Consider the following 72,089-nt stretch of genomic DNA (forward strand, 5'->3'; position numbering starts at 1 on the left):
CATTATAGCTCATCATTTTTTTAAGAAGGAAGATTCAGATTGGTTTTAACTTTGTTGGAACTCATTCACTCCTCTGCTAGTTACGCGTCCTGGTCAGAGAGCGGTGAAGTGGAGAGTCTAGGAGGTGCCTGTTGCCAACATTCAGAGTACTGTCAACCTCTTTTTCATATCAGCTCTTCTGCATATGGAGGAACAATTCATACTCTTGCTAAAGCTAGAAAAGTGAAGCATCTAGAGATATTGCTTTCCAATAAAGTAATAATGCTCCATTAGCTGTTTTGCTGTTACACGTTTTACCGCAGACGACTCTTCTTTAAGCTGCCTTCCCGTATGTGGCCCTGTGATAAATTTTATCAGTGGTCAGCGGGACGGGACTGCAGGCTGGGCAGGAGCACAGTGGCTTTTTATCTAGCTTAGTTCCCTCTGCCATGCCCCCCCACCCAAAGCGGCATTTTCTGGGTATAATTTATGTTGTGGCATTTCTGTCAGTAGATGTGGTGTCAGCAATTTGTGTTCCTAATGGAAGTTTACATGGAAATGAGATACTTAGCCACAGAATAAAATTAAAGATGGGATAAAACTAATAAAAATTGTAATGCAAAGGTGTTTGTGCCTGCTCATATCTTTAAAAAAAAATTTTTAATGAGGATTGTCTTTAGCCAGGAAAGCTTGTTTTCCATGGCTAAAATTCTGATATAAGTAATATGAATAGAGTTAAAGCTAAAACTGTGTCAGCACTTATATTAAAAGCTTCTACATTGCACAGGCCTTATACCACTGGGATAATATTTTACATTAAAATGATATTTAAAGTTTTAGAACCCAGAATGTTTAATAAAATTCTGTGGTGTTTGTACCTTGGGAAAAAATATGTACATATGATGTATATTTTTGTAAAGTTAAAAAACTCAGCTCAGTGCAAATTTTATTGGAGAAATGATTTTCCTGAATAAATAGTCCCACTGCAGGATAATGAGAGTATTTAGAAACAGCTGCATATTGCATTAGAAATGAAATAGAAGCATTGTTTAGACTTCTTAGCAAAAGGCCCCCGAGATAGCCCAAGCTCTGGAGTTATTTAGACTCTCAACTTCTCCATCCTAAAAAGGGGTTTTACACAAATGGGATCCTTATTCATTCTGAGGGACAGCAGACAGTGGAGGCACAGTTAGTGTTCTTCCATGCATCTACAACCTCTCTGTTCCCATCTCATTCTTTTCCTCATAGAGAACACATTCCCAAGAAGCCAAGCAGCACATAGACATCGTAATCCTCTAGACGTAGTTTCACTACATTATCATAGGAAGCTTCCTGCCATTGAATTAGCAAAAGACTTTATCACTTACATTCCCATGTGTTTCTGAAGTATTTTTTAAAATATCTTAATGGCATTTTCTGCCTTAACTAGAATTTTCTAGTTGATCCATTCATCGAATGGACTGTATCTTTGAATATTTTCTAATATTCTGAGCTGAATGTGAATGATGATTAGATTATGCACAAAGATGTTCAGAAAGGAGATTTACTTTCGTGAATGATGCCTGTATCTCTGAAACAATTTTCCTCAAGTCAAACTGGTGAGAAAGACTTGAACTCCATCAGTTGAAAAATTTCACCCTTTTCAAATGATTTAAGGACCTGTCCTTAGCAATTTTGATTAAAGGTGAATGTTCTGACACTCGGTCCCTATATCAGAGGTGTATCTACCAGTGTCCTGCTAGGATTCTGAATAGACAGCAGAGCAGCAGACACAGCTTACACATACCAAAATGCCCATATATGTATTCAGCTTTGTAAATATGCCTTTAAAAACACCTCACCATATTTAGCCACTCCTAAATATGTATTTACACAAGTCTACACACTGTAAGTGTTTACCTGGGAGACAGGAACGGTCTCTCTGGTAAATAATATGAGTTTTATAGCCTTTCATGAAGGAATTTTTTGTTTGCTATGTAAAAAAAATCATCTCCTCTCAGTTATAATTTAATAAAATTTTCCTTTCCCTGTAAATTTACTGCAAAGTAATTGAGGTAAAGCCTTGAGATGTTAAAAAAAAAAAAAAGACAACACTGGTGTTAGCTTTGGGTACAGAGTGGCTTTGATTCATTTTGCTAAAGACTACAGAGAGTAGAAAACATGGATATGATTTCTGAAAAACAGACAAATAAAAATAACCTGTCAGATATATTTTAGAGCTAAGGCTATCGAGTAATTACCTATTTTTTTCAGGTTAAAGAAAAAAAAAAAAAACAGAACCTCTAGGAAGATCCAAATGATTTAAACTACTTTGCCCTGAATTTTCTAGATCACTGCTTAAATTTACACTTTATATTACATGAGTGGATGTAGGTTAAACATTTTTCAACTCATAAGCAAAACTGTGTTAAATCTAAGATATGATCAAATTCTTATAGAAAAGCAGCATTGCCCAGTACACCAGTTCAAGGACAGGAAATTTTCAGTGCATACTCTAACTTGCAAATACATGGCCTTAAGCAATTGAGTTGATCTGACTTATGATTCTGAATTTGTAAATTAGGTTGTGATCTACCCTAGACCTAATGAATGATGGATCTGTTCTCAGATATTAAGTACTGAATATTAATAGCAAAAATATATCTTTTTAAAAAGACACATTTTTCTTTTCTTTTTTTTTAATTGAAATACAAAGTGAAATAACACATGATGCTTGGAATTAAAGGGATGTCTCGTTACTTGGTAGGTTCTCACAATTTATTCACTATCCTTCTCCCCACATTTGCTCTCCCCTTATTAAGGCTTTTGAAATCAACTAACATTGAGCAACTGACGTTACCTCTTGTGAGCCATTTCAGGGTCCCAGAAATGGATATGGCTTAATTTGGAGTCCTTTACAGAATTTTTTTTTTTTTTTTGTGGTACGCGGGCCTCTCACCGCTGGGGCCTCTCCCATTGCGGAGCACAGGCTCCGGACGCGCAGGCCCAGCGGCCATGGCTCACGGGCCCAGCCGCTCCGCGGCATGTGGGATCTTCCCGGCCCGGGGCACAAACCCGCGTCCCCCGCACCAGCAGGCAGACTCCCAACCACTGCGCCACCAGGGAAGCCCCTTTACAGATTTTTAAAGGGAGGATCTCTCAAAAGAGATCACTCTCCTCATCAGCTCACTTCCTTCTAGAAAATAAATGTGCAGGATTTCCAGCAGTTTGTCTCTGGAACCACTGAAGATTTTCCTGGCATCAGTGGACTTAGAGACCTACAAGAGAAGAACAAAAGGAGAGAAGCCCCTTATATGAATTCTAAAGACATTTAATAAATTACAGCCTTGCATTTAAAGGAGACTCCTCTTTGTTCTACATGTTTCAAAATTTTTCTCTTTCGGGATCTTTCTGTGTATGGGTACCTGTGCACAGAATGTATGAGTTTGACTTATGTTGAGAAGGTGGGAAATGTGGGCATTTGGGGCAAGTCCAGATATGGAAACATTGCAGGCTTTTTTCAGGATAGAAACATACGAATTTTTTAATGGGCCCAATTATTTTACCCCCACATAAAATGCCTGTTGAAATTTGTCAGTGCAAAATAGGTGCTTACATGCCTTCCTATCTCATCTCTAAATGCAGCTTGGAAGAGATCAAGTTTATATATATAATATACATATTTTTAAAATAGGTGTGAAAACATTTACCTCTTAAATTCAGATGTTTTAAGGTACTTTTACTTTTAAGCCTTTTTCTTCCATTTATTCTCAAAATGTTGAAAGATGCATCCTGTTATTAAAGATTAAAACGATCTTTTAAAAATAAAATTATGATTTGTTTTACCTTTGAAATGTACTAGAAATTTAAATACAATGATATGCTTGATGAACATGGAACAGGGGTTTTGCAACTAGGTCACGAATTCAGATGTGATCCAGAGAGTACTGAATACCCTACAGCTGTCTATTATGAGTATCTAAAATGAATGCAACAAATAAATATCTGATTATATTTCCATACAAATTTTATACCTACTCTGCTAATTGAAGTGGAGCGTAACGTACTATTTGTGTATTCAGTTTACACTTCTGAAAATTATTCTATATCATCTTACATTTTCACAAAAGGAATAATAAATCCACTGTCATGTGAATAATGCCCACACATATGTTCCAAAGGACACAATATATTCCCCACCTTCTGAGTATGAACCAGGAAGATGTAATTCTTTCGGCTCCATTGTAGATTCTTACACACCTAGGGACATGGCAGGTGAAAAGGATCACTCCTGTGTACAGCAAATCCATCCTGGCCCTGGTGAACGATGTTCCAGGGTACTGCAAGAGCTAACAGATGAGCAAAATCACTGACCCTCTCATTAGAATCTGAGTCTGTTAGAAGAAGCACTGCCTTCTGTCTCTTAATATCTCACAGACATTTGGGAAATACGATTTCTATTCATTTACTTCTGACCAGTCACTCTACACCTTATCCCCGCTAAGACTCAGGCACAAGTGTGGAGTGCCAGAGGAAGGACAAACACCTGCTATGCTAAAAATTGCCCCATCTCCTTGCCTGTTTTCCTGGAAACAAAGATGTGCACTTTGACTCTCTTCCCTGAGGGTTCTTTCCTGAAACTGTGACAAGATTTCAGAATTCTCAAGTTTTGCTGGAAACTGAGACCAGCATTTGTTGAGGTGAAGGGAGAGTGTGAAGGGGGCTCAGCTAGAATTAAATCACAAGCCTTCATGTGGCTGCCAAATGTAATCTTAGACATACAGTCTTTAAAATTTCTAGGTGGCAGTCCCACTCTAGTCTGTACTGTTGAATCAGTCCTGGATGTATTGTGCTTAGATCTTAATGCTACCTTGTAAGACTGCACAGCATTCAGAGAAGAGAATATAGCTTCATAGGGGAAATACAACCATATCCTATAGAGCTCAGCTAAAAACACTAGGACTGCTTAGAAAAAAACAGAGGGAATTTGAAATCCCCTTCAAATATCTCTGCTATGCAGAAGGTGCATTAGGCTTATTCTGTATGGAAGCATCATAGGATAGAGTCTGGCTGAATATATAGAAGTCTCTATGAGTTGCCCTGTCCCAAAAAGGAAGACTCACTGCCTCAACAGAATTTAGGCAGCATCCAGGCACAGGCTAGATGGCCCCTTGGAAATTTGGGTGCTGACCTTTAAGCCTCTTTCCAGTACTGAAGTTGTATGAATCTACAAAACCAAACCACTTGTGGGAGGTCCAAAGGGGCTCATGGGGCAGTTTCAGGATAATGTGAGAGTCAGGCGATATGGTCAGGCCATTCAAGATGGCTGTCCTCTTGCTCTTTGTCATCCCCTAGTCGACCAGCACCTGCTTCACCTACAACCTGCCCCACCTAGTGCTTGTTCTAATGCTTAGGCCAGAACGCTTCCACCTGCTAGTTTATTAAAGGGCAACATCTGCCCTCGTGATGGTCATTAATCTGATGAGCTGTGCCCCACTGCTGGTTTCCTGGTAACTGATGAGCCAACCTGATGTCAATTCCCACTATAAATGCTAGTCTCCTTTCTTGAGTGGCGAAGGTTATTGTCATGTTCTGCCTGCTGTCTGCCATACACGGTGGGGTGTTGCTCCAGGACCCATTGTTTCAGATGTGTAAGATACCCTGTCCAGTAAACCACTGACGTCTCTGTCACTGTCTCCGGGCTCTTTCTTTGCTCTCAAGGCTGGGCAAGCACAGGGCTTGGAGGTCTGTGGGGTACAGCCCAACACATACCAACTAGGCATATCCTTGTTTTGGTCTTTTCTAAGCCCAGGATTTCTTTCAAGGAGGATGAATTCCCTGCAGTGAATGTGACTGTACAAAGAACATGGGTTCTACAATCAGAGATTCCCTGATTGAGAATCTTGACTCTTCCATTATACTAGTTGTGTACATTGGAGGAAGGCAATGAACCTAAGAATCTCAGTCATAAAACTGAGGATTATTATTCCCATCTCAAAGGGTAGTTGTGAGAATAGAAAATCATCTGTATACTGCCTGGTGTATGTAGTAGGTGTTCATTGCTGCAGGTGCATAATTATATGGGACATAAATATTGTGGCCTAAAAAGCCCACTTCTAGCCATCACGGGGGAGGATGCTCATATGGCAATAGGTTCTGAAGGCAGTGAGCTAGGGTGATGTGTCAATTACCTACTTCTTAAAAGGCTCCTTTTTCCATCAGGAATACATACATTTATGTTAATATGGAAAAGAAAAAAAAAGATCCTACTGTGGAGATTGTGCTATAAACACCTAAAATGTGGTAAATGAAATAATAATCACAGTGATGAACTTTATCAAAATTTACATGAAATGAATAATGCAAAGGCAGAGGAAATTATTCTCTACTAGCGGCAGAAATCCTCTACACAGCTCCCTCTTAATTTCAAGATTCTTCTAGTGAAGCAGAGTCTGTCTGATTATTAGTACTCTATCTTTTTAAAATCAAATCACCTAAGGACGGAAGCACTGGTCACAAGGACAGTGAGAATTGTCTGATTTCTTTGCTGAAGAAATAAATTCCCAAACTAAAAGTTTTGATTTTCCAACCAGGAGGGCAATTATTTTCACATATAAATAATTGGTGAGTTTGATCCAATTAAACTGCTGAGTTTATTAACTAGCTATTCTGTAAAATGTAACCCTCAGCTATAATTATTATGTATAATTATCTCTGTATTTAATCTACTTTCAGGTATTAAGCCTATATTTAACATGGCTAGCCCTTTGAAATTGGAATCAAAGACCTTTGATCTGGTCAGTCTTCACCACATGTATGGGGTATTTCTGTCATGAATTTGCACTTTTACCATCCCTTGAAGGACACTAACGTAGCACTGGGTTCTTTTCAGTTTTGACAGGAACATGCAATTCACACTGAATTAGTAGCATTAATTAAAATTCCTACTAAAATGATTCTGTATGCCCATGAAAGGATGAGTAGATTTGATGGAACATTCACTCCTAACTTAAATTGGTAACCTTTAATACACAGGTAAGTTAAGCAGTCTTTTCGCTGATTGGGTTCCTTCAGGCAATCTGGCTACACTACATGACTTAATGCCGCATCCAAAGATGCCTGACTTTGAACTTGTGAATATAAAATGGGCAGTCGGGAGCGTGTGTTCCAGGAACACAGTTCTCTTGCTCTAGCACAAGCATACTTGCACACAGGAGAGGGTGCAAGTTATCTGACGGTGAAGGCTCCAGGGACAGCCCCTGGCTTCCTGCCCTACCTTCATATGGCAGTAATTTCCCTACACAAGAGGCAGAGGGCCTCTCCTTGACACACGGTGTCTGCCTTGCCTCCCGCACACAAACCCACAAGAAAGTCTGAGCCAGCAAGTATTAAGAAAGAAGTCCTGAGCTGACCACTCCAACTCTGGAGCATGAGTAGTAGCCACTGCCATGCTCATGGCAAGAGTTTCACTGCATCCAGTTGGAAGTGGGCATAATAAAATTCCTTTATCAAGAGTCCCAGTGGAGTGTTGGCAATTGAGCGCATATTCTCCCCTTGGTAGGAACAACTATGGAGCAGCATGAAATCTATGCTTTGGCAGCAAGGGAGCTTGGTGCTAACATTTTTCTAAACGGAAACAAGACGGATGATTTGGCCTGATAGTTACAAATTATATGATACATTAAATCACCTCTAAAAATAAAAACAAAAGATTTGAAGAAAGGTGTGAATCTTATGAAAGGAGAAAGACTCTTAGACAAGCTTTTTGCCTGTTAAAAAAAAGTAATTTTAAAGCGTGTTGAGACACATGAGTAGAGGAGACTAAAATATAGAATTGTGAACACCTAAGGTGTTCTAGTGTGTTTAGAATTCAAGGACTGAGGGGTCTGGACAAACTCCCACAACAATCCAGAGAGGATTTATCTGTAATCAATCAAAAATTTCTCTTATCCAGTAACTTATTACAGAGTTCAGTAAATATCAGGCACAGACCATAGGCACTAAACAAACACAAATATAAAAAGAGACCGCCCCCACAAAAATCTATTCACAGATATAAGGTATAAACCCTCTGGATAGCAACAGATAAGCACTAAAAACTAGAGAAAATTAGAAAAACTATAGGCATTAAAAAGAAAAATAAATATTCTAGAGAAACATTCAAAAATCTTTTTCTAATTTCTCAGTGTGATGCTGGGTCTTCAGTTTCTTGCTGTTCTTCACCTTGTCAGATGGCTTCATTGGTCAGAGACACTGCCTCAGTTTCCTACAAGGTCAGGATCATTGTTACTTCTCTTCTTCCTAACTATTGACCCAAAGAAGACAGCCTAGAATAACACAATCACAATGCTTCCTCCCTAAGGAATGTTTTGGGATTTCTTTCCTCAGAATATTGTGCTTTCTCAAAGAACCCAAACGAGTACAGAGGACAGCTTTGCTTGTGGCCACCACGAACCTCAGTGAGCAGATCCAGAGAAAAGAAAGAAAAACAGGGCAAAGCTTCCTTTCTCTGAGTTCCCGAGACTTGGTGATAAAGCCACTTCATTACTTGTCGTCTAATTCAATTTCAAGCTGTATTTGATTTGAAAAACACAACGCTTATTAGATCAAAAACCTGGAGATGATTCATAAAATACAGGACAAAGATATAGAGTATGTATGAGCACAGTGCAGAGTGACAAAAATAGAGCATAAAACATGTATATCTTTTCCCTAATATGCTCAAGATTTTAAAAGTAAAATGAAGAACCTGTCCATGAGGCTGAAATTGAACCATTCAAACCAGGCTCAGTGTTTATAAATGAGGAAGAGCCAAACCAATAATAATATTGTGGCATTGATTCTTTATGGTCTCAGTCACACCCACCTCATCACTTAATATATTCCTTCTCCTAAAATGTGTTCAATCCTTTTTGACGGCTTGGCTCAGAGCGTAGATAGTGGAGCCAAACCATATCCCTTTGGTTGGTCTTAAGCTTGGCTGGACTTTCAATGACTTCCACACATTAAGAGCCCACTCTCACAAAAGGCTTAATATAATAATGAAGCCACCTACCTAACAAGTAATAAGAATCAGCATTTCCCGATTAGTCCTGTGAGCCAGGCACTGTGCATGGAGCCTTACCACAGTGTGTCGCTTAACCCTCACAAGATGCTGAGGTAGGTAGCATTAGCCCCATTTAACAGATAAGGGACTTGAGGCCGGGAGGTTAAGACTTTGCCAAGGTCACAGAGTTCGCAAATGGTGGGACCTTGATTCCATCCATTACATTCAAATTGCTGCAGGTTCGCAGGCTGTTGTTCCGCTATACTTTGAGGCAAATTTCCTGACAAATTAGTATTGCCACTTCTGGAAATTTGGAGAGCTTCACATTGCTGCATCATGTGAAGACTGGCCAGCATTTCCTGGGGAGTCTGGGAAATAAACCGCTCACCTGCAGTTAGTACAGAGGTCTAATGTTCACAAGCATGCAATCAATTACTAACACCCCGCCCTCTGCCACCAGCACCTCCATCAGCAGTAAGAAAAAGTTAGGACTGCTGCACACCCACACTGCGGATTATTTTTTGCGATTAGTGATTTTTTAATTTCTTTTTTAATGTAGTCAATGGAGTATGAGGTCTCCTGTAAGCAAATCCTGGGGGAGGGGTTACACACTGTGTGAGTTACCTCAGGCCAAACCCAAAATAGCCCTGGTTCTCCCATCCCTGAACTTCAAAGCCAGCCCCTTCTCCTTGCTGCCGCCACTGCCGCTGCCGCTGCAGTGACTCTGCAGTGGTCACAGGCCGCGCAGCCTGGGTGGTCCCCCCAACCCAAGCATTCCCCAAGCCGAACTGCGGAGAAACCACATGCGTCGTTCTGGGGTGGGGAAGGCAGGGGAGAAAAAGACAGAGCTGATAAATACACTCTGCCTTCCCCCCAACTCCCCCCTGGGGAAGGTCAACTATATACAAGGCGACTGTGCTCACACAAGGCAAAGCTTTTCCACAGTACAGCACTGGCCAGCACTCCCGGGATGTTGCTTCCTGACTACCGTGCGGCGACTCGGGAGGCCACGTGGCACTCATTGGTGGGAAGATCATAAAACTGGAAGCAAAGAGGCCCAAGTTCTGACTCCAGCTATCATTCACAAGCCCAGATTCCCAGCGTTCTGTGCCCACATCTGATATGCCTCCGGGTATTGGGCACAGGGGCTTATTAGTTTATTTCCTGACTGTGGGAAAAATACAAAATATTTCTCCCAAATTTCCTCAGCCCCTGACTCTATTAGAAAGCACTGATTTGCAGCAAGCAAGTTTCAGTCCTCAAGAGAATTCAGCTAGAAATCAGCTCTCGCATCTTTCAGAGAGCAGACAGGAGGTTTCAGGGAGGACCTAAGCTCACCTCAGGCATATCTCTTCTCTGGAGAGAGAACAGAAGGTTTTTACACTTGGGATGACTTTTCAGGGGAATCAGGAACTGAGCAGTGACATTATCCCTGCTGTGCATTGGAGAATCCTCTTTCTCCGGCCTGTTATGGGGCTTTAATCTGAGGGACATCATCTAGAAAAGCCTGGGAGAAACTGAGAACCACGAGCCTATGCAGCTCTGGGGGGAGTTTCTTTTCTTTATGAAACTCACAAAGGAATCAGTCCTAGGATCTGAAAGAATACTAAGGTTTTTTAAACAACAACAACAAAAAATGGCCTCTGGATGTCCCAAGACCACAGGCTACAGAGTGGGGAGGAAGAACTGGCTTTTCTTTGAAACCAGAAAATTCATTTGGCACCTTTGTCCAACAGACACAAGGAAAGGATCCCGTGATCATAAGTTGTTTTATCTAATTTTTTCCCTCCTGGTTTCCTTTGTCGTGAGTTCCAAGCTGCTTTACACCTTTCCATCCTTTACAACTATTGAATCTCTTCTACAGATCTGTAAAAATAAACAGGCCATTTCCAGATTACCAGCCAGCGACACCACATCCTGTGGTGGAGCTGATGATAAATAAGAGTGAGGCAGGTAGTCCCCCAGACACATCTGGGAAGCATCCTCTTCTCTGAACAGAAGCACACAGCATTCAATTCTAGCCAAAGCTTGTTTGGCCTGTGGTTTGCTGAGTTGAAATGGTTATGCTATTTTTTTTTTTTCTCTGAATCTAAAGATTATGTTTTTCCTCTGACAGTTTTCCTTTTCTAAAATTTTGATATATAAAAAAATAATCCCCTGGGGGAAACTCTATTGGCTTTAGCCATGAATCCCAGGTGCTTTCTAATTAGCTTTAAAACTTATTTTAGAAAAACTTCAAGTCGAAGACAGCTAAAGCAACCAGCAGCCACAGTTTGGGCTAATTAACTCTTCTGGTAACATCCAGTGACTAGAAACTGTGGTCTCAAATATTCTGTGATGATGTAGCCACTCAGGATCTTATGTGCTCTTTTAACTTCTTTTCAATTAATCAGCTTTATAATGATTAACAACCCAAAATTATTTTTAGCTCTAGTTCTTATTTATTCTTCCATTTATGTATTCTTCACTTTCTCCCATTTAAATCCTCCAATCTCTGCTTAAAACACAGGAATTTCATGAAACCAGCATCGCTCCCTCTGCTCCACAAACATGTGCAAACATACACAGAGGGGGTACATGTAGGGAATAATCTTTCTTTCACATCCTGAATTTAGCATCCTCAGAAGCAAGGGCAGACAGAAGATAGGCAAAGAAAGGGAAGAGAATTGTCAGAACTCGCACTTTGCTCCCTAGAATCTTAAGCCTTCCATCTCTAAAGGTTCTGTGATGTGTGCTCCCATCTGCCCTTTTGAAGGCCAGCTGTTAGCTTCTGTGCAGATATAAGGTGGAGGAATCAGCCTCAAGGAAACCCAGATTTACATTTCATAGGACCAGTATGGGGAATTTTTAAAGAGACATGTTTACCACTCTTTTCTAAAATCCTGCAGGCCAATGCTGCTTATAAGACCTACATGAAACAAAATATCATTTTTCTGATACATTGATCACCAGTCAGCAGGTTAAATTGAGATTTCCTGGTAACGCAAGAAAACAGCTCTAAAAGTTGAACTAAAATGAATAAATATGACTACAACAATAGAAACACCAAATGAACATTTTAGTCCTTATTTTCTGCCAGACACTGAGCTAGGGATTTCTGCATGTGTTATCTCAGCTGAGCATTATAAACACGCTCTGTCCTCTCATTCTGTTCTCCAATTATCCCCCCAGGCCGGCCTGCCATATGCCCACCTCCTGCACGGAGATGTGGAATAAGGCAAGACCTTTATACACAAGCACACCAGACCAGTCCAAATCCACCCTGAGAACTTCCACAGCCCTAATCTCAATGCATGACTTCCTAGTGGGAGGAAAAGAGCTCCATATTTGTCAAAAAGAAAAGTCTCGGTGTTTGTCTGCCTTTTCCAGGTGCACTTCCTTCAAGTTTCTGGGAGTATTTTATCTACACAAGGAGGAACACTCTAGTGTCTGGATCAATATCTGTAAAAGCTTTTAAGCTATAAAAACCATGATCTTCAGCACTCAATATATTCTGACAAGACCACCCTCTATGTCAAGTGAAGTGGGTAAATTCTGAGGTAGGGATTTTTAGACTCACTCCTTGCCTACTAGCTCTTTCAGTGGAAAAGTCTGTAATCATTAAGCTAAATACAAGGGGAGAGGCATTCCCAATTATATAGTTTTAATTCCCTATAAGTCCAACCAGCACAAACTTCATCACTACTTTGTAGTGTTGCTAACTAATGAGCTGAATTTTGGCAGCCCATTAATCTTAATTTTGTAAACATTAATTTTTTTTCCCTGGGTTTTGAATGGAGCTAAAATTAGCATTTTTGTTGTTGTTTTGGGTTTTTTTTTAGTATAACCTCCATTTCAACTTCCTGCTACTGGATATTTTATTACAACAAACAGCTCTATCCTTGACCAGGGTCTAGAAAGAACTCAGAAGAGTTCTGGGAATAATGGTCCCACCTCTCATCTTGTTTCACACACTTCCCCTGTCCCTTCTGGGACACGGAGCCGCCATTGACTTCTAAGGAAATTCACTTGAGGCTCAATTAAAACTACGGAGCACAGAGAAGAAGAGGCATGTCCTCACCTTTTCCTCCCCAGTAAGATCTGTTTCCAGGACCAATCCTATATAGGAGGACTTTTGAGGGCTTATGGTATGAGACAAAACTTGGAAGTTCAACCCAGCTCTCACTCATTTGACAACTGCTGGTTCATCTCAAGTTTCTCTCATAAGTGCAAATGCCTAAAAATTAAAACTGAAAGGCTCTCTCCCACAAAGAAAGTACTCATGGCTTCCAATTTTCCCCCAACTCTCTCTGGCTTCTTAGTCATTGCCATTTAGCAAACACAGTTTAGGGAATAGCAGTTTTATTAGTGTAAGAGACACGGGGTATAAACTACACTCTGTTTAGGTAAGCTACCTGAGGTCACTTCACATCACCCATTTTCTCATTGTGGGCTCTCTTTAGCATGTTCTCACTCCAAACAGGCTATACACTCTATCTTTCTTCCCTTTTTTCTCTCTGATAGCATATTCTAGAAGTCTTTGAGCCCCTTCCCCTTATTTTCCTCAGGTCTACCACACTGGAGCCTCCAAGACTCTCTCTTCCTTTCTGTACTGGACCCCTTCAGTCTGTTGCCATTACTTCATATTTCTGCTGATAAAATACCGATCCAATCACTGAGCATCATCTGCTCACTTATGACAAACAATCACATTTCTTCTTCTGAAGCATCCTGACATTTATCACTTTCCTTCAATTTCATGTTACTTACTTAAAGTCTAAAAGCAGTCACCAAATCAGTCTTGCAGGGGGTGGGGTGGGGGAGGCAGCAGAAAGCATTTCCATGCAGAAGGCTATACTTGTGGTGATGAGGAATAAAGGCCCCAAAGTCAGCAGCAGACAGCCAGGTAGAAATCTCAGTTCCGCTGTGTACCACCTGGGTGTCCTTGGGCACATTGTCTAAGCTCTCTGTGCCTCCTTTTTTCCCACCTGCAAACTGAAGGTAGGATTGTCTCTACTTCACAGGGTAGTTGTAGAGATGAAACGAGATCCTGTGCCGGGTGGAAAATAAATTCTTAATAAATGTTAACGACAAAACAAAAACATACAACATTGTTTCAACTGAAGGTTACATCAGTCCCCAACTGCAGTTTGAGAATAATTATCCTACTGTACCACCCTATTTGGAGGAACATTTTATTCTGTAGTATGAGGAACATGGAAAGGTATGCATATATGTATGTATGTGTATATTAAACACATATATATGTATATTTGTACATATTTGTACATGTATTCTTTAAACTTCTCTTTTACTGACCTGCCTCATGTAATAGATGCCTACTTTTCATGACATGCTGTCAATCAGCACTGTGAAAGCTAGGAAGAGGTAGGAAACAGAGAGAGAATTAAAGCTGAACCTTGAAACATGGGCCTATTGGGACCAAATAAAAGAAGTAAGGTGAACATAACTAGCAGGGAAGTTTCAGAAACAGTGGCTCCAGAGTCTGGACAGACTAGAGCACATTCAGCAGACAGTTAGGTTCTGAATTCTGCCAGAGCAGAGCAGGAATATTTCATACCTACACCTAATGGAAGACAGAGCGGGATCAGCTTACGTTGGGTTCACAGGGTGTGGGCTTTCACTTTGAATTTGCTGTTTTGGTCCCTGTGTAACAACAAAGTTTCATCTGGAGAACTGTCTCCTAGCAATTGACAATGGTTCCTTAGGACTCTGTGTTGAGGATTCTGAGGCCACTGGCTCTTAGGGAAACAAAGCATGGCTGATTATTAATGTCTGCCATGAGGAAGGAGAAAGAGGTAGCCTACATGCTTTATGTCTGCCATCCAGGCAATGTAAACAATCGAGGTCAAGGAGGGCGATTTTAGCCAAAGAGTGACATGATAAAAGAGATGTTTTAAAGAGATTAATTTGGCAACAGATCATAGGACAGGCTGCTGAGAGAAGAGAAGAGGCAAGAAAACCACTTTGGAAACTTCTCCCGAAACCAGGACAGCAACCATGAAAACATAAAAGAAGGAATACATTTAAGAGACTGTAAGAACAAATCGATATACTTAGCCTGACTTCTAAAGAGCCTTTAAACTGAGGGAGGGCATTTTTTAATAGACTTTATTTTTTAGAGCAGTTTTGGGTTCACAGTAATATGGAGCAGAAGGTACAGAGATTTCCCACACCTCTTGACCCCAACACATGCATAAGCCTCCCCATTATCAACATTCCCCTACCACAGTGGCACATTTGTTACAATTGATGAACCTACACTGACACATCACAGTCACCCAAAGTCCACAGTACACATTAGGGTTCACTCTTGGAGCTACACATTCTATGCGTTTGCACAAATGTTTAATGACATGTATCCACCATTACAGTATCATACAGTGTAGTTTCACTGTCCTAAAAATCTTCTGTGCTCTGCCTATTCCCTCCCCACTAGCCCCTGGCAACCATTGATCTTTTCACTGTCTCCACAGTTTCACCTTTTCCAGAATGTCACATAGTTTGAGTCATACAGTACATAGATTTTCAGGTCGGCTTCTTTCACTTAGTAATACACACTTAATTTTTCTCCATTAGAATGAGCTTGATAGCTCATTTCTTTTTTAGTGCTGAATAATATCTGTTGTCTGGATGTACAAAAATTTATTTATCCATTTACTAAAGGACACCTTGGTTGCTTCCAAGTTTTGGCAGTTATAGAATAAAGCTGCTATAAACATCCATGTGCAGTTTTTTGTGTGGACATAAGTTTATAACTCTTTGGGGTAAATTATGAAGGAGCTCAATTGCTAGGTTATATGGTAAGAGTATGTTTAGTTATGCAAGAAACTGACAACTTATCTTCCAAAGTGACTACCATTTTGCATTCCAACCAGTAATGAATGCAAGTTCCTATTGTTTCCCATCCTCTCCAGCATTTGTGGTCAGTATTCTGGATTTTAGCCATTCTAATAGGCATGTAGTGGTTTCTCGTTGATGTTTTAATTTGCATTTCCCTGATGACATATGATGTGGAGCAGAGTTAAGGCGTTTTGATTCTTGAGAAGGGTATCATTTTGTCTAGTTCTTCCAATAGCAAAGATTTGTTTATTTCATTCATCCATTACCAAGCACTGTCACCTAGCAGACAGCAAAGTAAGAGGGTATTTGAAATACAGTACAGGTGAATTCTGACAAATAATAGCTAAGGAAAAATTTGGATGAGGTGTATTTCTAACATCAGTGAGTATTTTGGTAAATATGGTAAAAGCTTTTTCCTGGTGGAGCAGAGGCCACCTAGAGGGAGTCAATGACCTGGGGCAGAGGTGTTGGAAGATACTAAACATAATCTTGCCTTCTTCATAATTTTGACCAGCAGCTCTGGCCCTGCCTTAGTCACCCACTTTTGTCTCTCCATCTTGTGTGCACTTGTACAAGGTACATCATGGCAGTTATGCCAGAAGTAAAGCCAGATCTCATTTTAAGGACAAGTCTCTAAAAGCCTCCTGGAGGATAGGGCAGAGGGAAAGAAGGAATACTGTTTATAATCACTGACACTGAAAAATGTATTTATTTGTTATTTTACTGAGGGACCACTCTATATGAAGCTCTAAATTAAAAACAATTTCAAAAGTATAGGAATGACATAGAGCCTCCAAAACCATATACCCTTCCTAGAAGAAAAAACACATGTTTATTAAAAATTAAGGAATACAGCAAGAGATGGCATAGACCCTATATAGAAAATATCCCTGCCTTGTACCAAGCCAGTAATAGTCTATATGCTGCCAGTCGGGTGAATAAAAGTATGACTTGGGGGACAGGAATAACCATTCACATAAGTGCTGAATCACAGAGATTTCCCCAAGCTTGGGCAAATGCTAGGCAAGAGGGAATAACAAATGAAGAGATGCTGTTTGGAGAAGAATGGGCCCTGACTGGGGCTCCCGCCTTCCTGCACAAATGTGTTGATTATGTGACTCCAACTAGGCTGAGGGAAAGATGGTTGGAACATTTCCTTAGACAATGGCCTGATTGAAAGGTCACTTCCTGCCACTTTCCATATCCCTGAGGGGAAATCCCATGCTGGCTCCAGTACACAGTGATGGCTATGTTGAAAGCCAGGCTTCTGAACAAATGCCTGCCTGCCAGAGTCACTGGCCTCTACTTTGGGGTTTAGAGATGAATTAAAGATAAGTATTCATGCTTAAATGTCCACTCAAACATAATGCAATCTGTACAATTTTCAATTCACAACCATTGCAAAGTAGCCGTGAGTGTTTTTCTATACTTCGTTGACCCTATGATTTTTCATACCATCTAAGAAACAGAAATTCCTCACTCCCAAATGAGCAACATTTTGAACTCACCCCTGATCCTAACATGATAAAAATCTGTGCCGTTGAAAAGAAACATAAAGTGTTTTGTTGTTTTGTTCTGTCTCTTCCCCTGAAAGCCATCCAAGGGCAGAATCCTGTTGCCTGTGTTCACAATGAATATGACATAGAAAGAACATGATATTTTAGACAGAGCTTTCAGAAAACTCTATATAAGGACAAAAAGAAATATTTGATGCTGAATTCTTTCCTAATTTAAGACATTTTGAGTCCAGTTTTTATTTATTTATTTTTTAAAGGAACAAGACAAATTCCAGGACAAATGCTCCTGGGATTTCTTGTGTGAGCTGAACGTAGTGATGAGCAGACATTGTCTAAGTCATTGCAGGAACCCTAGATAACCTAAATGTTCCCTCTGTGTGCCCAGCCAGCAACACCCTGCAAAAAAGATCTCACCCCTTCCCCAGCTGCATCCACACTCCCTGAATTCTGACATATTTCAGTACCCTAGCATTTCAAACATGTTGGGGTGTTATTTTGAAATTGCTCTCACATTATTTCGTGGGAACATTTAATAATTGAATGCAATGCTTATCAAAGCAGATGTTCTGCAACAGAATCACCTGGCGTTTTGTTTTTTTTTTTTAATAAATTTATTTATTTTGGGCTGCATTGTGTCTTCTTTGCCGCGCACAGGCTTTCTCTAGTTGCAGTGGCTGGGGGGGCTATTCTTTGTTGCAGTGTGCTGGCTTCTTATTGTGGTGGCTTCTCTTGTTGCGGAGCACGGGCTCTAGGCCCATGGGCTTCAGTAGTTGTGGCACTCAGGCTCAGTAGTTGTGGCTCGTGGGCTTAGTCGCTCTGCTGCATGTGGGATCTTCCCGGACCAGGGTTCAAACCTGTGTCCCCTGCATTGGCAGGCAGATTCTTAACCACTGCGCCACCAGCGAAGTCCACCTGGCATTTTTTAAAAATGCAGATTCTTGAGCCCCTGCCTGGAATGTGGAACATCTATGCGAGAGGCCTGGGTATCTGCAATGTTAGAGAAAATCCTGTGGTTTGGATCCACAGCGTAAAGAATCCTGGACTCTAACTACAGTCTTAGTTCCACTATTCACCATTCACTGTAGACTTTCAGCCAGTCATTTAATCTCTGGACTCAAGTGTTTTCAACTGTAACATAGGATTATTGTGAAATAGTATATGCAAAAGTACTCATACATATAAAAAATTATTCACACGTGTATTTGTGAATTCCCTAGTTAGATGATAAAATCTTTGAGACCCAGGAATCTCTTTATTGTACTTTCCTTATTGGTAATGTCATATTTATAGCTGGATTTCAGTAAATAGTTGTTTAATGTACTATACAGCACAAGACTCGGAAGCATTTGCACCCTGATACTTAGAGAAAGTTAATTAGCCAACGGGAGTCCACATCAATATAGAATTTACCTTGGACCAGGGTCGTCCCTAGGATTTGAAGGTTAATCAACTATCAGAGTTGATTAATTAAACTGTTGTTTGCTGTCTAACAAAGCTTATTAAGGTGGACACGTAAGGCCTCCTTGCCTATTTATTCAATTTTCCAAGAGAAAGATAACTCACGTAGCCTGACAAGTCAGGCTGACTACCCAAAATGGATCAGAGTAAGAGTAAAGAGATTTTGTTTTAATTAAAAAAAAAAAAAAAAAAGAACTTTTATTGTGGACATTACTTTAATGCTTTCTCATGTCAATACATTTAGTACTATATCATATCCCTACTTTACAAATGAATAAATTAAATCACAGCCCGATTTGTCTGTCTCCACAAGAGGAAAAGACCCATCAACGGGTTGGGCTGATCACAGGGGCCTGACAGGGCATCCTGCACCCAGAGAGCCATGAATCTGCTGCCAACAGTCACTGAGTAACTGACTCCCTTGTGCTCTGCTCTATGGCTGACCAACTCCATTTTTGTTTTTTGATTGAGATATTTATTTCTTTAAATATGGTAAAGTCTTCATTCAGGTTTAGGTCAGTTTTATAGCCTTGGAGTTATTTCGTCTTGTAAAGTCAGTGTTTCCACAAGTTCATATTATGTGGTAAAAAGAGGAGCACTTTTTTATATGAATAATTATATATTTATGATATGGTTATTAGAAAAAAATGTATAACCAGTATACCAATCCTAATTTCAAAAATAGTATTACAAAGATGAGGTTAAATAATTTTAAATGGTGAGTTGATATAAAGTTAATTTAATGAAAAACTTTAAATAATAGTTTAGGTATTGTGCAGATATCACCAACTTGTGAAAGGAGTAATAAGGGCAGTTTGGGGAAGACTGGTTTAAATTGACTTTGCATAGCTCTCTGTTTCATTTTGAGTTGAGTTTATAATTTAACTTTAAAAAAAAATATTCATTTCTCTATTCTCAGGTTCTTCAGCAGCTGCCTCAAAGTAGTCCCTCTTGAACCAACAACCTATCTGTACCTCACTTGAAATTATGCAGCTGATTATGTGATTCCAAATCACGCTAAATACAAAGATAGTAATAATAGCTTCATTTATTGACTATTAGCATGAATTATACACTGGTTTAGTCATTGTACATATAGTGTTGTTAATTATCAGAACTCCTGTGGGGAAGGTATCGTTATCCCCAATTTATAGGTGTGCAAACTGTGAAAGTGAATAATTACCTATAGCCCCCTAACATGCTAAATGTAGGAACCAAAAATGGAACTCAAATCTGTCATTCCCTTAAGTCTTTGTTCTTTCCCCAATACACATTGCCTCTCTGTACTAACTTTCCTAAACTATATGGCCAAATATTTTTAAACGTCTTACACAGTAAAGTTGCAGTGAGACTACCGAAGTTGTAGAAGAACTATAGGCTATATCTGTATGTGTCTTTAAGTGAACTGAATTGATTATATTTGTAAATGGGTTACTTCCAAAGTGCCTGCCATCTTATTATATCTCCTTTTCAATCAAGCCAACATTCCCTTCTTCCCGTGGAGATCAAAACCTGGCAACCATATTCGTATATGAGACCCTAGCTGGTCCTGGCCCGCTAGGAGTCAACACATTTCCTAAGTCAAAGTTGCTCTGATTGATTTTCTTTCCTGCAAATCTGGACCAAGGACTACTTTGCTAAACAGAGGACATGTAAATTGGGGAGCTGTGAACAGTAGAGGGTGTAGAGAAGCAGACAGGGAAGACTGAAGCAGAGGTGTACCTAGAACTGGAGAACAAGGCCTTGAGATGAGAGACAGAGAGAGAGACAGAGAGAGAGACTATATTACACAACAGAAAACTTAACACTTGGCCTCTAGCTAGAAAATTTTGAATGAAGAAGGGTATTTCAAGGAGTGTGAGTCCCTCATGAGCCCCTTCTGCCCTTGTGCTCTGTGAAGTATCCTTACAATACATTCTTATGCTTCAATTAAGCTAGTCTGACATGGATCTCTGTAATTATAACCAAAAGGGTGTTAAGTAATATAGTCGCAATGTTGGAAAGAAATTTCTCCTTAAAAACTTTCCTTGGAGTAACCTTGAACCATTCAGTTTCTTCTGATCATTTACTGGTAGTGATCATATTAGAGATGATTTCAGTTAGTTCTAGAAGCCAGTCCATTTAACCAAATTGTAATGTATACACTCAATATACAGATAACTGACTCAAGTTCTTTGATGGGGTTCATTAAATTGTCCAAATATTTTTGCATCATAAAGACATTCAAATGAGAAAATATCACATTCTTCCCAAAAGAGCAAAACCACACACACACACACACACACACACACAGAGGCTTCATTTATCAAACACTTATTCATCTCACTTAGCTTCCTTTAGTTGCACCTTCTACTCATCCTGTCTTAACCATTCTTACTGGAAACTCCAGAATAATTTTTGGCCCAGATGAAAGTAGAAGCAGATTTAGCAACCAAAGCATGTATATTTAAAAACTGCCCCTTACTTAGCATGTGTTAATATGATGGTGCATACCAGAGGAACAAAATAAAATCATCACAAGAAATGACTGCAAAACACAAGCACTCTGGATAATTCAAATGAAGCCTTTCAGCTGGCTCAAACAATTTGGTTTTGATTTCATACATCACCAAAGTGAGACATTAAAGAATACTCTATACAGGGCACTTTTTCTGTTGTTCATCCATGTTTTCCCCTGGGTTTAAGAAAGAAAAAAAAACAGTGGAAAATCATAGCATTTTTTCATTGAATTGATTTTTTAAAATGAGTTTGACAATTAAAATCAGATTTTTTTAAGCAAGAAAAAAATACATATAAGAAACTTATACTAAAAGTTTTAGCAGAATGTGGATTAAATTATTGGTTTTTAAACCATGCTTTAAAAATGGCATTGACTCTGGAATGGAAAAATCAGTAAATCCAAAGTAGAACAAGATTTCGACACTAGTAAAATTGAAAGCTAAATTAAAACTTTGTGTACATTATTTGCAAACGTAATAATCCTAGGAAGATTCTGACTGTAACATCTTGCTAGCTGAAACTGATCTTTTCCTAAGTGTTTGCTTCCACTGATTGTTTCTAGTTTATTAGAGAAATTCTTCAGGCTATAGCTATTGAAATCTGCAGTTGATCCTTCAAGTAGATTTTGGGTAGCAAATCACATGGGCCTGACTATCCAGTCTGTTGGCCTTGTTTCTTTTGGCCTAAAAGTTTTTCCTTTCAATATTTCCTGCCCCATGAGAGGAAAGGAAAATCTAGAGAGGTGGGAGGTACCATTGCTTTGTGAGCTGCCATAAAAGTTGGCAGGTGCTAAGAGACTGGAGTGCTAGGAGACCACTAAAGTTATAAATACATGCTTTAAAAAAATCTTGTGAGTAGTACATTAATATTATTGCATGTCATGCTGTAAATGAGTTTAATTCTACAAAGTGAACCCCTTGCTGAAAAAAATGAGCCAGCAGAGATTACTTTTGATAGGAAGAATTAATGCAGAAGGCTTTAACTGAATACTTCTTTTTGAAACCTAAAAACTCAATGTGCATTACTCATTAGGAGTAATTATTAAGCCCTGTTAATATACAAGTATATAGCAGAGTAATGGACCAGGCTGGCCCCCCACGGGACAGTAAGCAACTTCCCGTGAAAAGCCTGTTAGAGACAATGTCTCCCTAAATTCCCACAGTGGTGCTTTAGTCCCTGGTTAATGCCAATGGAAACCTGTAGCTGTCAAAAAGCAAACACCTTTAAGGCTCCATGCAAACTCTTTCTGCTGCTTACAGGATCCTTCCCCTTACTCCTTTCTTTGGGAAGAAATATTTTTTCCTTTAGTCTCAATTTCAAGGACATTCCTTATCTGAAGCTTTTCCCCCATCAGCTCGTTCCTTTCACCCAACCATCACTGCAGCTGAATTAATAGATCAATCACGTGCTCCTCTGTGTTACAATAGCATTGTGTTAATACCTGTAGCACAGCACTTATCATGTTGTATTACAATTAGCTCTGTGTGCATGGATCTATCATCACGATCCTGGAGATTTTTGAAAGTGGGGACAATGCGTTATTCATTTAGTGCTTTGTTTATAATAGGTACCCAAAAGATATTCATCAGAACAAGTGAATGAAATTCTCTTAATAGAAGTATACTCATGCTTTCACTCATTCATACCTCTATTCAACAAGTAGTGTTACTTAGAACATATTTTGTGTCTTACTGCAAAATAGTTTCAGATCCATTCCTGAGAAGTAGAGGGTAGAGAACTGGAGGTCCCTGGAAATCTTTCAAATGGATGACATCATGTAGTGGACAAGTGCAGAGAAAAAGAGACAAGAATACAACTTCTCCTGATTAACAATTTTGCTTACGGCTATCTCTGATACTAAACATATAGCATGTGCTTGATGAAGGCTTTTTGAATGATTGATTAATTGATTACAGTTGAGGTTCAACTGTTTTCTGTCCAAGCAGGCTACAATAACATCTGCTAAAAATCTCATCTTCTACAAAAACTTTCTTATAAAGTTTTCTCCTATTAACCCACATAAGACTGACTCCATTCCTTACTAAAACCTTTAAAATTTCTTGTTTGTATATCTTTATACTCTAAATATATATCATCATGATTATACTTATACAGTATTTGCTGATAATTGGTGCCCTTTTTAATATGCTGATTTTCTCAGAATTAAAGAGAAACATTTTCTCTTTCAACTAAAAACTAATATTTTTATGCTTTTATAAACCAGGAATTTGATTAATTGGTTCTTTACCAGGACAGTGATCACTTATATTAACAATGATCACCCAGAGGCAGTGCAAGTTGTGGGCCTCCTTCTGTAGTCTCAGCAAGTGACAAAATTACATTTGGTGCCATGTTAGTATCAAGCATAGATGACCATACCATAACTTCTTAAGCTTTCACAGTTGAAAGAGACTTTAGGAATACTCTGTTTCAAGTTCAATGCAAGAATCCCTTCCCCGACTTCCACACCACTAAAACCTGTGGCTATAACCGGGGGCAGAAATTGTCTTCCACATCGACAGGCTATTCCATTTCTGAAGAACTCTGATTCTTAGAATGCACTTCCCTTTACTGAGCCAAAATCAGATTCCCTGCACTTCAAACACTGATCCTGGCTCTAGCCTCTAGTGTTTCAAAGATCTAATCTAATCCCTCTTCAAATATTGAAAGGCAGCCATGCTTCCCTCTAGGTATTTTCCAGTACAACTTATAAATCTGAATAAATCTGTATCATCCAGCACACATGTGTCTATTAACCACAAGGACATCATGAGAGATCACTTCAAAGGCCTTGCTCATGTACCAATGCCAGTATTTTTTCAACCACCAATTAAATAAGCAAAGTGAATTGGTCACAATTGCTCTTAAGAAACTCGTGGTGGCTCTTAATGATCACTGTCTACTTCTGGGTGCACATAGCAACATGCTTAGTAAATCATTTGGAAATTGGCTCATTTTGTTTCCAGAATCTCTATTTCATTCTGTCACAATTCAACTGGTGGGCATGGGGTGAAGGCAGGGGTAGACTCTAAGTATTTGAAATGGAGGAAGGGGATAGATTTAACACAGGGAACTGGTTACAAAGAAGCAGAAAGGCTCACTGAACAGGGATTAGTGAGGCAACCCAGAGATTAGAAATAGCAGGAAGTCACTGGGACTTCTAGGCTAGAGGAGAAAAGGGAGGAGCCTATGAGACCAGGGCCAGGACTTAGGGTCACCCAGAGGAAGATGGAACTGGGACAGGAAGGTAGGGCAGGAGTTGAAGATACAGAGAAGCCACAGGACATTTCCAGAGATATCAGCTGAGGCACAGAGAAAATAACCTGGCTTTCCCCTTCCTCCAGCCCTTTACTTTCCCATTGGGGTTTCCCACTGGGGAGTCAGCTGATGTGGAAATCTGTGAAATGCAGCGAGCAGGGAAGCCTGAGCAGAGCAGGGGAGGGGCAGAAATGGGTGCCTTTCCACAATTCTCCATGATTTTTCAAAAGTTACATACTTAAAGAATATTTCAGTACTTTTGAATATGTATGATATAACTGTGTTGCTATTGTTATTATTGTTGTTGTCATTTACCTCCACAGCATTTACCAGTGTGTAGCACACAGGAGACATGAAATTAATACAATTTGTCTGATTTTGGAAAAATCGATTATTCCCTCAAAATAGCTCCTCATTTATTATCTCGTCTCTTGCTTAATGTTCAATTTCTGCCTAATCATGTTTGCATAACATTTTTTAGTTTATAGCTGGTATTAATAAATAACTAACTGGAATTAAGTCAATCTAATTTTTCTTTCTTGGAGGGTTCACTTGAAAACATCTGCACTTACTGATTGTTTTTCTAACAATACACACCCAACTTTCATTGTTATGAGGAACATAAAATGTATCATACAAGTGTTCAACTGAGGGCTTCCCTGGTGGCGCAGTGGTTGAGAGTCCACCTGCCAATGCAGGGGACGCAGGTTCGTGCCCCGGTCCGGGAGGATCCCACATGCCGTGGAGCGGCTGGGCCCGTGAGCCATGGCTGCTGAGCCTGCGCGTCTGGAGCCTGTGCTCCGCAAAGGGAGAGGCCACAACAGTGAGAGGCCCGCCGCGTACCGCTAAAAAAAAAAGTGTTCAACTGACATTTAAATGATGTATATCTAAAGGTCTTTGATATTATATTTTCATTTTTAAAGTAATCCCCTTTTTTCTTTTGAAATTTTACTAAAAGAATATATACACAGTATCAATGGCACAAACATTTTAGCATTTTAACAGCCAGGTAGATTTATAAAATCGTCAGTCAGCTGACTGAATTTATGAATTTCACTAATCTTTCCACGACAAAACAATGGGCTTTAACAGTAATTGGCAGAATTGAACAGTAATTGCATCATTGTGTTGATTCAGGATGCCTATCCAGCTTTTCCTGATTGTTCAAAGTAAACATTTTAATAAAGGACACTACACTGATCTTCAAATGGTGACATTTAGAGCTGTGCTGTTCCATATAGTAGACACTGACCATAGAAAGCTACCAGAAACTTGAGATGTGGTTCTTCTGAAATGGCATAAGCCAATCCTTCTGAATAAGCATAAAATATACCAAATTTCAAAGACTTAGTGTGAAGGGAAAAAAAATGCAAAATACCTTATTTTATATCGATTTCATGTTAAAATGATAATCTACATAGATTGCATTCAATAAAATGTTATTAAAATTAATGTCAAAAAAAAAAAATTAATGTCGCCTGTTTCTTTTTACTTTTTAAAATTTGGCCCCTCGAAAATTTAAAAATATATATGTGGCTATAGCATTTGTGCCTTTCATTGTATTACTTTTGGGTGGTGCCGATCTAGAGCAAATGAAGAAGTGACTGTCAGCTGAGACAGGACATAGCAACTAAAGGAGAAGTCATCTCTCCTTTTAATTAGTTTGGTAATAGCAACAGATTCAATGTCAGACATTTAAAAGAGACAAGACAATTCTCTTCAGTCAAGCAAAACTCCCACTGTGGTTCCTAAGAGTTCTGCCTGAGTAAAACAAAAGAGATTAGGCCCGTGATGTTTACTTCATACTAAAACATTTTTTTTTCTGAAACTTTCTTAGTACACTGTTGGCTACCAGGCTGTGGAAGTGCAGAACCGAGAAAGGATGAAAGAACAATAAGGGAACAATTTGAAAGTGTTGTTTTGAAACATGTAACCAGTGCTGTCAGCCCGCTGGTTCTTTCCATTTTGTACATTTACATTTCCTGACTGTAGTTGAAGAACATTTCACTGCGTGTTACTATCAATCATCCTTAACCTAGAAGTGCACTGTACATTAGTAACAGTTAATTGGCATATTTAAAGTAAATAGCTACTTAGTTTTGTTGTGAAGGTTTTGCACACAAATCTCTAACACCACAGGCTTTGTTTGTTTCAATAACAAATACCCCTGTCTGCACCATTGCCACTTCTGTCAGGAGTGAATAGAGATGCAATCGCATTGAATAGAGATGCAATCGCATTGAAATACCCAGCACACAAGACGACAGCCCGAATGATGTGCACTGTGTAAGCAGGCCCTCCTTGCTCATCAAAGATGCCCACACAGAGGGGAAAACACACACACATGAAAAGGAGAGGCAATGGGGAGTTTTAGAAGGATGGTCAAGAAAGAAAACCAGAAAAAACAGAAATTATAACTTTGCCTATACATTTTCTATGAGTTAATAACCTGAAAGGGAGATTATTTAGCTGACACTTTCTTGGCCTCTGCCATTTGTTCAGTGTCAGGTTCACACTCAGCAAGACTCCCTAAGCTTAGGGAGAGATATCTTTCAACTTTTCATTCCCCTAGGAGCCCAGTAGCAAGTGGATTTGTGCCTCTTCCTTGGGTAGCAGAGCTGAAATGGGAGTGGGTTAGGTATTTGATAAAAGAACATAAAATGACATGAACTTCTTTCCAAATGTGAAGCCAATACAGCTATAATATATATCTTAAAAACAAACAATCCACATTACATTTTGGGTGAACTCCTATATTTCCTAGACCTAGAGGGATGAATCTTTAAATGAGTCCCAACATTTCCTTCACTACCAGCACCAAAAAGTCAAAAGAGACTATCTGGTAGTTATGTGTGTCTGGGGTTGTGTGTGTGTGTGTGTGTGTGTGTGTGTGTGTGTGTGTGTGTGCGTGCTGTGAATCAGATGAAGTGCCACTCATTCCTCTAGCCACAACTCTGAAATAGAATTTCCACAGAAGAAACAATATAAATGGTTGTCCATATGGATCATTATTACAGTCTATAAAAACCCTATATACTTACAAAAAGTTTAAAATAAACTAACATCATTAATAATAGCACAATTAGAAATCAGAAATCATAGTAATACTGTTGTTAGCACTAATAACATTATTTCAACTCTATTCAAAGGTTAAAGAAAAAAAAACAGGTTTTATGGAAATAACCTGGAGAGAGTTAACCATTACTTATTTCTAATATTATTTCTTTGACAAAATTCAAATCTGAGATACCAAAAATTATTTTCCTTAGAACATCAAGATACATCATCTTTAAGCAGGCTTTGCTACTTTTATTATGGGCTATCAGCTATGGCATTTTTCAGTGCTTGGAATATGCCAACACGTCCTGCAAAGGTAGGAGTGGTCTGAGCATGTGTCCTTCATCCACTCCCATGTATTGCATCTACCTTGTAAGGAAAAAGAAGGAAAGTTGCAAATAATGTTATTTCAAACATCAGAAAATGTGAAGCGGGGAACCTCTCTTTCTCAGTAAAACTATCAGGAAGAATTTCCCATCTGTTCTAAGTTTCTAACATTGAACTCCTCAGCTGTGGTCCACAGTCTTTCATGGTTCACTATAAATTTCTAAATAGATGTTTTGCCATCACTAACTTAAAACTAAAAAGTCAGAATTCCTAGTGTTTTCAAGGCTCTACTGCCAATGAAGCTTTTCCATATCTATTGGGCAACACCATCCAGGCTAATATTGGGGCAGCATGTGCCTCCTTGTCACACGGCCGATCCAATTCAGGACTTCACCCTGTTCCTTCTCCTGGATAGTATTTCCAAGATGGATGTATTCCTTTCCTTCCACACCTATCATTAAAGCTCCTGAGTAATGGTTAACACATAACTAGATGACTGCTCTAACCTCCTTGTTGTGGGTGGATCCATTGTCTCTATTTTGATCCATCTTACATAAAATGATGGAATTACGGACTCTAAAGTGGTGCTGCCCACAGACATAGAAAACAAACTATGGTTACCAAAGGGGAAAAGGGGGTGGGGGAGGGATATATTAGGAGTTTGGGATTAGCAGATACAAACTACTATATATAAAATAGATACACAACTGGGACCTACTGTATTGCACAGGGAACTATATTCAATATCCTGTAATAAACCATAATGGAAAAGAATATGAGAAAGAATAGATAGATAGGTACTGAATCACTTTGCTGTACACCAGAAACTTACACAACATTGTAAATCAACTATACTTCAATTTTAAAGATAAATAAATTAAAAAGTGGTGCTTCTTAAACTATCTGTGGTAGTGAACACAGTTCTTATTTCCTCCAATCCATAATGGACTGAAATTTTGGTAAGCTAAAATAAAATGAATTTCTGGAAAAGTGATCACAGGCTTGGATGTCACAGCTATCTATGTCAAACTGCTATGGAAGTTTCTAAATGATGACTCTCAATTTCTGTATGTCTCATCATAGACCTTTACCAGTTTGCTCATCTAAATCAGTCTTTAGACCACACTCTGAGTAGCAACGATGAGCTACCTTCTATCAAATCACCATCATTTTCTAGGCTTGCCATTTGTATACTTCCAGTCCAAGCACCAAAAGTAAATATAAAACTAAGTTATCTGTTCAGGGCTTCCCTGGTGGCGTAGTGGTTAAGAATCCGCCTGCCAATGCAGGGGACACAGGTTCGAGCCCTGGACTGGGAAGATGCCACATGCTGCGCAGCAACTAAGCCCGTGTGCCACAACTACTGAGCCTGCGCTCCAGAGCCCGCAAGCCACAACTACTGAAGCCTGCGTGCCTAGAGCCCATGCTCCGCAACAAGAGAAGCCACTGCAGTGAGAAACCCGTGAACCACAAGGAAGAGCAGCCCCCACTCACCGCAACTAGAGAAAACTCATGTGCAGCAACGAAGACTCAACGCAGCCAAAAATAAATAAATAAATTTATTTTTAAAAAAAAGTTATGTGTTCAAATGAGTTGTATCTAGAAAAGACCTGAAAAGCTATTTTCTTTCCCATTAAATAATCTCTGATCATAAAACACTTTAGAATTCTATAGGTGTTAGATAAAATCTAAAGATAATAAAAGATCAAAGATCTTATGGCAAAGAGGTAACAATACCACGATCAAAGTACGAGAGGGCAGGAAGATACCTGAAAATATTGTGGCCACAAAAGTCATATGGAGAAGCAGAGAAATAACCAAAAAAAAACAAAAACAAAAACAAAAAACGATCCAAGCTTATTTTAAACATTTTTAAGAATGTTCTGCAAAGGAGATGCACAAACTGTACCCAAGATCTCATCACCAAGATGGCCAAATTCAAAACTGCAGGGCAAATACAGAAATAAACATTAAATAATAAGTTCTCCTGTGAACTCTCCCTTCCTAGCTTGTTAGTTTTTTAAAAGTCATCAAACAGTTTATTCTGTTTTATAGAAACAAAATATCTAGATGAATTCCTGAAATTTCAACCATACTGACTGATATCAATATGTTGCAGAGATACAGAGATATCTCAGGTGCGATGCTCACCCTCCAGCTGTGGCTGGGCATACCATTTGTATTATGGACTAAAATGCAGAGCTAGCAGTACCCTGATTCCTAGGCTCAAAGCGTCATAATAATCCCCTTCCTTCTGGGTTCCATTGCTTGAGCCAGATTACTTTTCATACTGTTTCTTCATATACTTTGCAACATGATCACATTGCATTTTTCTTCAAAACTCTGGCAGATTGTTTGGGCTAGAGATAGATGGAGACAAGAGGCACCATCTGGTGCAAGATCTTTATTCCTTGTTAACACTACAGGAGTTCTGGTATTTTACATGGTTCAGGCAGTAGCAAAGATTTTTTTTTTTTTTTTTTTTTTTTTTAATGTATAGCTTGAGAAGGTGTAAGATGGTCAAAGGGCCCTGGCACTGTTTGATCACATTACTGATTTCCTTGGTGTAGAGCTGGGTTTTTTGTTTTTGTTGTTGCGTTTTTTGTTTTTTTTTTTTTTCTTCGATTCAGACAACCAGTGGCATATGGTTTCATGATTCACAAAGATGGTCCTTGACTATAGATTTGACGATCTCAACATAACTTCCAGGCTTGCCAGAGCTGTGTTACAGCAGAGAGAGCAAATAGCTCATGATATTTCTCCTCTGATGAGTAAGCTCCAAAATCGCAGGTTTAAATTTGATCTGGGATTGAAAGAAAAGGAGCTATGTCCTCCCATGCCAGCATCCATGCTTTTCTTTGTCAGAGGTGAGTGTCTATTTTTGTACCATTGACCCATGGCTTCAGGGGCCAAAAACTCAAATAATGCCCAGGTGAATTCTGTTGATTCAGACTGAATACACACTGGCTCTTTTCTATACCTTTCTATTCTTTGGAATTCCAAGCGCTTCCTGAAATTTAGCTTTTGTTCTAAAAATCTGGTGACTGTTTAATAGAAAAAATTTTCACTTTTATACACAATTAAAGTCAGTATTTTCTAACAGAATTAGCTAAGAGTTGGGAGCCAGGAGATTTGCCTGATGATGCTAAGCTAACTCACAGCTACGTTGTGAGGATAAGTGAAAAAATGAAGTGGAACGGTGTATTGGAAATAAACTAAAACACCAAAAAAAAAAAAAAAGTGGCTTGTACAAGTTAATCTTGACTGTATTTTAAAAATAAAGTTAAAGGAAGCCTTCACCTGTTGATCCCTGATTTCAGAAGGCTACTTGGAGTTACTGCTGTTGGAATGTGTTGTCAAAAATTTGAAGTATCTTTCCAATGAACAGATTAATTCCACCTTAATCTCTGTGAGATGCTCTGCCATCACCCCATACACCCATGGTCCTTATTCTCCTGTCTCCTCTCAGCTATTTCTGGTGCTTTTGTTAATCCCAAATTAAACCCTCACTTCTCTCTCATGCTTCCTCCAGATACTTTCTCACCTTTTTACATGGTTTTCAGGGCCCAGGAATTATGACTTTTTTCCTACTGAGACCTTTGACCACTTGTCTGTCCCTGTCTTCCTCTACTCCCTCACTGAAAGCCTCCTTTCTTGATATCATGAAATGGTACAGATATCAGTGAATATGACTTGAAATAAAGAAGTAAAAGAAGAAATAACAGAACATATCTAAGAAAAAGGAGGGTGCTATGTTGAAGGAAGCAGATGTCAATACGACAGCAGATGGTGTAGATAAACTCGGTACTAGTATGGTCAACTTGTTGCATTTGCCACATGGTCGCAACTGCAAACCATTACATACAAAACTCAGAAGTATAAAAAGCTATGCAGGTGGTTATTCATTGATGCTCTGTAGTCAAGGGCTATGCCACAATCAATTCTTTCTATATCTGTCCAAGAGGCAGAGTACCTCACAACGTGTAGGTCATTCTGCTTAAAAGCTAATGACTTGTGAGGAGTCTTATTTTTATGTTAACAGTAAATAATCTCCTCCAAAGTTCAAAGGAGAGATACAGGTATACTCCTCACACCTCTCAGACTCAATTTTGTAATAGGACACAGCTTCTTCTTAGACAGATGCCTCAAAAGAAAAAGTGAATGAATGTACATCACTCTGTCTTGATAAAGTAGAGAAAGCAGTGTCCCTGTGGCAGCTTATTTCTTCTTCACTCTGTGTGTTGGAGGTGAAACAGGAGGTGGAGTCCAGGGAGTGACCAACATCACTGTGCTTTAAATTGTAATAACTTTCGAAATCCGGGCTTGGGAGATAAATCTGAAGCTAGGGACAAATTTAGGCTCCAGGTTGCTGTCAATAAATAGATCATCCCCAAATCTCCAATGGTTCCCAACTGAATATAAAATAAAGGCCACACTTATCAAACTGACATTTAGAGCTCTCCACAATCTGATAGCAACCTATCTTTCCAACATTTAAGCTGCTATTTTCATTCACTAACCCTCAGTTCCCTGTAGAAAAATCTATTCGCTGTTACTTAAAAACATTGTATGGATTCCAGGGGCTGCAATTTCGTTTACACGTATCCCTTTTTGAGACGGCTGCCTCACTTCTCAGTTTATCTGAACAACATCCTCCCTTTACATCCACCCTAAAGGCTCACACTGTGTTCTCTTCCCAGTTGCTCTAGACCATGATGATTCCCTCTCTCTGCTGATCATCCAGAGAACTGATCTCTCACAATACTCATTAGGCTTTTATTGTGGGCTATCTTTGGTTACTAGTTAACATTTTTTTCTGCATGCCCCGTCCTCTCCACCAAATTCTTCTGTACCAGGTGCTGTGATTAAGTCCCAGAGTGTAAGTTCCTTGGAGGCAATCACTCATTTCTATGTGCAGCCTTCATAGGGCTTAGAAAAGGCACTCACAATTTGTCAATGGATCATTTTATTGAACTCCTGCATTTTAAATATAAGTGTATAATCGATGTTAAGTGTTTGACTCCAAATTTCTCCAACTGTAGAGACTTTTGCCACGTTGAGGCTGGCTTTATAAAAGCATATTGCTAGGCATTAATGTAAGCCTGAGATAACACCCTAAAATCAAAGATAGAAAAATACAGATTGAAAGCCTAAGAAGTAAAGTAGAGATAAAATAAAAAATTTCCCTTAAAAATCTGCAGTAATGTGCTCTGGTTTTTAAGATATCTTTTCAATATAACTAATAGTCTGACCATCAACACAGTACTACAAGAGACTTTATTTTTTCAAAAACAAGAGGTCTGTAGGATTGACCCCATCGGGTATTGACAGCAAAAATAAAATGTATAAACTAGATTGTGTTGAAAATACTGAGACAAACTTGGTCTGTATACTCTCAGCTAAGCTCTGAAAGAAGCACTCTTCTGAATAAGCTAGGACAATGGAGCATTCTAAAAAGAACTTGGGAAAGGAAATTAGGGAAGGTGACAGTGTCTAGAAAAATAAATGTAGTGACAAAGACAAATTTTACACCAGCTGCAGTGTGATTATATCTATATAGGACTACTGCACAAACTTTATGCCAAAGTAACCATTCCATTCAGCCAAACAATCGGAAATTCAGTCAGACAACGAAGTGGATTGACTTCACTCAGTTAATTGGCCAGTCAACTGAACTGATCGAATGTGCAGGCATGAAAAAACTTTGCTTGTAACTAAAGTGGTCTTAAAATTCAAAGAGTAAATAGCTGTAAAAAGCATCTTCTAAGCTTAAAGTAACACACAAAATGTGGTGTCGCAGACCATCAGCTGTCCGCCAAAGACATGTGCTCCTCTCCAGAGTGTAGAGTTGTTACTGGAAAGTGCCTATGCTGCCAGAAACTCCATTTCCCAGCCCCCTTGCATTTAGGTGGAACCATCTGACTAGTTCTCATCAAAAAAAAAAAAAAAAAAAAGCCTAAGTGGTATGGGCTATTTGGGGGATGATTTCCTAAAATCTATTTGTGCCTTCACCATGATTCCTCTACCCCTATCTGCCCAGGCACTTCTTTGCATGCTTTCACCATTGCTATATATTGGTCCTTGTGGCTGGGAGAAATTTTGCCATAAGCTAAGAGTACTAGTCAGCTTAGGCTGCTATAACAAAAAAATACCATAGACTGGGTGGGTTAAACAAAGACATTTATTTTTCACAGTTCTGGAGGTTAGGAAGTCCAAGATCAAGGTGCCCACAGATTAAACTCTTGGCAAAGGTCTTCTTCCTGGCTTGCAGAAGTCGACCATCTTGCTGTATCCTCACATGGTGGAGACAGGAAGCTCTAATGTCTCTTCCTCCTGTTATAAGGACACTAATCCCATCACAGGGGCTCCACCCTCATGACTTCATCTCAACCAAATCACCTCCCAAAAACCCCTAATAATACCTCCTACTACCATTGCATTGGGGGTCAGGACTTCAACATATGAATTTGCGGGGTTGGTGGAGGGACACAAACATTCAGTCCATAAGAGTAAGATTTCTACACCCAAATCTGATATTTATTCATTTCTATTTACCTATTCAAAGCTTGAAAAGAGGTTCAGAAAAGAGCCCAATTATTTGGGGAAAACTGGGACCACTGTCAATGCATTATAATTCAATATTTGATTATAATAAAAATAATTATGGTGATGATGATAATAAAAAGTGAACAGTTTTTTGTTTGTTTTTAAATAAGAGATTCTTTACAACAATTTGTTGAAATAAATATCATGTTCTAAAGGCTTTTCTTTTTAGTCTTTCAAGGGAAAAATAATTTCTTTCAATTAAAACTGAACTAGCCAAAGCTTAAGAAGTCTCTCTATAATTATGTTTAAGCCTGTTGCAATTTATTGCCCCCAAGGTATTCATTGGTAAGACCTCTAGGGCATTACTATAGCCATAGTGTTATAACTGATTCAAACCACAGTCCATCCAAGTAAGTCCCCTGCAGAGCCCCTACTATTACTCAGTGCAAGGAACTACATTGTCTTCCTAACCATCTAATTTAGAATGAACTTAGATGAGCTCTTATCTGCACTGTAGTCTTGTGGAGCCAGAAATATTACCCAGAAGCTGGACCAGGAAAAATAGAAAGTAGGGTCCTGTGAAGTGCAAAGGCGTGAGACAAACCCTAAGTGTCCATAAGATCTTAGAAATGAAACACAGTTTACCTAACAGTCCTACAATTTCTTTCACTGTTAGCTAATTAGCATTTACAAAGTTAAATGAGAAGTAGCTTAAGCAAAAATCCCATTTAAAACAAAACAAAAAAAATTTAAGAACTACTTTTCCTTGCTTTGAACTGATTTTCCTATTTCCCCTCAAGTTAGGCTGTTATTTGGGGTTTCCAAATATAATAGTGCTTCTGACCATTCTTAATTGCACCATAATGGGTGTTAAGCACAGGAGAGTGTGCAAACAGACTTGACTTTTCTAGTCTTTGACTGTTCCTTGCCTCTGGCCTCTGTCAGAGAGGCTTGCTAACTGCATCTCAGGGGAGCAATCACACGGCTTGACTCAGACTGTGGCTCTGACTATTGGGACTTCCTGAAGTCACAACCACTTTGACGTCCAGAACTGGGGCATGGCGTGTCTACTCTTCATAAAATCCAGAGATTGCAAGGGAAGTGTGAAATGCGAGAACTGATTAGGGATGCACCTTAAATGGTATCAAGGGACCCAGTTAGCAATGCAAAATATGAGATAATATAAACATAACATTCACTGCCAGTTGATCACTTATGTGAGCACCATGAAAAGCAAAATACAACAGAAAAAAAATTGGAGATGAGTAACAAATACAAGATTTCCTCCAAGAGAATTTTGCATAAAAGTTCAGTTTCATGGGAAAAAATGCATAATAAAATGACGTGGAATGATATGCCAGAAACATTTGTTATGTCTATTTGTTTTCCTGGAACTTGCTTGGTATTAATCATTTGTAATGGGTATATCCAGTCTTTGTTATACATACACCCTTCCTTTCTTGTGTTATTGATTGAGAGAATTTAAACTTGGAAGATGCAATTATTTTGGCTGTATTTAACCTTCTGTGGCTACAAAGAATGATTCCATTTTCACTAGTAAGAAGCCAAAGTAATTTTAATTCAGGAATTTCTCTTTTAATTATTAGTTTTTAAAGAACACAGCATTATACTTAGCAGAGGGTCCCTTTCTTCCTCAGTATTCTGGTGTAGCTACTCTCCTGTCAGCCTAGACTTTCAGAGAGAAGAGGAAAAATCTTCATAAAAGCCTTGGCCTAATTAACAAGAATGAACTAGATTTTATGATGAACAATTTATAGGCAGTTAATAGAGCTCATACACGGTAGCCAGGAGCTAGATAATTTATCATAAAAGGAATCTCAGCTACACTTCTAATCCTCATTCTCTTGATACTACAACCAACTGCATTCACAATTGCTACTTTTATAAGCTTTGATTTACTGACAAATGATGCTGCATTTTATAGAGTCATAATGAGACTTATAAATGCAGTAAATTCTTGTATCTCTGCCCATATGCTTCATATTCTTTGCCAAACAATTTACTCTTCTGCATTGTTATCTCTAGATAAAAATAATTTTTCAAAGATCTCCTAAGGATTCTTCATACTAGCACAAATGAGAATAAAAAAATAGCAAATTGTTTATTAACCATCCTAAGTATTTGTTGAAAAGAAACTGATTTATCCCTAAAAGAACAATGCAGCTATTGTAATGAGTTTTGAAAGAGTAATACTTTTCAAAATTACAAATAAGATAAAAAAGCTAATATCCAAATGTAATTTCTTAAAGAACAGAATTTAAAGTAGGTGAGACCCAGGAAATCATACTGTCTCTTCCCACTTGGTGTCTTACTGCTGTTTCTGTTTTAAAGTTATAGCAAAATACAGCACACTGGGTGGACAGAACTGGGTGACTGTATATATACTGCCATCAGATCAGCTACATTTCATTTATCCATTGATCTACAGAGGGGTTCCTGAAGTCCTCAAATTACGTAACACTTCCTCCAGGAAGGCTCCCCTGACTACTGGTATCCCTTTTATATGCCTTCTTACCATCCTATTCTTCCTCTTACCACAAAAACAAATACTGCTGGGTTGTAACAAACACTACTGCCTAATTAGCATTCCATCCCCTCATTGACCATGAGCTCCAGGACAGTGAGGACCACCATTTTCTCACTCTGGAGTTGAACACAATGCCTGGGACATATTGCATTTGTAACTGAATGATATTCTTGGTTTCCAGAGCCTGTTAATATAAGCGAGAATAAATCATTCAAGTTGTATGAATCAGCAATAAATTTGGTCACTAAAATTGACAGTGAATAAGTGTGTATTTTAAAAAGCTGAAGAGTCAAAAGTCATGACTTTCTCTCCTTCTTTCTTATGACCAGCATTATAAGTATTTTTAAACATTATGCTCCGTTTAGATGTTCCGCATTTTAAAAGGGACATGTTACAATAAAAAAAGGTGATAGCGAAAACAGTAAAAATAAGAAATGACTAGAATAGAAATCCAGGGGAGAAGGTCAGAGAAATATGATTGTTTGACCTGAAACAGATGTGCTAAATATTACATTAATCAAGGTCTCTGGGGACACAAAGGAACTGCTGCCTGTTTCTTGAAGGGACAGAGCCAGGGCCCATTGCAAAGGTGTTTAGGCCCCCATAAGTAACAGCTTCCTGACCTAAGAGGCTAGGAGATGTGAGATTATGTGTCTGTGGGTCCACTCAACAGACCATTTTTCAAATGATTAGGGATTTAGTTCTGCCTGCCAGACAACCAGTTTTTGTATAGCTGCTCAAATTACAGGCACATGGTCAATCTTAGTTTATCAACTATTCCCAAATATCAGATATACCTCTCTTTCAACCAGGGTTTCTCATCTCCTATTGAGAAGTTATAAAGATAGGTTCTATTATTTTTTTACAGCAAGACATTTTTCTAGTAGAAAAAAAAGGGAAATGATTTTTTTTCCTCTCAGATTCACCCTATCACTACAGAGAAGCTGAGGCTCAAACAGATGTCTCAGAAGTCAAACCCATACCTGCCAAATCACCCACAAAAAGATAGCATCCTCAGCTCACTCTGAATGGCTAGTAGGAGAATGCAGCTGAAAATCTGCTAGTTCCTTGACATCTTTGCCAATGTAGTCCCTGTCATAGACGTGCAGGGACCCCAATGCAGGCCATGCAGAGACCCCAATGCAGGCCATGCCCCTGGCAATGTCTGCTGAGTTTACCAGCCCAGCAGGGCCTTGCCAGCCCATGATACCTAGGAGAGATGGAGCCAACAATTCTTCTGCCCTGAGTCAAAATAAAGCTTAAAATCCTATCTTTTATGATTCCTAATGTCAACTAAAAATAACAGAGGTGGTTAGTTCAGACCTAAGATTCACCTTGGAGATTTTTTCTAATCATACATATCCCCCAAAGTGTCTTTTTTCCAAATGGAATTGGTCACTGACATGTGGATGTGCTCCTAATAGCAAAATAAAAATATTCCCTGCCTGAAGCATTATAATAAAGTTGTCTTTTTCCATTTCATTGTCTCAGAACATTTAATCAATTGACATGACATCTGGGGCAGGTCAAAAGGAGCCACCTCTATTAATTTATAATTGCAATAGTCAACTCATTGATGGCCTTCTCATTACTTTAGCTTATTTTTATCAGTTTTAGCTTTTAAAATGTTTTTAAACTGTAAACTTTCTTGGGAGTCAAGAATAAAAACCCATACTCTTTTTAATCCTGTGTTCCCATTTTTTAAAAAAATCCAGCCCCAAGGAAAATTATGAAGTGGACACACTTGTCTGCAAAATAGCTGGCTTCCCATTTAGGAAGGTTTCCTATTGCTTATCTAACTTTAAGAGCCTAAGATCTTCCTCCTACCAAAGTCTCATCTAAGTTTTACATTAAATGAAATTTTGAAAGTGTATTTAATTCTTCTAAGATAAAACCAGGTACATAGTAGAAGCCCCAAATTTATAGCCACCTTCTTTTTCCAGCTCAGGAAAAGACCTATTAAAAGTTATTTCCAAATGCATGAGAACATTAATCAATAATTTTCTTCTACCTGCAGTATTGTCTCTTCTCTAGTTATAAAATAAAAGCCATGCCTCCTTACTAAAGAAGGAGTGTGTGTGTGTGTGTGTGTGTGTGTGTGTGTGTTTGTTTGCATGAGAAGTGGGAGAGGAAGAAGCGGAATGAAAGAAATACAAATACTTCCTAGGATGCTGAATGGCACAAAGTAAGCAGTTGCCTCATTCTGCCTACAAATCTGCCCTTTTGTTCTCCCCACTCCCTCCTCCATGACCCCCAGCTCCCAGCCCCTCCAACCCCTCACCAACCTGACTCCTGGGCAGGAGCCAGCTTCCCTGTCTTTATCTTCCTGAGTTTACAAGAGGATTCTGATGACCCTATCTCAATTCTGCCAGCAGAGAGCTAAGTACTTTACTGACAAGACAAGGCTTGTCCCAGGCAGACAATGGGAAGTAGATAACTGTTAAAAATGCTTAATTCCAAACATGGGAATGAATTAGCTGAATCGCTTTGGTAATGATCTTCCTCACTAACAAATACCACTAGGAAAAGCATTTCTTAGCACAGTGGTGTGTACATGACAACTGGTTGGGTTCATTTACTTAACATGCTTTGTATAAACTGTGATAAATAGTCTACACTTTTCCTGATATTGTCTCCATCTTATTGTGAATTTCAAGTCTTAAACAATGGCTGTGTTTTAAATATTTGAGAACATATCAGACAGGTACCCTCCACCCTATTACCAAAAATATTACAAATACTAGCTAACTTGGGGAATCTGCATCCCATATTTGTTCCCCACAAAGCTTATAAAATGTCTGTGCATATTTGCATTTGCATGCAAACTTTCTTGCTGAACGTAAGTATACTCACAAAGTCGCTGCCACTCTCTTATTTGTGCAGCCAGAAAGTCTGTTAGAACAAGGGCTAAACTGCATGCACAGTTCAGGGCATCTTTGAATGGCACACCCTCTCTACAGAATGTGGGCCACTCATCTAGACATCCTAGTATTTTGACATAAGCCCTGTCAGATAGAAGATTCCATGCTAGCAGATACACCTCTTTTGAAAATGTCATCCAGTGTAGAAATTGATTTTCTGCCTCAAATGCAGCTGCTGCTCTGAGAAACCTCCTATCCTATTAAAAGTGTCCTTGTTCCACCTCTATCTAGACATAGGGCACATGATGAAATTGACACATTTGTAGGAATGCAAAATTCTCACTGATTCATTCATTCAACAACTGTATACAAATCACTGTTCTAGATGCTGGAGATGTGGCAGTGAACAAGATGGCGAAGGTCCCTGCTCCCATGGAACTCCTTTCTATGATTTCAAGTAGTGTATTATTATGAAAAAATAATATGAAACAGGGTAATTTGCTAGAGAAAGATTATTTTCGATTGAACAGTCAAAGAAAACCTCTCCCAAGGCTGTGATATTTGAGCAAATCATACACAACTACAGATATTAAATAACCTAGTAGAAAGGACACAGGATTTGGAGACAGAAGACTCAAGTTCTAATTTCTTAAAAGTCTTTAGGCAAGCTCCTGAAAGCCTTCTACCTTTTAGCACAGAATTGGTATCCCACTGGGGACATCTCTCATTCTCCCTAAAAGGGTTGAGCCTGGTTCAACCTGATGAGCTTTTCCATTATGATATTTATATTATGACTAAAACCCACTACATCCATCTTTTTGAATACGAAGACTCTAAATCAATGGTTCTCAACCCTGAATGAACAATAAGTTGAAATCCTAACCCTGCTGGCATTGTTTTAAATGCTGAAGTAAATAAGGTAAGACAAATTAGTAGAAAGGATTCAGAGGCACGATATACAAGCAGCTAAGAAAAGGGGGCAGGGTGGGGTCTTCATGATTGGTGAGTCTAATGTCTCTGGATGCTCCGCTGCCTTAGAGAAAACCACCTGATAGAAGCGAAAATTTTTGAAGCAATTCAACACTTTCATAGCAGATTTATCGCAGGTGATTTAGCATTAGATATCTGTATCAGGGCAGAAAAAAAATCCATGATAATATCATCAAGCAACATTCGAATCAGAGGTGATGTATGTGTTTGTGGTGTTACCACATTTGTTACCACATTTTTTTTCAAATTATGCAACAGAAATCACACTCTCTTGAGGTTAAATACCGCCCTACTCCCTTCAAAAGATTTTAAATTTCACACCTCCACCCACATATTAAATTAGTAGTCCAAACCAGATGGAGGTTAGCGTTTTAGGTTATAATGACTATCTGGAGAAAGTCCTTCCTTGCATTGCCCGTACCTATCACTTTTACCTTTAGGCTTATTCGTGCTTTGCTTGATTTCTGACGTTAAAGTGCATTTAAGCGCTTCTAAGTCTTACTCTGACTATACAATTTTCCATACCATGGCCATGTGAAGTGGCTCAAAAATAGTTTTGTGGTAGGTCATTAGGAAGAACCAAGAGAGAATTCAGAGATGAATGGGAAGCATTTTAATAAACAAACACATTCAAAAGCCAGCACCTTTTCTCATGGTGCTTTCTATCACCCCCACCAAGTATACATTTCTTCTTTCTATTCACATTTTACCCAATTTTCAGGGCTGAACTCTACCCTCATCTCCTTTCTCCCTCTACCAGCCTTCTAGAATGCATAGTTTTTGATGTATATGTACCATTGACTTGTCATCCCTCTGTTTTTGTATTTGATTGATTTACCTGAAGTATAAGTCCCTTCAAGATAAAAAAAAACATACCTTACATTGTTGTCTCTTAATAGCTTCTAAGTAGTTAGACTAGAATCAGGCAACAAATGGAACTACTTTTGGAGAAGACTTCTTGCCTAGGGCTAGAGCTTGACCTGAATCATGTATTCAGAAAGAAATAGCAGAATAGACCCACTAAGCATATTCCTGGTTAGAAACCAGTAGTTTTAGAGACAGGAGGAAAGACCTCAGAATCTGAAGGCAGAGCTAGATTTGGAAGTTAGTTCAATCACTCCTCTGTAAAATGGGCTCGCAGAATTCCAACAGGAATAAATGTAATATGTGTAAAGCAGCTATACAGTGACTAGCATACAGTAAGCGCTTGGTAAATAATAGCTGTTATTATGATGGCCCAGTATTGCTTGAATAAAAAGACTTCTAATATATTTTTGCCTGCAAATCCTGGATGAAACGAGACATAAAAATTGTAGGCAAAATTAAAGTTTGTGAGAAAGATTAACTGGGTCCCACTGAGCACTTGGCTCCAAGTGAAATTTGGTTCAGTGTAGGAAGAGGACTACTCTTTGACGTCTCTCTTATCTCAGAAATGCATCTTTTTTCCTTCCTTTAACATCTTATAAAGTGTTAAAGCTTCCATGTTCTAGAAATTACAACAATGTGGTACAAAGGAAAGAGCCCAGGATCTGAAACAAGCATATGTGGGTTCTGGTCTCATTGGAAGAAAGTAAGCAAATATCTTAACCCCTGCACCTTGTTTTGATCCAATGTAAAATGGTCATACTGACTCCCCAATGCTCTTGAGAAAATCAAGATGGTTTCTAAAACATTGATATCTTGGAGTTGATCAGCCAAACAATTCAGTAATCAAATTAAAAAAAAAAATCAGTGGATACTGCATTGGTACTTACCGTTTACCATAAGCAAAGAACAATGAAAGACACAAAAGAAATCGGAACCAGAGAACCCAATCAAGAAGAACTAGTCACCAATGAGACTGCAATTCACTTAAACAGGGCACAAAACTAAATGAACATAGTGCCAACTGTGAAAACATAGAACATTCTGTATAGAGTGATGATACACAGAGCTTGATCATTAACCTCCCAGGGCTATCACTCAAAGCCCACCTCAACAGAGCTCTAATCCACCTCTGAAAGCCTCATTTCTCAAGTCTTGCTTGGGAACTGCTGTGGCCAAGTTGAAACACAAGCTATCCCCAAACATGTGCTGAACTTTCCCTCTGTTTGCTCATGCTCTTTCTTTGCACATCTAATCACTCGGCTACCCAGAATTTTTCGCCCTTTTTAAATCTCTTCCATTCATTACCACACATCCTAATGGTCACTTTCTCCATGAAGCTTTCCTAAGTCTTCAAATTAACTACATATTTTCATTTTCCACTTTTGAAACCCCCATTTCATTTTGTTAGTGGCAGTCTGTACAGTCTACTTACGCATTATCTTTTCCCTCTTGGATTATAAGAGAGAAAACTTAACCTCCTTCACCTTGTATCACCAACAACTTGTTCATAGTAGGTATTAACTAACTTTTTGAAAATTATATTTACTAATGGAACCTGATGGAGATGCTTATAAATCATGCAATCTTAAGCTTGATTTGAACAAAACAACTCCGTGCTGCCTCATTCATTTACTCCTTAAATAGGTATGGCGCCTATGATATGTAAGCCTATGGGATACATGCAGGGAAACAGCTGATTGCGGAATCAGATGATTGGGCTTTCCTAAAAGAAGTACAGGATGGGATGCCTGGGGGTGGGGAGGAGATACAAACTCATTCCTTAACGCTCTCCAGTGGACATTTAATGACTAAAAGAAAGAGTTTTCTCAATAGGTGATCCATGCATCAGAAAGCTGGCTTTGACACCAACCCTCTCTCTCCAAAGAGGGTGGGAGCAGAAAGATCCAAGTTCAGCCAGACAAGAGACACGGAGCAAAGGCAAGAAGAAGACCCTTCCCTCTCTGCATATTGAACTTGTAGCCCTTATAAGAGGAAAATATTGGGAAGATTGATAAATATTTCCATTACCCTAATAAAACTTCATGTTACATACAAGCTATTATTATCACAATTATATCTTTTTCTCACTTTTTAAAAATCGATTCAGAACAATTGAATCTTAGAAATGGTAGTGCTGAAATATGGCAAACATACTCCTTGCAGAGGCAATAAACTTGATGCTGCAGCCTAATTTTTTTGTATATTCCTTCTCTATTTCTCCTTTTGGATTATAGATTATGAAAGAGGGATTTCATGCAGCAGTTGGTGACAAAATATATTTCTTACTAATGTGTAATATTTGCTACATTAATAATTTTATGGCTTTAATTATTGATGCAAACTTAATTGTGCCCCATGTCCCTTTTTCTTGCAGCTCAATAAAAACTATATATTTCTTTAATTAGGCTTCACTTGAAGACTAGAAGACAATGCAGGGGTGGTTTCTTGCTAATTCACCCATCTATAGCCAGGGAAAAAACGGAATTAGTGTCTTCAGTGTAGTTCAGCGAGAAAAAATACCTAACTGTTCTGAAAGTGTGACTTTCCTTTGCACAGTTAACCTCACCCAGAGGCCAGGAATATATAGGCAACTGAAAGCGAACACTGCAACAGGGGATGATATTCTCCCCTTCCTGGCTCTGGGGAGAAATTTCATTGATTTTAGTAGAGATGGAAAGGAAAAATTGGGGTCACCTACATGGTTATCACACTGTCTTCCCTCTTTATATTCTCGACCTTACTTGAAATCTAATCTTAGTCTTTCCTGCTTGATTCCAACATTTTGTTGTGGTAGTCCACTTACAATCACCAGGAGTATTACAGTCACTTTATTCTGCGTCCAAACGTTTCAAAACAACTACCAGAAAGCCTGGATGGAAGGAAACTAACATTTGCTAAGCATCTGGTCTGGGTTATACAAGGTGCTTTCAATCAGTTATTGCTTTAATCTCCAGGGGTCACAATCGCAAATGCCAACTAGTTCAAAAATGAAGAGAGCAGATAGGGCTTGAGAAACAAGGAGCCCTCGGAGCTCCATCTTTCATTTTGCACTTTGATAGAGAAGTGAGTTCAGAAAAAAAAAAGAGAATTTTAAGAATAACATTTGTAACATTCTGTGAGAATAACAGTAGAGCAATGATTGCAGATGATACTCCATCTCAGTGTAAGGTGGACGTCAGGAGAGACAGGACTGGCCAACTGGAAGGCTTACATCCCATCTCAGTGAGATTCTCAACTCTGGCCCACCATTGCCATGCTGAGGGCTCTTCTAAATTTTTAAGTGAAGCTTAAAAGCTTCATTCTTAACTATATTCGTTTTCTAGTGTTACATGAAAGATTACCACAAATTTAGTAACCTAAAACAATACAAATTCATTACCTCACTGTTCTCCTAACTCAGGAGGTTGAACTGGAGTTGGCTGGGTCCTGTGCTCAAGTGTCACCTGGCAAAACTCGAGGTGTTGGCAGGCGCTATAATCACATCTGTGACTCTAGAGTCCTCTTCCAAACTCACTGACTGATGGTATAATTTGTTTTCTTGTGGTTGTATGACCAACAACCCTATTTTCTTGCTGGCTTTTAGGGACTATTCTCGGTTTCTAGCAGCTACCCTCGCATCCTGGCCCTGTAGCCTCCTCCACAGACCCTCTCACCACATAGAAAGCTTACTTCTTCAAGCTTAGCAGGAGAATCTAATGCTTCAAATCTCTCTTACCTCTTTTAGAAGCTCACCTGAGTAGGTCAGGTTCATCCAGGATTATCTATCTCCCTCTTGATTAGGTCAAAGTGAAATAATTAGTGACCTTAACTACATCTGCATAATCCCTTCTGCCCTGTAATGTAACATACTCATCAGAGTAACATACATCTTTTTCCCAAGTCTCCTTCCTACTCAAGTTGGAGGGGATTAACGCAAAACAGGGAGGGGGATCTTGGTGGCCATCTTGGAATTCTGCCTACCTTGCCCTTTTCTCAAGCTTCCCACAGAAATATAGCACTCTTAGAAAATGAGCTGCTGAATAGCCATGAATACTTTAACTTCCTTTCATTTTCTACAACTGCTTTGACCTCTTGGCACTATCTTATCACATTATCTGATTGGTCCAATGCCCATCTATATTCAGTGCCTGTCTCTAGTTTTAAAATTTCAGTGTTGGAGCTTTTTCCTGCCGTTTGATAAGCATAATAGATAGTTGTCACAAATGAAATTTGCACAAAAGCAGACTGTGATGTCAATAGCAGGTATCGTTTTTGTAACTGTAATGTAGGTTGATTCTTGAAATCCTAAATTTCTCATTAGTACACTCTATTCAGAGAGAGTTACTCTCTTGATATACATAAAAAATTCAAACTTCAAAGCATTTTAGAAAATGACAGGCATCTGAAAGTCCCATTTTTATTCTAATGAAAATATCTTTTACCAAGAAGATTTCTCACAAAATGTAAAGGGACTTAAAAAAAATAAGGATACTAAAAAGTGTTATTATTCTCAGCAAGACAACTCATAACCATGTTGATTTAGGAAAATCTTCAAGGATTTACTGAGGCAATTGCAAGGTAAACTCAGTTCTCACAATGAAAGGAAAATGCTCTGGTAAGTTTTCTGGGGTTTTCTTTCAGCTTACTTGCTTCTTTGCCTATAAAAATATTTTATATCATTTTTAAGGGCAAGCTATAAGCAATATTTATGTTCAGAGAAGAAATCCATCTATAGGAATTCAGATTTAATTTTAAAAACAGGTAAACAATTCTATGAACAAAGTCAGTGGTTTCCCCAGGTACTTTTTGAAAATAAATAAAAACAAATCAGCTCTCGTTGTCTCATTTGTTGTTTGAACACTAAACAGCAAGACACTGGGATTTCTGAGAGCAGTTGTATTATTTTAGACTTTACAAATCTATACAATAATTCATGATTTAGAAAAGAACTGTTGGGTTATCTAGCTAGTCTTTTTTAAGAGTAGCAGTTGAAACAAACAATCAGCTCACTTCATGCATGGAAGAGAATTCTTCAAACTCTTCCCCTTAAACAAATCTTCAGTCAGTTAAATGACAACACTGTTTAAAAGAGAAGTATTTTATACTTCTCCAGTTCTTATTGATGAATCTCTCATTCTCAATTTTAAAATTTGTGTGTCAACTAAACGCCTGTAAGTGGACTGACATACTTTTTATAGTACATATATTAACTAGATCAATTCAATCAAATGCCAATATTTCACCCTATCTGATTTTCAACACAGCATGTTGGTAAATACTTATAGAAAAATGTTTCTGTATATATTGTTTCCAGCTTGAGAAGATTAATATGGTTATACAAATGTAAGCCTAATTTGGAACATTTCCAGACACTTTTTGATTGTGCCAAGGGTGATTTTTGAAAAATTTGTAAAAGGGGTTCCCTAGTGGTGCAGTGGTTGAGAGTCCGCCTGCCGATGCAGGGGACATGGGTTCGAGCCCCGGTCCGGGAAGATCCCACATGCCGTGGAGCAGCTGGGCCCGTGAGCCATGGCCGCTGGGCCTGCGCGTCCGGAGCCTGTGCTCCGCCACGGGAGAGGCCACAGCAGTGAGAGGCTCGCGTACCGAATAAAAAAAAAAAAAAAAGGAAAATCTGTGATAAGTTTATTGTGGTCATTTGGTAAAAATAATAATTTCAAAAGACCAGAGAAAAGATAAAATTATTAATAGAAAAAAAGCTCATTTTAAAAGCACATTCTTATTGATTTTTATTATATTTAAAAATAAAAGCAAAGCCAGCTTTAGCTCCTGATCTACCTCTTCATTCCTATTGAGTGAATAGAGAAATTTCTACATGGTATAATTTAAGAAGCACTGAGCATCTTCAACTGGCCTTGCTTAATCCCAGTGACTAAGACTTCAAGACTTAACTTTAAAGGCATTGGCAACCACCATTTAAAGGCAGAAGTTATCTAGCGGGGGTAATGAGTAAAGTCATTATCACATAAGATTAGTTCTGAAAGATAAATTGTGGCCTTCTAATGAGTCCCTAGCAAAATAGGAGCCAGAGCAGTTGGATTTAAAGAGGATAGGAAAAAGAAAAGGCATCTACTAAAACACTCCAGCCATAATGATAATCCAGTGAATATCTGTGGAGTTGAATCAACTTGAACAGAGAGCAACAGACTTTACCTCTGGGACCCTGTCAAAATGTAATGCTTTGTAGCTGAATCTCAAGGGAAAGTTTGAAGCCCAGGGGAAAGAAAGGAAATGAACAGAGGCTGCAAAAAGAGGTAAGGAGAGTACCCATATCCACATTTGGATACTTGAAACAAAGTAGAGGTGAGGAAACAGGAGGTGTTGTATAAATACTACCCAGAGATATGCCTCTCTTTCCACAAGTATAAAATTTTCCACAAGTATAAAATTGTTATATAGCTGATAGTTCATTTTAGAAACCCATGAAGGTTAAACTGACACCTAGAATTCTTTACAGAAATTTTTTCACATATCTAGGTAGCTTGTAAGTATAATTTTCATATCATTTAAATAAAACAGAATAACAAAACTTCCCTTTTGTATCATGAATCCATGGGACAATTTAGCTATTGGCTTTAGCTAAAAAATAGAGCTATTGGTTAGCAACTTGAACAATCACCACCAAGTATAAGATTAAGCCAATTTTGCACTTTTCAGTGAATTCAAATCTGCAATATGGTCCTAATGGCAGAATGTATCTTTGGTTTCACTGTCTGGTCCTTCTACCTAAGATAACATAGATTCCAAAGTTTAATTTTCTACTTATAACCATTAGCATTTATTTTTCTCCAACAGGGTATCAATAAGTTTCTGCCCGCCCTGACTGGCAGTTTCTGCCCGCCCTGATTGGCAAAATCATGACTCTTCTTAATTTATTTTTTGCCTCTCAATAATTTTGCAACCCAGCTCTGTTTCTAGGAGCTCTGCTTTTACTTCTTGCGGGAGAAAAGAAATTTGTTTGCACAATGCAACAAGATCTAGGGATCTGTAACATGAGAAACTGAGCAATTGTTTCAATATATCCACCGGTAGTTTTCAGAGGGTAGGATCATACAACTGTATTTAATCAGAAGAACTTATCACAGAAGCTTGGGATACAAATGTCAAGACACTGCATATGATGAAGTGTTGCCTGTTAGTATCCAGGATATCCAGAGTTCAAAGGGAAGATCCACTAGAAAAGGCTTCCCAGAAAAGTCAGGGGCTTCTGGATAATAGTTCAAATATGTCTACTCCTTACTTGAATGACTGATTGTACTTCCTTGATTCAAGATACCCATTTTTCACAACTATGGTTTTCAAAATCAGGAAGCCACTTTTAATCAAGGTACACTTTTAATATTGTGATTTTTTTCCTTTTTTTGGAAACATTATTTAATCAATGGTGAATCTAATGATCAGTGGTTCTTTAAACTCAAGAAAATAGGTATTCCAACAAATAGATAAAAGATCAAGAATAAGAAGAGTAAAACCTTATGAGAGGACCAATATTTGCCCTGATATGTAAAACCTCAGCAAATGAAGAAAAACAGAAAAGGAAAAATTCTGTACTGTGGTAGGGATCTTTGCTATTAGACACTAGATCTATGTTTAAAAGCATGTGGAATGCTTCTCCAGCCTAAATTTGGTATCCTTGTGGAGGAGAGAATTTACTTGTTATTTATAAGTGCACTGTGTGTGTGTGTGTGTGTGTGTGTGTGTGTGTGCGTGTGTGTGTGTGTTTGTGTGTGTGTGGTTTCCAAGTAATTCAAAGCACACTAGAGACCTTAACACCCTACCTACAAAATGACAATTATTGTTTTCATGAAAGATAGATGATTACATTTAAGAGTGGTGCTAGCAAAAGAAATTTTTTTCATTGAAAAGTTATAGTTTGACCTGTTTTGACACATTAAGGGGAGGCTTCCAATCTGAAAATTTTTCTTAACTCATGAGTCAATCAAGTAGTTCTGAGACTGTAATTGAGCATTTTGTCAATACAAGGAGACTTAAAGATTATCTAGAACACTTAGCTCATTTCACAAACAAGAAAAATGAAGTCCAGAGTCATTTGCTTTGCCCAAGGTTGCCTAATTAATTAGTGCCAAAACCATGGGTAGAACCCAGTACTTCTTTTTGCCAGTGTAATGCTTTTTTTCAGTGGAGAAGGGTATCTCCTTCCATAAACATGATAAAATACTGCGGTTCTGGGAGGCTTTGCCAGAACCTACAAATTGAGCCCAGGTCTCAGAGAAGTTCTGAGAAAGCACAGCTCAGTTCTACCACAATATTTCAAGTGGTTCTCTGTACTTCTCTGGCCACTATGCAGAGATATAACGTCTATAGGATTTTTGTAGTGGACCTGGGAATGCTTACATTCAAACAGTATTTTAAGTGGTCGAGGAAGTCTTTAATAAGTTAGAATCATGCATCATTTTGAGAATTGGAAGAGCTCTGTGCAATACATTTCATTTCATTCCCTCAATTTATAGAGGAGGAAGATAACATCTGGGAAAGTAACATGGCCTATCACGTGCTGACGGGTGCAGGGTCAGGACTGGAACACACATTTCCTTGTTCACTGCTTTTTCATGACACCACACAGCTTTACCATGAATTATGCCCAGGAAATGCAAAGATGCAAAGGTGAAATAACCAAAGACAGCTTTCTATGAGAGATTTCTCAAGCAAATGATGAAATTGGTGATATTTATCCTCAGGCCTAGCTAATTCCCTATCCTTGTCCGTCTCAGTGGCCAGTGTCCTCCCTCATGGGTTCTCCCCTCTCTTGCTATCAAAATATACGTTTTAGGAAGGGTTTCACAAGCTATCTTATATATTCTTAGCAACTGTGTTTGGTAGGCATTAGTGCTAACATTGCCATTTTAAGATGTGAAAGTGAAAGGTGCCTGAGGATTGAGTTACTTCTCCGTGGCTCTACAGTTTTGTAAGTGGCAAGCAAGGATTCAAGTCCACAAGTGTCAGGATTTTAGCACTTTTCTTTAAACACTGCTAATTCAGCACTGTATCTAGGACACAGTATGTGTACAATAAATGTGAGCTACACGAAAACAAAGGAGGAAGGAAGGAAAGAAAGAAGGAAGGAAGGAAGGAGGGAGGGAGGGAGGGAGGAGAGACCTATTAAGACTAAGTTGTGGGGCTTCCCTGGTGGCGCAGTGGTTGAGAGTCCGCCTGCCGATGCAGGGGACACGGGTTCGTGCCCCAGTCCGGGAGGATCCCACATGCCGCGGAGAAGAGACCTATTAAGACTAAGTTGTGATGAATAGCATTTGAACTTGCTATCTTTCTGTTTGCATGTGAACGGGAAACAAAATCTTAAACTGAAGAAATAAATTGGAATTTCAGGCATCTTCCAGCAGGGTGAGAAATTTGGCAGAAGAAGATAAAGGTGGCCTAAAATTCCATGTTGGCCTTTTCAGAGCTTAGCAGTTACAAACTCGTGATAAAATAGTTCTATGATTATTTCAGAGAGGACTTTTCATGATGCAGGAAAATTATCAACCCTGTTTCTGCCCAAATACCACAGGCAGAATATTCCATGAAGTCCAGGGGTGGTTCCTTCCCTCAGTTTCCAAACAGTCAGTTCAGAGAGCATCAAATGCCAGAGGTGGATAGTCACAAAAGTTGGTTTAAAATGTCCTGGTCAGTGGTTGCCCAGGGAGACCAGGGTGGCAAACCTAGAGCCAGAATGCGGGTTTTCAGAGATTTCATTTGCAATATCTTGGGTAATTCCCTAGATTTGGCTAAGGCTTTTAGGTTCTGCCAAAGCATTTGCAGGGAGGCCTAGCCATGGAGTCAAGCCCTGCTCCTGGAGACTTCATCAAGTTCCTCCCCGTTCGTGGTTCTGTCTATATGAGGTGGCACAGGAGGGGAGGGAGAGGTAGGACCAGAATACACAAGCTCACAGGGGAGGGAAAAGGAGGAGGACCGGCACATTCTTTTAAGTTAATTCAAGTGAGTCATTCAAGGATCCAAAGGTCTGAAGGCCTCCTGGATGATTCTAATGTCATTTTCTGCATCTTCTTAGATTACCTATGGTCCATCATCTAAGAGTCAAAGAGCCAGGTTCAAGGCTCTGCAGAATTTAACTACTGATCAAATGGTCTTGGATAAATCACTATATTTGTACCTCAACTTCTCACTTATATTGATGACAATTAATAGTTGTGTGACCCACCTCACTTGATGGATGTAAAGAAAAAAAAGCCTTTTATATTGTAAAATATTCTGTAGCTGTGATTGTTATCATTGCTTTGTAATATGAATGTGCTACTGTACTGTTTGGCCTTTGTTACTTCTTTTTTTTTCCCTAAACTGTGATACTTGGAGGGCCACACCTTACAAGTGACAAGTCAGAGTGGCTTATCCAATGACATATCCTAATGCCTCCTTATGTGTAACATTAGTTGCAAAGACCACTGCTATATAAATAGAATCATACCTTCTACCTATTTCAAGTAGATGCCATCAAACAAAGGTAGAACATACCTACACATGAATGCATAGTTCAAAACCTCACGATAGGACATAACATATATTTTTTTAATAAAATATTTCTAGGAAAATAGTTTAAAAACAGTAGAATACATAATGTCAGCAATTTCTACCTTAGAACTACTCAATATATAAGAATATATCAAGGATTAAGAAAACAGGGGCTTCCTTGGTGGCACAGTGGTTAAGAATCCGCCTGCCAATGCGGGAGACACGGGTTCGAGCCCTAGTCCGGGAAGATCCCGCATGCCGTGGAGCAATTAAGCCCATGCGCCACAACTACTGAGCCTGCGTGCCACAACTACTGAAGCCCGCGTGCCTAGAGCCTGTGCTCTGCAACAGGAGAGGCCACCACAGTGAGAAGCCAGTGCACTGCAACGGAGAGTAGCCCCCGTTCGCCGCAACTAGAGAAAGCCCACGCCCAACAACGAAAACCCAACACAGCCAAAAATAAATAAATAAAATTTATTAAAAAAGAAAAACAGAACTTCCAGGTGCTCGGCTGCCTCTTCCCGGACCGAGCGAAGCGCCCACGTGGCCGCCACCTGCGTCCTCCTTCCCACGGCCCTCGGGAGACCGCGCTTGGTGGCAGTGGACCACCAGCAGCTCCGAAGGTGACAGTGTGGGAGATTCCGTCCGTGGGAAACCTTCCGTGGTGTACAGATTTTTCACAAGTCTCAGACAGGTCTATCGGGCCTGGCTGGACAAGTCTACTCCATACACGGTTGTGCGATGGGTGGTGACGCTGGGCCTGAGCTTCATCTACATGATCCGAGTTTACCTGCTGCCAGGTTGGTACATCGTGACCTATGTCTTGGGAATCCACCATCTAAATCTCCTTATAGCTTTCCTTTCTCCAAAAGTGGATCCTTCCTTAATGGAAGATTCAGACGATGGCCCCTCGTTACCAACCAAACAGAATGAGGAGTTCCAGTCCTCCATTTGAAGGCTCCCAGAGTTTAAATCCTGGCACACGGTGACCAAGGACATCCTGGTGGCCATGGTCTGCACCTTCATTGAGGCATTAAACATCCCGGTGTTCTGGCCCATCCTGGTGATGCACTTCGTCATGCTCTTCTGTATCACGATGAAGAGGCAGATAGAGCACATGATCGAATACCGGTACATCCTGGTCACGCACGGCAAGAAGACATACAAGGGAAAGGAGGACACAGGCAAGACGTTCGCCAGCTAGACGCGGCCACCCTCCGCGGGCCCTGGACGGCCACGAGTTGCTGTGACAGCGCCTTCTTTCCTCACATAAAGTAGTTGATTACAAGGGAGTTATTTTCTTTTTAAAAAGGAGCTTCAATTATTTGTAACTGAGATATCAGGCTCTTGAAGAAACTTACATTTAAACAGAATCGTGTTGATTTGTTTTCCAGTGCCGGTCAGGCGACCAGACGCTGGCCTTGCAGGGCGCAGGTGGGGTGGACAGCCGGGTGGGCTGGGGGACGTGGGGGGGGGGGGGAGCGGGCGCGGGGGGGGGGGAGCGGGGGCGGGGGTGGCAGGGCCAGGCCCCGCGGTAGGAGCCAGGATGCCCAGCTGCCGCCTCCTAGGACGCTCGCCTGGCCCCCCCAGCCACACGGAGGATGCTCGCCCGTCAGTCTGGTGCATGGAAGAGATTCTGCAGTTAACTCAGGGCTGTAATGCCAGTTTCCGAATTTCATCTCACTAGAGATGTGTTGAGTTGGCCTCTAGCATAATGACTCAAAACTTTGTTCTTAACTACCATGATTGCATCTGAGGGCCTGGAATTATAAATACATATTATATTTTAATTGTTTGAGGTTATTTTGACACATTTCTTTGATACGTGAAGGGTTGTTTTAACTTAAACGAGTTCTCATGAAGCAGCCCCTTTTCAGAGACACCTGGCAGGAGCAGCCAGTTTTGTGGCTTTTAATACATGGCTTCCCACTTTCTACCGGGAAACAACTCTGACCTGCATGTCAACTTTTTTGATGTGATAAAAACCAATACTCGTAAAAAAAAGAAAAACAGGACTTCCAGATAACAAATGAAATGTTTCACATATTCATTTCATATATTCATTCATATATACTTTATCCCATCCTTACACGTATATATTTAATCTAAAGGTAATAAATGTAACACAGATCGCAAGTTATAATCAAGAGGTTCATTTTTAATTGTTAATTGTTGTCCAACTTTTTAGAAAACAGAATACAAAGAGACAAAATTTCTTTAATAGTTCAGAAAGCACACCATAAGCTCTAATGGATAGATTAAGAAGCAAATAGTTAAAATTTTGAGATCTTACTATAAGTATTATAATTTTAAACTTTTTCTATAAAACTCAATTACCGCATGCATGCCAGTGAAATTAAAAAAGAGAGAGAACGGACTTCCCTGGCTGTCCAGTGGTTAAGACTTCACCTTCCAATGCAGGGGGTGCTGGTTCGATCTCTGGTTGGGGAGCTAAGATCCCACATGGCTTGTGGCCAAAAAACCAAGACATAAAACAGAAGCAATATTGTAACAAATTCAAAAGAGACTTAAATAAATAAATAAATAAATAATAAAAACAGAGAGAAAAGTTTAAGCATTAACTGCTGTAAACATTTAAATAAATATAACATATATCTACATACACAACTTGCTAGCAGGTATCTATCATTTCTGCCTGATAATTTTCTCTCTCCTCTCTGTGTCTTCCACCTCAGCACAATATGACATGACACTTTCTATATGAAAATAAATGACACCACTTTCTCATTAGGTTCCCCTCAGGGAATAAAACTAATGGACAAACTCCGTGGGGCACCATGGGTGAGGAATTATCCATGGTTGGGAGTAGCCTAGAGCTTGACAGGACCCAGGGTTACCTAACACAGTGAGGCCAAAGGAAATGGAGAAGAAAAGTTGAGGCAAGAGGAGTGATTTGAAAAGGCAGACCAAATGATAATGGGGTCCACATGAGGAAGACTAAACATAAGGTCAGAGGCTGGAAGAATGAGGACCGGAAGGCTCGGTGAAAATAGGTTCAAGACTACACAAAGGAGTCACAGCCCTGCCTCTATGAGGGTCCTGGTGTGACGTGCCTGATGAAATAGGAAACTAGACAGTTACCGACATGTATTTCTCAACTGATACGCCATGGAGTCTGTGATGGCACTCTCTACTATCCAGCCATGCCAATGGGTAGTGGCATGCCCTCTCAGACATCTGTGGTCGACTCCAACTATTTTCTTACTACTGTAAATTTCTATCCAAACTGAATTTTTAGAAAATTTAACAATGCATCTGTTGGGAGAAACATTGGGATTTCTAAATTGAGAATGCATATTATACTCATTTTAAGAAAAAAAATACATTTCAAAGAAAATCTTCAAAGGGTTATAATAAGTTTCCCTCTTAAAATCTCCAGTAACTAATTTTAACAATGGCTTTCATATCTTTCTCCAGTTGGGCATTTTGTTTAGCTCAAAAAAAAAGAAATAATTATAATATTTCTTTTCTAATAATGTCAAGAAGTTTCTGTTATTGCCCAAGTGAAAATATTTCACTGTAGCCTCATTTCCTTCTTCATTATATAGCATAAAGATCAGGAGGCACAAAAATCATTATTTGCCTGATAACTTCAATCCTCTATTTCATAAAGGAAAGGAAGTGGAAGAAAACTACCTCTCGACATTCCCAAACTGGTTTGCTTTTGGATTTTGCATATTCAGGCAACTAACTGTTGGCTGTTTTACTGGTTTGAATAACCCATAAGGTACAAGAGAATCTAAGTTCTACATTAGAACCCACATCTGTTTATGCTAGAATGAAAACCCATCTGAGAATCAATGAAGCACATGGAAAGGGTCTAATTAAATCCCTATGCCATTTCCTTTAAAACTGTCAAATTGAAATTGTAATCGTGTATTCATTCACCCCCCAGTGGTGTAGTGGTAATTTTAGAAGTGGGAATATTTAAGCAATAAGAGCCAACAGAGTGCGTTTTGCTAGGATATCAATGAGCCTGGACAGTTCCTGTAAGCAGACAATAGACTGAAAACAAAACCTTTCCTACATAGTGAGTGAATCAGGAGACCCTCTCCAAGCGTACAGCCACACTAATGACAAAGACTTAATTCTGTATTAGGAATGAGAACTTATAATAGATGTATTGAGAGAATTATACTATGAAATCACACTAAACTATTAAATGAAAATAATACAAAGCATTGGCACATTAAATCAAAGTGATAAAATGTTCAACAAATTAAAAATCAAACATCCAAGATTTCTGGCTTTTGAAGTCACCGTAAAATTCCTAACACTTGTTCTGTCTACAGTCCTCTTTCTTCTTTGCCTAATTTTGTGGTTGCCTTAAATGACCCCCCAACAAAAATCTAACTGAATAAGTATGAGAGGAATATGTGCTCTGCAACTTGTTATTGGGGTACCTTTTGGCCTCATTTTAGAGGACAGCAATACTTTAAGAGTGAGTCTCTTTAGAGCATGGATTGGAATATCTATATGCTCTTCACATATACTAAAATATATGTTACCCAGGATGGTTTTTGCACTATGTTTAAATAACAAATACGAAAGAAAGGCAACCACATTATATAGCTAATTCACTGGCTTCATGTAGATTCAGCCTGAGTTAAGAGACCACCGGGGGGCTTCCCTGGTGGTGCAGTGGTTAGGAATCCACCTGCCAATGCAGGAGACACAGGTTCGAGACCTGGTCTGGGAAGATCCCACGGGCCGTGGAGCAACTAAGCCCGTGCGCCACAACTGCTGAGCCTGTACTCTGGAGCCCGCAAGCCACAACTGCTGAGCCCACGTGCCACAACCATTGAAGCCCGCGTGCCTAGAGCCTGTGCTCCACAACAAGAGAAGCCACTGCAACGAGAAGCCCATGCACCGCAATGAAGAGTGGCCCCCCACTCGCCGCAACTAGAGAAAGCCCACCAGGGTATCTCCAGGCCTCATCAGAAGTATCTCCATGTTCTTGCTCCTAGGCTACAGTGTGGCTTGATCTAGAGGCAGTGACCAAAAAAAAAAAAAAAAGTTCTGCAGATTAATTTGTTAAACTGCTTTCCTCGATATACTTGCTGACCAGAAAATTCGGTAGAGGCCAGTAAAAAAGGCTAGCATGACAGCATTCAAGCAATCTGCATATTAAAAAGTCCTCCGTTCACTCACCTTCTCTCATTTCATACCTCCCATCCTCCTCCAAGCCCAATCCCAAACATGAACACAGCTGTAGGGATGGGTGTCTGGCTGCTCTGCAGGCAGGAAAGATCATCAAGCGGGGGCAAGAATGGAGAAAAGGGAAAATAGGGAGTTCGATGCTGCTTTTGCCCTCCCCACTCTACGCCAGCCCCCTCTCCATACAAAATCCTCTTAGAAAGCTTTCCTCAGTCAAGCTGGGCCATCCTCCAAGGTCACTGTGTATAAATATAGCAACCTCAGAAGAAAATTAAATGGGGTTTCCATTGTCCTATTTGTCTAGGGTGTCCTTCAGGAAAGAATTAAGATAAGCAATGCTGACAGTTTTTTTAAAATTTAAATAAAGTAAAATATACTTCTGTATAAAGAACTGTTGAAAACTGAGTAGAACTAGAGGTCACATAAAAAAGAGAAATAACTGGATACTGGGAAGGCACTCTTCCCACCTTCCTCGCCACTTTGCTTAAGGCCATTCAACTTCTGGTGTGGGAATGATGGGTAAGGAGGGGATGGACACTTAGGAGAAAGGCCGTCTATTGCTTTGATCAAATGAATTCACGTTTTCTGATCCGATTCTCCTAGAATATGAAAATCACTCACACCATCAGTGTGGAGAATCATAATGCCAACTCACACATGATGTTCTCTACCCTACACTGGCAACAGGACTATACAGAGAGTAACAGAGATTACAGACAAGTTAAAGGAAGATAAAATTCACAAATAATAAGTAAGAATTGAAAACCATCAGAATACCAAGAGAATCCATAAATTGCATCTCTCTGCAGTAAGTGAGATCCTCAACATCAGTCAGTGACAGGGAGAACATACACAAGGTTATGACGAAATTCCAACACTGAACTCTTATAAAAAGAAGCATAGGGCTTCCCTGGTGACGCAGTGGTTGAGAGTCCGCCCGCCGATGCAGGGGATGCGGGTTTGTGCCCCGGTCCGGGAAGATCCCACATGCCACGGAGCGGCTGGGCCCGTGAGCCATGGCCGCTGAGCCTGCGGGTCCGGAGCCTGTGCTCCGCAACGGGAGTGGCCACACAACCGTGAGAGGCCCACGTACCGCAAAAAAAAAAAAAAAAAGAAGAAGCATAAACTTATGTCTTGGGATTTTTCAAGCACAGGTCAAGCTTTGAATTCTAGGGTATTGCTCTTTGGGCTCTTATGTTACCTGAGCCAATTTTGTCCACACTTAAAAAGAAGACATTGCTTTCGAAGAGCATATATTCCCACTCTCCAGCATTAGTGATAAATTTCTAAAACCTCTGCAGGAAAAAAAGAGTATTAAATTACTTGTTCTCAATGTTCATCAGACAGCAAGTTTGAGGACCCAAGTTAATTGAATACTGTCCAGTAGACTATTTCAGAGATGTCAAATACATGACCCTAAATTAGAAGAATTATCTTACAGCTTTATTTCCACAAAATAAGTGATCCATTTTACTGAAATAAAAGTATTATCCCTCAAACTTGTATTTCCCTTTTTTTTTTTTTTCTGGTAAAGAACCATATAAATGGGTTTCAAAAAGTATCTTTCACTTATAATACCATAGGATATGTTTTTTCGTTTTTGCTGGATTTTCATCTTTACATATAAAATATCATAAATGTCTACAGTGAAAGGGATGTATCTCCATTTAAATAAATGTGCCAATTACTAGCATCATATATTAAAAGGAAATAAGTTTACAGCATCAGATGATTCATTCTTTCATATATATATGCAAAACAAAAATGAACCAGTTATAAGTATTAAGCATTATTAGCACCTTAAAATGTAAGTCAGTCTGGTACAATGTAAGCAGGTTAATAATGAAAAATAATTAGTTATCTAGTTGGTATTTGGCCAGACAAGAGACATGTAGAAGACATGCAGGTCTAGGCATTTTAGACTAGATAACACCTGACTTGCCTTGAGAGAGAAAAAGGGCAAAACCTTGTTAAAATCTCTGCTGTTTTAATTAGGGACGTTGCATCATGAAATACTTACTATTTGCTTTTTTTCCTGCTGCTAGATAAACTGCTTCTCGCCTATTATCTGATCTTTTCAGTGCCCAAAGAGTGGAGAGCAAATGTTCATTACTAAAAGCCTTTCTGAGTAGTGTGTCTCAACTAAACTTTATACACCAAACAAAGGCTTGATAGAGGAATATTGATCCCAATAACCCTAGTAATAACTTTGCTTTGGAAGCCATATGTTTGTAAGCTTTCCTATTTAATGTGGGTTTTGTCACACCTGTGTAGCCTTGCCACAAGGCATGCTGGGAGCTCAATGATGGGTTCACATGAAAAGTTATGTAAACGGGAACTGTGTTGAGCCAAGCTTACGAAGATTCATTTAGCTTTAAGCCCTTGAGGAACCAAAATGTTATGCCTAGGAGAGCATCACGATCTCAGATGTATTCGGGACTGGTGTTTATATACAGGAGGGCATGCATGAGAAGCATGCCGTAGCTTATGTTCAACAGGAGAGACAGGAAGAGGAATGGTAAGAGCTATCCAAGAGGTAAGCCTACAGCCAACTGGCCTGGGGTTTGTGGCAGGACCCTATTCCAGCAAACAGAACTGAGTGACACCTGGGAAAGTAAGCACAGTCATGGAAACAGCACAACCAGATCAGATGTGCCTGCAGCTTGGTAGGTAATGCATGGGACTGACTCAGGACAGTAAGACTAGTGCCAAGTTCCCCCGATGGCAGAGAGCTAGCTCATATTTCTCTTTCAGTCTTAGTTCTCTCTGCTCAAACCTGGACAGAAACGAGCCTACAAGTTAAAGGTTTTCGATATCTAAATTTAAATGAGGCTAGAGAAGTTGTGAATCTACCTCCACGTGGTCATTTATATTTTTTTTCTATCCAACACATGCTAAATTCTACACACACACAGAAGGACTGACACATACGCACACGTGCTAACATACTTTTGTAAATATACTATGAATGATTTTCTTATATTTGAACCTTTCAAAGGTCCAGATTTATTGCTGGCTGCCAAGCCTTCTTAATTTATGATAACAACTAATAAATTTTACTTAAGATTAGAAAAGCTGCATTAAGTTTATGATCTTTCACATTTGAGCATACTGTTTAAAATGGTTGGTCACAAAATGATGGACTTGACTTACAAATGAGCTTCAGGCTTATACTTCATCACAGATTATGAAAATCAGTGGGGAAATGTAGAGTTGTGGAATAACCAGTGGGAATATACACATTTACAATTCTGGGTTTCCTAATTTTAAGCTCTTGGTATCTTGATTTATCAAATGCAAACTTTGAACTTCTCCAGTTGAAATATTTCTTAAATTCTAATATAGAAGGATTTATGTATACTCCCCATTGTTTCATTTACTTAGAAAACAGACTGAAGAACAATTATGCTGGATTTCAGATGTCTCGAGGAAATACTGCATGCATGACATCTGTTTTCCCTGGGGTTTGACACACATTTGCTTTAATGTACTGGTGTGTTCTTCATTACCTTAGAAGCTATATGCTAAAAACAAGAGTGTGTTTCAGTTTTGAAGGAAAAGAAAAAAATCGTAAATCCCAAAGCCCTTCTCTGTGAAGAACAATAATTTAGGGGTTAAGCGTTCAAAAAAGAAAAAATGCAAATGATCATGTTTCTAAATGGCCCAACTTTTTAAAGATTATGTGTACGTCTTCTATAGACTTCCATATATGTAAGTCTTCCTTGTTATTGAAAAATTATCCAGAGCCAGAAAGAACATGCCTTTGAAAATCAACAGCTAAAAGAAATAAGATCTTCATCTCTAAAAAGTCTCAGTCACCAATTCAAGATGTTTGAGGTATTAATCCTCCGGAAAATTATTTGGCCTCCAGAAGCAGTGAATTGCTAAACATTTCTGGTGGATATCCTGGAGTTTTGCACAAACTGACACATGAAGTTCCAGGCCGAATACAGAAATCCACCATTCTACACTATACCAGCTGGCTTGTAACATCTACATCTACGAAGAATTCCCCTTAATTAAAAACATAAAATATCCAAAACACTTCCATGATTCTCATTCACTATCTGTTCAACCAATTTGCAAATTAAGGCATATCCCCCCCGCCAGGTCACCTGAATTTAAAAGCCTTTGTCAAGTTCCTTCATACTGAAGGAACACAATTCAGTATGATAGCAAGTTGAAGTTCACACATCATATGGGTAGATGAAATAAAATCTCTTTTTTTCACTTTATTTGCCCTTTGCCTGAAAGGACCACATCAAATGATCAGATGTTACTCTGCAGCATGAGAACTTGATGGAGCTTTGAAATCAACTGTCTCAAATCATTTCCTAAGCCCAAACAATGATAATAAACATCTCTTGAAGGGTCTAAACCAGACCCATTAGTGAACATGAGCTGCTTCACATCAGCTGACAGGAAAACTGTCTCCTGAAATTAAAGAGCAATTGATATCAACATTTGCTTTCTCCTAGTACCATCTTTAGAATCTTGGATTCAGACTTTTGACTCATGTATCCCGGTGCACTTAAATAAAACTAAAAGGACTTTAAAATCCCCCACTCAGTGAACTGAAGTATATAAGTGAATTGATGTAGTAAATTGCATCCATACACTTAATTAAATGCAATTCACAACTTAAGTTGGAGAATTAGAATTAATTTTACACTTCTTGCAATGTCTTTTCCTATTAAAAGTGGAGACACCAAGAGAGTCAGAGTGATTTAGAGATAGAGGTTAGAAGGCCCTATTAAAAAGACAAATAAAAAGTGATTTAAATGTCACCATCTCTCTGCCAAAGTGTGTTAGCGATATTTCCAGTTTGACATGAGAACTCTATCCTTGTTTGTTGGTGTTGAATTCTAAACATAAATTCTACAGTTTTCAGAAAGAGAGGATATGTGTGTACTTAACAGGTGAAACACTGACAGCCTTGGAAACCAAAATCCTCTGTTTATCCAAAGGTTAGGGACAGTGCACTCAGCCACCATACAAATGTAGAGTACCTACAGGAGCTTGCCAACAGGAATCTTTAGGGAAGAATAGTAACCCACCTTAGCTAGGCATCAGCAGGGACAGCTGGCCAAGTCTAGCTGACTGAGGCAAGTTACTATTAGCAAATATGTCTGTTGAAGATGAGTTTAGTAGTTTTTATGGTCTATGTCTCTTTTGGTTTGAATGTTTTCAAAGCCTAGGAGACTACAAAAATATTAAAGTGAGAGTTCTTTATTGCTTTAATGAATAAAACAATAAATTGATTAATAGATTGGTGGAGACTGAATGTATAGATGGATGAATAGATGAACTTTCAAAGACTGTAATTTATAATATAGCTTTTATTTAAATAAAAGACCAAAATGTTTTACTCCTTATTATAGTATATGGTCTTAAACTGTACCCAGTATATGGAAGACGGCTGAGGGAGCAACTGGGGAAACTTTTCCTAAAGAGGCTATAATGACATGGGACTTCCCTGGTGGTGCAGTGGTTAAGAATCTGCCTGCCAGTGCAGGGGACATGGGTTCGAGCCCTGGTCCGGGAAGATCCCACATGCCGTGGATCAACTAAGCCCATGAGCCACAACTACTGAGCCTGCACTCTAGAGCCCACGACCCACAACTACTGAGCCCGTGTGCCACAACAACTGAAGCCTGCACGTCTACAGCCCGTGCTCCACAACAAGAGAAGCCACTGCAATGAGAAACCTGAGCCCCACAACAAAGAGTAGCCCCCGCTGGCCGCAACCAGAGAAAGCCCACACGCAGCAATGAAGATCCAATGCGGCCAAAAAGAAATAAATATTTTTTTTTAAAAAAGAAGAGGCTATAATGACACAACAATTCCTTTTCTGTATATCATAGACATTATCATGGAAGGTAAACTGAAGAAATTCCAAGAAAGAAAAGATGTCATGATTCTAGGTATTAATTCTTCAGTCAAGACTTTACCCTCACAAAACTCTGTTTATATTTTTTACAAAACTAGATTTCAAATCTCTTGGCTGGACATATGCTGTGCATCAGAACAAGTAACCAGTTCATGATAAGCTAGATTCTCCATACACCAGGATCATCTCCACTTGTAAATTAAGTACCAGTGGAAGTCAAATCAGCAGAGTATAATTTATTAAGCTACTGCTGTGTTAATGCAACTGCAACTTCTGAAGGTAGCTCATTTACTATCCAGAATCTGATTAGCCCCTGGAAGAACCTGGTTCATTTTATTCAAATAAGGCTATTTCAAATCATAAATTCCACAAACTGACCCTCAGAGAAGAAAATATCTTTGAATTAAGTACATTGGAAATCTGTAAAATTCTAACTCATTCATTTGCCATCCATATTGACGTCTTGTTAGTTGCACAGGGAGTTATAAAACATATAATCCTGCTGTTTTTCAAAGATAAGTAAGGTAATATCATGGGGAGGCATATTTTGCTCAGGGATCCTTACACCATTATGATACTACCCAATATTTTATGGCAATTGTAATACTTTGTAGACCAGTGGAAAATATATCTAAAAATAACTGCGCCATTTCTGAGCAAAAGCAGAAGTAATTGATGTTTCCTAGAAAAATGATCCCACCTGGCTTTGTAGAGAGCAGCATGAGCGTTTCAATGACAGGTAGATCCAGAACAGAGCTTTGTCCTCAATATCATTCCAATCCTCTGAAACCCCAAAGCAAGGTTCATAGAGATTCTTTAGAATGCTCCACTTGAAAGCCAGATTACACTATTTAAGTGGCCTATGGAGTTCTGTATTAAAGGCTCCCTGCTGCTCAGGCATTTTTCCCATTATAATATATTGCTGTAGATTTGACACTGTAGATGTTCTATCATTTAACTAATATGGCTCAAAAGGTTGTCATCGGGGACACTTCTAAATTATATCACTGCAAATAAACCTTGCTACGGAAGGAATTGCTTATTTAGCAAAGACATTTCGTGGCACATCTGCATAAAAATACCACTGCTGTCTTTCAAGTTCATCTGTAACATTGCTGCTGAGCAGAAGAGCATTAGATGTGTTTCAAATACAAGCAACTTTGGTGGCAAGCTTATTTGTAAATGCATATTTGCAAACTTTAAGTGCACTGCTATGCCCTAACTTATACCCAGCATAAACGCATACATGTTTGTATAATCAGAAAAGAAAAAATACTTATTACTCAGTTTTCCTGTTTAACTTACAGGAAATTAGTAATCAATCACTGGATGTTAGTCCCCCGTTACATGTGGCCTGCAAAGCAGGTGAATGAAGGGATTCAAAGCAACGCAAGGCCGCTTCCAGAGGAGAAGGAAATATTGGCCGCCTGGTTAAATGGTTTGAAGAGATTTTTTTTATCCCTCTTCTGAAACCAACCAACAGTGAATGCTAAAGCAGACATGAGAATAAAGCTATTTACCAAACATTTTCAAAGCCTCTTGATCTCAGTTGACTGTCTGTGCTTGCTGGATACCGCAGAACATGTTAATAGCTTAGGTTTTTAGAACCAGAGAAGGCTGGGTTCAATATTTGTCTTAACATATGAGCTATGTGATCTTAGACAAGTTGTTTGACCTAAGACTCAATTTCCTCATATATTTTTAAATGTGCTTCTTTGTGGTTAAAAGAAGCTAACGGCCTTTTGAGTTAAACAAGGTAGACACCTTTACTTATGTTGTTTAGATAGGGAAAGTAAGGCTCAGTGAATTGAAGGGATTTGTGCAATGTTACATAGATAGATAATAGCAGAACTGGATACAAATTCCAGGATTTATGGCTCCTGACATAAAGATATTTCTGTTCCAATATGCAGTATTCTCAATTTGCCTAATTTTCACTGGGTGTTCTGACCTCACTAATGTACACATGAGTTATTTTCATTTTTAATCCAAACAAATCTTTATTCGATTCGGGCATATTAAAAAGTAAAATAAAAAACAAAACATCAAACAGCTAGTCAGGTCAAAAACCTCATACCTGCTATTTTGAAAGTCTGTCCTCAGTTCTCCTAAACCATTCCTACTTGTCACAGATTCTTCCTTTATTTCACTTCTGAACTAAAAAAATATAAACTTCAGATTCTCTTGGAGACTCCAATAGTGTCCTGTGATACAAGGAAATACAGGACGAAGGAGGCCATTTGTAGGTACGTTATCCATGGATTGAATATTGACTGGGCACTGCCTAGGTTGCCACAAGCTTACTATAATTTTTTCCCTATTTAATTAACATGATTATCTCAAAAACAGATAACAATAATGGTCATAACCAAACATATGCCTACAAATTAATTTATTTACACATTCAATCAAAAAGTTTTTTAAGTTAGAATTCATCCATGTCATTTGTACAATATACCATACTATGTAATTTATGTATTTATTTCCTTTATTCTGCCCCTACTCAAGAGAAATTGAATGCAGAATTTGTAACGATTATTATAATACTACATCCCCAACACCTGGAAAAAGTGCCTAAGACATAAACATCTATTAAATATTTGTTAGATAAATAAATGAATGAATGAGTAAATGAATGCATCCCTCAATATAATACATCTCCCTATCTTTTTGTACTCTGACTTCCACCCATACCCTAAATGGGGGTGTAAATTCCATCTAATGCCAACCCAACCATTTTTGCATTGTATCATGTTTTCTCATCTATTTAATGTGAGGTTCTCACCTGTTTAAGGTGCAAATTTCCCTTCTTTCCCCTACATCATCAATTTACACTAAATCCTTCCCAACCACATACAATTATGCATTAATATCTATCAACTTGAAAGAAACACCTCGACCCCATAGCTCCCTCCAGCTCTATTCTCATTTGTCTGCTTCCTTTAACATGAATCTTCTTGAAAAAGTAGTCTCCACTTCCTCCTTTTCCATTATTTCTTGACATACACCTCTAAAACTGTAATTGCTTTTGTTACTATTACCAATAATCTCCATGTTTTGAAAGTCGGTGGTCAACATGGTTTTGAAACATTTTCTTTGTACGACTCTTGGGATACCATTTATCTGTTATTCTCTTCCTTTCTCACTGGTACCTACTTAGATTTCAAAACTTGAATCATTGGAAGGTTCTAGGGTGTTCTTCAAGGCTCTTTGCGTCTATTCTCTATTAACACTCACCATCTAGGTAATCTCATCCAATGCCATTGCTTTAAATACCATCTATGTACAATTACTCAAATTTTAATCACTACCACTAATCTCCCCCCTGAACTCCAGAGTCATACATACAATACCCATTTAACATGTTCACCCTGATATCTGAAAGGCATCTCAAATTTAACCTGCCCAAATGCAAACTCTTGATTCCTCTTCTACCCTCAAAACCTATTACTTCCTCCAGCCTTCTTCATTTCAATAAATGGCATGTTCATGATTTCGGTTGTTTATGCTACAAAATTTATTGTTATAGTAAGTTCTCTTCCTTGCATATCCCACATTTAATCCATCAGTAAATCCCATAAGCTCTACCTTCAATACTTATTCCTAACCAACTACTTCTTAATACTTCTAACATCCTAGTTGAAATCATTGTCATCTGTCACCTATTCTATTGCCAAGGCCTCCTAAATGTGTCTGTTTCTAACCATGCCACTCTTACAGTCTATTCTCCATATAGTATCCAACAATCTTTATAAAATATAAATTGAATCATGTCAAAATTTTGTTGACAACCATCCATTGGCTTCCCATATCACTCAGAATGAGACCAAAGGCTCTAAATGAGGGACCAGGGAAGCCCTGAGTTTTCTGGTAGGGCTAAGGTCAGAGGGGGAGCACGTGTTTGGGGGTGTTTGCATGTGTGAGAGAGGTCACCCTCAAACCGCACTGCCAGCCGGGCCTCCTTGCCGCTGAGGACTGCGTCCAGCCCCTCTGATGGCTACAACCCCAGAGCGTTAAGGACTCGGGAAAGAAAGCACAATCGCAGGAGGAAATGGACCCAGCATCCTCAGCAGCAGGCTTGGCGCATGTCCGGGCCCTGGGCAATTTAGATCTCAGCCAGGCTGCCCGGAGAGGGGGGCGGGGGGATGATTTCTCTCTCTTTTTAATGATTGCATAGCTCTGCCCCGCGGGGGGCCTATTTTACACTAAAAAAGACTCCAAATACAAGACTCTAAATCATCTCTGACCCATCCTGCAGATTCTCTGACTTCATCCCCTATCATTCTTTTTTTTTTGCGATACGCGGGCCTCTCACTGCTGTGGCCTCTCCCGTTGCGGAGCACAGGCTCCGGACGAGCAGGCTCAGCGGCCATGGCTCACGGGCCCAGCTGCTCCGCGGCATGTGGGATCTTCCCAGACCAGGGCACGAACCCATGTCCGCTGCATCGGCAGGCGGACTCTCAACCACTGCGCCACCAGGAAAGCTCGCCTATCATTCTTTTACTAATTCTGACCAATAACACTAGACCTCTAGCTATTTCTTAGATATTCCAAGCACCCTCCCCTCACTGCATTTGTATTTTCCTCTGCCTAGAGGAAGCTCCCTCAAAATGTTTCCACGGCTACTCCATCACTTCCTCAAGTTCTACGCTCAAATGGGACCCTGGCTGAGAAGCCCAATTTGGCCAATCTATATAAAATAATGTCCTACCGCCATCACTCTGTATTCCCTTATCCTTCCTTCATAGGATTCATCACTAACTAATGTACATTATTTATTTGTTGTCTTTTTTTCTACTTTAGAATATAAGCTCCAAGAGAACAGAAACATTCTCTTTTGTGTGAATTGCCATATTCCAGTCTTGGGACAGTTCCTGGTATGTGGTTGGCACTTAATAGATCTCTATAGAATCAGCTGAATGACTCCTCTTAATTATGAAAATATAGGGTAAGAAGAAACTGTTGTCCCAGGTAAAGTTATACTATGACCTTGGTCAGACTTAATGAGTCTGCTTCTCACTGACATTCTTTGTCATTCAGAGCCCTAGGGATGGGTTCAACCAATTTGAATAGGGAGACCACAGGCCTTCAGGGAAGAAAGCTACAAAGACTCTACCACCTATTCCCCAGATTTGAGGTTAGAAATACTGTTTAAATGGACTAAGCTGATTCTGCTCATGGTCTCCTTGTCCAAAAGAACACCAAGTGCCCAAGCAGGAACTCACTAAGAGGGCAAGGGGAGTCTGAGCTGGAGATTCAGACTCGACATAGAGCCTATGTGCTTAGGAAGCATCTGGAGTCAGCTGCACTAAATTGTGTTGTGCATGGGGGATCAGTGACTGAGAAATTATTATAAAATGGCATTCTAACATTAGTGCTCCAGTCAGGGCACCAGTGATCAGCGCTGGTGCTAGCAAAGAGGGGCGTATGGATCAGCTTCTGTTGGTCTGTGCAAAACCAGCCTTCAGCAGAGGAAAACCAGGATTACAGTTCACTCTCTGCTCTATATTTGGAAAAAGAAAAACCTCCTTTAGGACTAAGTAAATATCAGAGTTCTTAGACAATTCAAGAGACTGTGGATAGGATGGGGAGTGATGGAGATGTTGTCCCAACACAAGAGTTCCTGCTAATAATGGCAAATCAAGGCTGCAAACATTTTTTTGAAAATAAAACGAAGTATGACTATATTTGCAGATAGGGTTGGTGGAACAAATCGGATCAATGACTTGAACATGTCACAAAATGTATTCCATGGACTATAAACGGAAGCTACCTAAAAAGAATTTCCATGGCCAAATAAAGTAGGAAGACACAGGCTTAAAAACATTTAAACAACTTCCTTGACTGGAGGACTTCTCAAAGAGGAAACAGGATAGAGTGCAGCATTTCCCAAATGTATAGGATTAGGAAAACTGTCTTTGTAAGGGAGATTTCATTAGACTAAAATTCTGGGAATGCAATGGAGGAATGCTGCCAAGTTTAACTGTGTCGAATGAAATGGATTCTGCAAGAAAGTTTTATTAATGACTTGAGTGAACACTAGTGTCTTGGGCCAGTTAGATATGGCACCTGAATTTATACAAAATAATGTATTCAATGAAAAATAGTTCATTTTAATTCTATAGGTGTGGAAAAAGTATTTTTAAACTCCCAAAGATGGGAAATTTGGAAGGGCATGGGCTACTATGTGTGGCAGGCATAAATTATTCAATTTATAAAGTCCCTCACTTCATTTTCATAGGAACTCTACATGTATTGTTATCTCTCCTTTTTATATGAAGAAAACAAAACTTGGGGTGTTTAATTGACTTACTAAAAAAAAAATTAATGGTAGGAGAGTCTGAACCAGGTCATTCCATTGCCAAAAATCCCAGGACTAATCAAATGATTCCTTCCTCCCTTCCTCCCTCCCTTCCTTCCTTCCTTCTTCCTTCTTCCTTTCCATTCTTCTGTCCCTTCTTTCTCTTCATGATGCCTCTCTAATGCCTCTCTAAAATTCAGAATCAATAAAAGAAATCAACAGTCTCGCCACCAAGGTTATGGGAGAAATACTCTGTCTTGGAAATCTGCAACTATTGTGCTGGTTACGTGAAAAACGGGTCCCATTTCGTATTATAGTGATCCATTATTTTATATGGACCACCCTGCACTTCCTATATTCTCTCCAGCCTCTTTTTATTTCACGGGAGCAAAAACTTTTTTTCTCTTAAAACAAAAGCTTCATTTAAAAGAAAAATTAATCATTATTTAAGGAGCAGCTTAAATGCCATTTCAAATCATACCCTATTTCTTTATAACCAAGGGACTCTACATAGAATATAGACTATTTGTAAAATGGTCACTTTTTTCCAGTCCACATTTCAGTCAGTTGTGTGGTAAGCAGGAAAGCAAAGGCTTCGTGCAGATGTGCTCAGTTACCACCTGAGACTGGTATTTTGCATTCTTGTTTTAATTCTGCTTTATAACCACACCAAGAGTTACTCAAATTTGGAAGGTATGATGGATCAAAAACTTATATAAATTCAAACAAATTGCTGGAAAGAAGTTAATCTCCTATATGCCTTTATCTTCTCTCCATTGCCTTTAAATTTGATTATAATTTTGCTGTTTCATAACCAAATAATCCTCTACCTTAAATACAGGTTCTCTGCCCCAAGCTGAGCTCTGAAATACTACTGCTGTGATAAACCCTGGCTGTAAGAGTTTGACTTAATAAAACTTACCATCTATCAAATTGAGAAACTTAAATGTTATGAGGATAAATGGTGGTATACTAACTTTGTGGATTCATTCTATGGTAAATTTTAACTTTCTCTTCCTCTTATAGCATTAATTCAGGTCAAGATTGAGATTTTAAACCCATATATATATATATAAATCCATAAACACAGATAAATAAATAAATAAATAAATATTCATCGGTAATGAGGAAAATGCAATTTAAACAATAATGACATATCATTTTTATGTGAGGTTATGGAGTTATTAACTAATGCCACTCTGGTAATCATTTTGCTATATATGTGTATCAAATCAACACTTTACACACCTTAAATTTACACAATGCTGCAAGTGAATTATACCTCAATAAAGCTGAGGAAAAAATGAGATACCACGATTCTGTTTTTGGTGAGCGCCCTGTTCTGGCTTATAAACTGCCACCATCTTGCTGTGTGCTCACATGACCTCTTCTTTGATCTCTAGGAGACAGCAAGAGCTCCTGTGTCTCTCCTTCTTCTTATAAGGATACTAATCCCATCATGAAAGCCCCACCCTCATGACTTAATCTAAACCTAATTACCTCCAAAGGCCCCACCTCCTAATACCATCACATTGGCTGTTACGGTTTCAACATATAATTTGGGGGGGGGGGGTTGGGGGGTAAAAACATTCAGGCCGTAACACTGATGAAGGACCACTTTTGAATATTTGTCAGTGGAGACACAAACATACTTAATCCCTGCAGTGCTGCCAAAATAGATTTAATTATATTGAGTAACTGTCAAAAAAATAATACTGGGAGAAAAAGGAAGGTAAAAAATTATAAATGCAGTGATGCAACTAATATTAAACATTTTTAAACAAAGAAGTTATAAATTATTTATGATACATATATGTATATAAGATAAAAATGAACTAGAAAGATGCACACCAAATTCATGATAGAGATTCCCTGTGGGGACCAGAGGAGTAGAACAAGACTGACATTGGTGGTTAATGGTAAATAAATATGAGCAATTTTAACAATTATTAATTATGAAAATGTGTGTTCTATTATTCTATGTATTTTTCTGAAATATTTACTTTTTTTTGTTTGTTTTGTTTTGTTTTTCTTTTTTGCAGTACGTGGGCCTCTCACTGTTGCGGCCTCTCCCGTTGCGGAGCACAGGCTCCGGACGCGCAGGCTCAGCGGCCATGGCTCACGGGCCCAGCCGCTCCATGGCATGTGGGATCCTCCCAGACCGGGGCACGAACCCGTGTACCCTGCATCGGCAGGCGGACTCAACTGCTGCACCACCAGGGAAGCCCCTGAAACATTTACATTTTTAAAGTATTTTTTAAAACAATTAAATTATTAGAATCTAGGTACTTTGTGTTTTGTAATAAATTACTAACTACACCAGGGTTTGGAAGGTTGGAGGAGGTCTTGTTATCTTTAGCGTGGTTATGATAAATGGGGTTTATATTTGCAGGATAACCAGAATTGTTTAACAGAACTGGTAATTATAGATTGGATGTTCCAATGAAATATTTACCCAGTTTG

The 72,089-nt window shown here is 39.1% G+C and overlaps 1 protein-coding gene across 1 annotated transcript; it reads left to right on the forward strand.

Annotated features, from left to right (window-relative positions):
* Window positions 1-30,628: 30,628 nt before the first annotated feature.
* On the forward strand, window positions 30,629-53,461 carry LOC116751073 (protein RER1-like). The gene is given in 2 exon segments (XM_032626534.1): window positions 30,629-30,830; window positions 52,752-53,461. Coding segments are annotated over 2 exon segments (912 nt in total).
* Window positions 53,462-72,089: the final 18,628 nt, after the last annotated feature.

Source organism: Phocoena sinus, chromosome 3 (assembly GCF_008692025.1).
Source record: "Phocoena sinus isolate mPhoSin1 chromosome 3, mPhoSin1.pri, whole genome shotgun sequence".
NCBI classification, from domain to species: domain Eukaryota; kingdom Metazoa; phylum Chordata; class Mammalia; order Artiodactyla; family Phocoenidae; genus Phocoena; species Phocoena sinus.